Source organism: Lolium perenne, chromosome 2 (genome assembly GCF_019359855.2).
Source record: "Lolium perenne isolate Kyuss_39 chromosome 2, Kyuss_2.0, whole genome shotgun sequence".
Lineage (NCBI taxonomy): Eukaryota > Viridiplantae > Streptophyta > Magnoliopsida > Poales > Poaceae > Lolium > Lolium perenne.
The window spans coordinates 244,668,312-244,740,400 of NC_067245.2; the positions used below are offsets into that span (position 1 = coordinate 244,668,312).

The 72,089-nt window shown below is 43.2% G+C and overlaps 1 protein-coding gene, 2 long non-coding RNA genes and 1 pseudogene across 7 annotated transcripts; 2 read left to right on the forward strand and 2 right to left on the reverse strand.

The window, feature by feature from the left end:
• Positions 1-9,646: 9,646 nt before the first annotated feature.
• On the reverse strand, positions 9,647-11,791 carry LOC127330550 (uncharacterized). Of its 2 annotated transcripts, XR_007869324.2 has the most exons (5): positions 11,497-11,791; positions 10,694-10,877; positions 10,302-10,392; positions 10,149-10,216; positions 9,647-10,060 (listed from the first exon to the last, which is right to left on the reverse strand). It is a non-coding gene; the product is annotated as an uncharacterized lncRNA (long non-coding RNA). The 2 variants fall into 2 exon arrangements; XR_007869323.2 differs by lacking the exon at positions 10,694-10,877.
• Positions 11,792-11,852: 61 nt separating this feature from the next.
• Positions 11,853-18,568, forward strand: LOC139835771 (E3 ubiquitin-protein ligase WAV3-like; annotated as a pseudogene).
• On the reverse strand, positions 18,529-25,870 carry LOC127335474 (uncharacterized). Of its 2 annotated transcripts, none has more exons than XM_051362125.2 (5): positions 25,435-25,870; positions 24,529-24,684; positions 23,267-23,439; positions 20,746-20,861; positions 18,529-18,889 (listed from the first exon to the last, which is right to left on the reverse strand). In XM_051362125.2, exons 3-5 carry the CDS (start codon positions 23,363-23,365, stop codon positions 18,673-18,675), a joined length of 432 nt encoding a protein of 143 aa, XP_051218085.1. In that variant the 5' UTR covers positions 23,366-23,439; positions 24,529-24,684; positions 25,435-25,870; the 3' UTR covers positions 18,529-18,672. The 2 variants fall into 2 exon arrangements, with proteins under 2 accessions (XP_051218085.1, XP_071682699.1); XM_071826598.1 differs by having other exon boundaries at positions 20,746-20,879.
• Positions 25,871-38,426: 12,556 nt separating this feature from the next.
• On the forward strand, positions 38,427-50,242 carry LOC139836142 (uncharacterized). 3 transcript variants are annotated; one of them, XR_011752505.1, is made up of 11 exons: positions 38,427-39,072; positions 39,554-40,013; positions 41,199-41,295; positions 43,863-43,942; positions 44,042-44,123; positions 44,998-45,070; positions 45,203-45,469; positions 45,576-45,755; positions 47,303-47,472; positions 48,519-48,686; positions 49,853-50,242. It is a non-coding gene; the product is annotated as an uncharacterized lncRNA (long non-coding RNA). The 3 variants fall into 3 exon arrangements; XR_011752506.1 differs by lacking the exon at positions 44,998-45,070 and having other exon boundaries at positions 43,867-43,942; XR_011752504.1 differs by lacking the exon at positions 44,998-45,070 and having other exon boundaries at positions 38,428-39,072.
• Positions 50,243-72,089: the final 21,847 nt, after the last annotated feature.

Below are 72,089 nucleotides of genomic sequence, written 5' to 3' on the forward strand. Positions count from 1 at the left end.
TGCCATTACTTTTGTTTGTTGTTGAAGTTGTATATATTGAATTTGTATTTGTGTTTATGCCATTACTTTTGTTTGTTGTTGAAGTTGTATATCTTGAATTTGTATTTGTGACAAAATAAGAGTAATAGGTACGATTATGCCATTACTTTTGGTTTATTTGAGACAAAATAAGAGTAATATTGTTTCAACAACAACTTCAAGTTGAAGAGTAATAGGTACGATTTGGTTTATTTGAGACAAAAATATCTTGAACCATACATTTGGATCAAAATAAGAGTAATACATATTGTTTCATGTAAAGTTACCATCCATTTGTAAGGAATGTGAAACATGCTTGATGCACTGAAATACTATAATGATTCCATGGTTAATTTTTGAAACACGATCCTATAGTTGAAGCATCATTGGAATATTTCTAAAACATTAGCTTAACTATTGAAATGAAGCAAGTAGAATATTTAAATGGTCATGTGAAATATTTCATTAAGCTAACTGTTGAACTTGTGAAACTACAAGGATGAATGGTCAACTTCTGAAACATCGTTCGTTGAACTAAAAATGTGAAAGGATCCCATGGTGAACTTATGAAACACGATCTAATATCTCATGCACCATTGAAATATTTGTGAAAAATAACTTAATTGCGGAAATGAACTAAGTAAATTATTTAAATGGTCATCCATTTTGTGAAATACGGTCAAAGCCCCCATTGATTATTGAAACACCCTCGATCCGTTTGCAACTTATGTGAAAAGTGACCAACGAACTTAAACACTTGAAGGATGCATGGTCAACTTTAGAAACTTGTGTAACACAAACAAAATAGTCCATGCATTATTGAAACCTCATCGACTCATTTCTGTCCAACTTGAAACATCGAAGTTGAAATGAAACAATAGAAGGAACCCATTGCGAACTTGTGATACAATTGAAGGGTTCTATATTAAAATTGTGAATCGGTTGAAGGATTCCATGTTCAACTTGTGAAACAAAATCAAATAACCCATGCATTATTGAACCTACCTTCATTCATTTGCAACTAATGTGAAACATAGACGATGATCTGAAATAGTAGATGTTGAAATTTTTGTGAAATAGTAGTGTAATTGTGGGAATAATCCAAGTAGATTATTTGAATGGTCATCCATTTGGTGAAATATAAATAAAAAACCAAATTCATTATTGAAACACCATCGATCCATTTTGAACTAATGTGAAATATGCCCAACTAGCTGAAACACTAGAAGGATTTCATGGTCAAATTTTGAAATATCGGCCTATTGCCCATGCATTATTGAAACACCATCCATCAATTTGAAACAAATGTCAAACATGGAACAATTGATACAACAGAAGATGAATGGTCAAAATGTGAAACCGTTGAAGGATTTCATGTTCAACTTGTGAAACATAGTTAATAACCCACGCATTATTGAAACAACCTTCATTCATTTGAAACTAATGTAAAAACATGGACGTTGAACTTAAACAATGGAAGGATGTCATGGTGAATTTGTGAAACACGATCTTAGAGCTCACACATCATTGAAATATTTGTGAAACAACACCTTAGTTGTGGAAATGAACTAAGTAGATTATTTAAATGATCTTCCATTTTGTGAAACACATTCAAAAAGCCCATTCATTATGGAAACCCCATCGATCCATTTGGAGCTATTGTGAAATTTGGCCAACGAACTAAAGCAATAGAAGGATGCATTGTCAACTTGTGAAACACAATAAAATAGCCCATGCATTATTGAAAGTAATGTGAAACTTGGACTTTGAACTGAAACAGTGGAGGGATCCGATGTTGAATTTGTGAAAAACACCATGCAAAATAGGTCATGCATCATTAAAAAAATTGTGAAATAAAATCAATTTAAACAAAAGCTAATTTTGGGAAACACCATCCGTCGAATTCAAACAAATTTGAAACATGCACATCCAAGTGAAGCGCTAAAAGTATTCCATGGTCAACTAGTGAAACACATTACCAACGACAATGATTCTTTAAACTTGTGAAACATATTTCCAGACACCATGCATTACTGGAATTAGCTAAACTATTGAAACATGTTTGTTGAAAGACATTTCCATATGACAATCATTATTGATTTTTTTATGAAACTAGTGTAACGTAGATCTTACATTGATACCAAAAAAATCTGAAAAAATAATGTATCCAATAAGTTCTGAAACTTGTAAGCAATTTTCAACATGGACGATGAATTGAAATAGTATACGGATCACATGGTGATCTTGTATGTGTAACACAATACCATACCCATGCATCATTTAAATATTTATGAAAACCACAACTTAATTGTGAAAATGAAACAACGGGAACACAATAAAATAGGCTCATGCATTATAGGGTGAAACACCATCAATCCAGTTTGAAGTAATGTGAAACTTGTCCAACTAACTAAAATAGTGGAAGGATTCCATGGTACAATGTAAACATCTGCCTCTTTCGACGCCATCCATTATTGAAACACCATCCAACCATTTGAAACAAATGTGAAACATGTCAGAAGAATTGAAACGTAGAAGGATGAACATTCAACTTATGAAACACCGAAGGATCCAATGGTGTGAAGCAAGATCGAAAAATATTTGTGAAGCAACAGATTAATTGTGGAAATGAACCAAGTACAATATTTAATGGTCATCCATTTTGTGAATCACAGACTAAAATCCCATTCTTTGAAACACCATCCATCAATATGAAACAATTGTGAAACATTCCTGGCGAATTGATACAATAGAAACATGAATGGTCAACTTCTAAAACATTTAAAGTATGGCATGTTAAACTTGTGAAAAAATATCCAAAAATCGCATGTGTTATTGAAACACACTCCATAAATTTATAAAACCAATCTGAAAGTTGAACGTTGAACTGAAGCAGTGGAAGGATGACCATGGTGATTTTGTGAAACACCATGAAAATAGGTCAAGCATGCTGGAAAATATTTGTGAAACAACCGCTAATTAGTGGAAATTAATGTAGTGAAATTACTTAAAGGGTCATACATTTTGTGAAAAAAAATCCAAATAGCCCATGCACTATTGAAACACATTGCATTCATTTGTAAAAGTATTGTGAAACTACGATGTTGAACTGAAACAGTGGAAGGATCCCGTGGTGAACTTATGATACATGATCGAAAAGCTCAGGCATCATTGAAATATTTGTGAAGCAACAACCAAATTGTGAAACACCAAAGGATTACATGTTAAACTTGTGAAACACATTAAAATTAGGCCATGCATTATTGAAAAACCATGCATCCAGTTTGTGAATCCATGGAAGGATCCCAATGTGAACTTGTGAAACACGATCGAAAAGCTCATGAATCATTGAAATATTTGTGAACAAGCATCCTAATTGTGGAAATGATCCAAGTATTCTTCAAATGGTCATCCATTTAGTGAAAGTCAATGAAAAATCCCATTCATTATTGAAACACCATCGATCCATTTTCAAGTAATGTGAAACTTGTCCAACTAACTAAAATAGTGGGAGGATTCTATGGTACAATGTTGAAACATGTGCTTGTTTCCTATCCATTACTGGAAAACCATCCAACCATTTGAAAATAAATGTGAAACATGCCGGAAGTATTGAAATAATAGAAGCATGAATGGTTAACTTGTGAAACACCGAAGGATCCAATGGTGAACTTGTGAAAGAAGATCGTAAAGCTCGTGCACCATTTAAATATTTGTGAAGCAGCTTGTTAAATGTGGAAATGAACCAAGTACAACATTTTAATGGTCAATCATTTTGTGAAACAGAGACAACAAGCCCATTCATTATTGTAACACCAGCTATCCGGTTTTGTAGTAATCTGAAACTTGTCAAACTAGGATGTTCAACTAAAACAGTGGAAGGATCACATGGTGAATGTGTGAAACACGATCCAAAAGCTCATGCATCATTGAAATATTTGTGAACCAGCATCCTAATTATGGAAATGATCCAAGTACATTCTTTAAATGGTTTTCCATTTAGTGAAACAAAATATAAAATCCCATTCATTATTGAAACACCACGGATGCATTTTGAGCTAATGTGAAAGTTGTCCAAAAAGGATGGTGAACTTGTGAAACCTTTGAAGGGTTGCATGTTAAACTTGTGAAACACATCCAAAAAGCGCATGCGTTATTGAAACACACTGCATAAAATAAACATGAAACTTGGTCGTTGAACTGAAACAATGGAAGGATGACAATGGTGAATTTGGGAAACACCATGCAAATAGGTCATGCATCATTGAAAATATTAGTGAACAACAACTAAAATATAGTGAAAGACAATAAAAACCCAATTCGTTATTGAAACAACATTGATACATTCTTAATTAATGTGAAACTTGTCCAACACATTGAAGTAGCCCATGAATTATTGAAACACCCTACATTCATTGGTAAATATTGTGAAACGTCGAGGTTGAATTAAACAAGTGGAAGGATCCAATGGTGAACTTGTCAAACAAGATCGAAAAGCTCATGCACCATTGAAATATTTGTGAAATTGCAGCTTAAATGTTGAAATCAACCAAGTAGATTATTTGAATGGTCATTCATTTAGTGAAACACACCCTAAAAGGGAATTCATTAATGAAACACCATTGACCCCTTTTCAATTGATGTGAAACATGTCCAACTAAGTAAAACATGGAAGGATTCCATGGTACAAATTTGAAACACAAGCATATTTCCCATACATTATTGAAACACCATCCAACCATTTGAAATAAATGTGAAACATGACGGAAGAATTGAAACACTAGAAGGATGAATGGTCAACTTGTGAAACACCGAAGGATTACATGTTAAACTTGTGAAACACATTAAAAATAAGCCATGCATTATTGAAACACCCTGCATCCATTTTGTGAAGAGTAGAAGGATCCCAAGGTGAACTTGTGAAACACGATCTAAAAGCTCATGCATCATTGAAATATTTGTGAACAAGAAGCCTAATTGTGGAAATGATCCAAGTAGATTCTTGAAATGGTCATACATTTAGTGAAAGTCAATGAATAAGCCCATTCATTATTGAAACACCATCGATCCATTTTGATGTAATGTAAAATTTGTAGAACACATAGCCCATGCATTATTGAAACATCGTACATTCGTTGGTTTCTAATGTGAAACTAGGATGTTCAACTGAAACGGTGGAAGGATCCCGTGGTGAACTTGTGAAACACGATCCACAAGCTCATGCATCATTGAAATATTAATGAAACAACAACCTAATTGTTGAAATGATCCAAGTGGATTCTTTAAATTGTCATCCATTTAATGAAAGACAATCAAAAGAGCCCATTCATTTTTGGAACACCATAAATCCATTTTGAAGTAATGTGAAACTAGCTTGTCCTACTAACTAAAACAATGGAAGGATTCCATGGTACAATGTATAAAGTTCCTCTTTCCCATCCATTATTGAAACACGATCTAACCATTATAAATAAATGTGAAACATGTCGGAAGAATTGAAACAGTAGAAGGATGAATGGTCAACTTATGAAACACCGAAGGATCCAATGGTGAACTTACGAAACAAGATTGAAAAGATCATGCACCATTGAAATATTTGTGAAGCAGCCGATTAAATGTGGAAATGAGCCAAGTACAATATTTTAATGGTCATCCATTTTGTGAAACATAGACAAAAAGCCCATTCATTATTGAAACACCATCTATGCATTTTTTTAGTAATCTGAAACTTGGCAAACTAACTGAAATACAAAAGCGATTCCATGGTCAAGTTTTGAAACACAAGCCTATTGCCCATGCATTATTGTAACACCATCCGTCAATTTGAAACAATTGCGAAACATTCCTGGCGAATTGATTGAAACACATTGATACGTCTCCAACGTATCGATAATTTCTTATGTTCCATGCTTGTTTTATGACAATAACTACATGTTTTGTTCACACTTTATTTCATATTTATGCGTTTTCCGGAACTAACCTATTGACGAGATGCCGAAGTGCCAGTTCCTGTTTTCTGCTGTTTTTGGTTTCAGAAATCCTAGTAAGGAAATATTCTCGGAATTGGACGAAATAAACGCCCAACATCTTATAATTCCACGAAGCTTCCAGAACACCCGGGAGGGACCTGAGGAGAGCCACAGGGCCACCAGACAGTAGGGCGGCGCGGCCCAAGGGGGGCGCGCCCCCCTATTGTGTGGCGCCCCCGTCAGCCTTCCGGATTCCGACTCTTTGCCTATTTAAGCCCTGGTGACCTAAATCTTCGATACGGAAAAGCCACGGTACGAGAAACCTTCCAGAGCCGCCGCCATCGCGAAGCCAAGATCTGGGGAACAGGAGTCTCTGTTCCGGCACGCCGCTGGGACGGGGAAGTGCCCCCGGAAGGCATCTCCATCGACACCACCGCCATCTTCATCACCGCTGCTGTCTCCCATGAGGAGGGAGTAGTTCTCCCTCGAGGCTAAGGGCTGTACCGGTAGCTATGTGGTTAATCTCTCTCCTATGTGCTTCAATACAATGATCTCATGAGCTGCCTTACATGATTGAGATTCATATGAGCTTTGTATCACTATTCATCTATGTGCTACTCTAGTGATGTTATTAAAGTAGTCTATTCCTCCTCCATGATGTAATGTTGACAGTGTGTGCATCATGAAGTACTTGGTATATGCTATGATTGTGATCTCTTGTAGATTATGAAGTTAACTATTACTATGATGGTATTGATGTGATCTATTCCTCCTTTCATAGTGTGATGGTAACAGTGTGCATGCTATGTTAGTACTTGGTATAGTTGCGTTGGTCTATCATGCACTCTAAGGTTATTTAAACATGAACATCGAATGTTGTGGAGCTTGTTAACTCTGGCATTGAGGTGCTCTTGTAGCCCTACGCAATTAATGGTGTTCATCATCCAACAAGAGAGTGTAGAGTATAGCATTTATCTATTCAGTTATGTGATCAATGTTGAGAGTGTCCACTAGTGAAAGTATGATCCCTAGGCCTTGTTTCCAAATACTGCAATCATCGCTTGTTTATCGTTCTCTGCATCTGTACTTCTGCAATATTACCACCATCAACCACACGCCGCTTGTAGCAAAGCAAGCTATTTTCTGGTGCCGTTACTACTGCTCATATTCATTCATACCACCTGTATTTCACTATCTCTTCGCCGAACTAGTGCACCTATACATCTGACAAGTGTATTAGGTGTGTTGGGGACACAAGAGACTTCTTGCATTGTGATCGCAGGGTTGCTTGAGAGGGATATCTTTGACCTCTTCCTCCCTGAGTTCGATAAACCTTGGGTGATCCACTTAAGGGAAACTTGCTGCTGTTCTACAAACCTCTGCTCTTGGAGGCCCAACACTGTCTACAGGAAAAGAAGCGTGAGTAGACATCAAGCTATTTTCTGGCGCCATTGCCGGGGAACGAAGGAAAGCTACACCATTTCCTCCCTCGTAAACCACGCGCCAGACCTGGACAACATCACACATCCAAAATCCCATGCACTATTTAAACACACTCCATTGATTTATAAAAGTAATGTGAAACTAGAACGTTGTACTGAAACAGTGGAAGGATCCGAATGAAATTGTGAAACACGATCGAAAAGCTCATGCACCATTGAAATATTTCTGAAACATCAGATTAAATGTGGAAATGAAACAAGTACAATATATATTTTAATGGGCATCCATTTTGTGAAACACAGTCAGAAAGCCCATTCATTATCGAAACACCATCTATCAATTTATGAAGTAATCTGAAACTTGGCAAACTAACTGAAACATTAGAAGGATTCCATGGTCCACTTTTGAAACATAAGCATATTGCCCATGCATTATTGAAACACCATACATCCATTTGAAACAATTCTAAAACATTTCTAGTGAATTGATACAATAGAAGCATGAATGGTCAACTTTTAAAACCTCTAAAGGAGTGTATGTTAAACTTGTGAAACACATCGAAAAAGCGCACGTGTTATAAAACCAATGTGAAACTTGGACGTTGAACTAAAACAGTGGAAGGATGACCATGCTGAATTTGTGAAACACCATGCAAATAGGCCATGCATGATTGAAAATATTTGTGAAGCAACCACTAAATTGTGGAAATGAACGCACTGAGATTACTTAAATGGTCATCCATTTTGTGAAACTAATCCAAATAGCCCATGAATTATTGAAACACACACCATTCATTTGTATAAGTAAAGTGAAACTACGACGTTGAACTGAAACAGTGGAAGGATTCGATGGTGAACTCGTGAAGCACGATCGAAAATCTCATGCATAATTGAAATATTTGTGAAGGAGCAGCCAAATTGTGGAAATGATCCAAGTAGATTCTTTAAATGGTCATCCATTTGATGAAAGACAATCAAAAAGCCCATCCATTATTGGAACACCATCGATTCATTTTGAAGTAATGTGAAACTTGTCTAACTAACTAAAACAATGGAAGAATTCCATTTTACAATGTTGAAAAACAAGCCTACTGCCCAATCATTATTGAAACACCGTCCATCCATTTGAGATAATGTGAAACATGCCGAAATAATTGAAACACTAGATGGATGAATCGTCAACTTGTGAAACACCGAAGGATCCAATGGTGAACTTGCGAAAGAAGATCGAAAATCTCATGCACCATTGAAATATTTGTGAAACGGCAGATTAAATGTGGAAATGAACCAAGTACAATATTTTAATGGTCATCCATTTTGTGAAACGCAGTCAAAAGGGCCATTCATTATTGAAACACCATCTATCCATTTTTGAAGTAATCTGGAACTTGGCAAACTACGATGTTCAACTGAAACAGTGGAAGGATCTTATGGTGAACTTGTGAAACACGATCCAAAAGCTCATCCATCATTGTAATGTTTGTGAACCAGCCTCCTAATTGTGGAAATGATCCAAGTAGATTTTTTAATTGGTAATCCATTTAGTGAAAGACAATCAAAAGGCCATTCATTATTGGAACACCATCGATCCATTTCGAAGTAATGTGAAACTTGTCCAACTAGCTAAGGATTCCATGGTACAATGTTGAAATACTAGCCTCTTTCCCATCCATTATTGAAACACCATCCAAGCATTTGAAATAAATGTGAAACATGTAGAAGAATTAAAACATCAGAAGGATGAATGGTCAACTTGTGAAACACCGAAGGATAACTTGTGAAACAAGATCGAAAAGCTAATGCATCATTCAAATATTTGTGAAGCTGCACATAATTAGAGGAACACGGTAAGTAGATTTTTTAGATTATTTAAACTAGCATCCATTGAAATTAATTAATGTTATTATGTTTCATTCATGTTTGTTGAAGTGAGCAAAGTTTCAGTAAAGCTTCGTTCTAGTACCCAATGTTTCACAGATTTATCATGTTCTAGTACCCAATGTTTCACAGATTTATCATGCAGATAGTGTATGTTTTTTTCGTGCGCATACAAACATCTTTGCATGTCGCATTAGTACTTTCTATCGCTCGGAGTGAAGAATAATTCTTAAACGAACTAAAAGTCTGATTCATGTTGTATGTTTGGAAAATATAAAATCTGGAGTATAGTCCATAGTTGGGAGATTTGTCGGATAGAAATGGATAGCAAGGGTGCTTACATATAACAGACATGTGAGCCATTGTTTTATTTAGATGAAAAGGCAGTGAAAGGCAGCGCATGTCTGAAAGTACAGTATGAAAGAAGTCTGAAGCATTCATGCAGCGCATGTCTGAAAGGCTTTGGCCAAAAGGAGGAGCAAATTTTAAAACATGTACAAAGCCAAGGTGCATAAACCGGTGATCAGAAAGCAGGAAATGCTAAGTGTCGCCCCTCTGTAAGGAATTGGTTTCCATATGTGCTACAGTTTTATGCTTCTGAATCATCGGCATAACAAAACAAATGGCCATCATTTGGTTTCTTCAGAATACAGCAGAAGAGCTCACCAGCTCTGTGCGGTCAGGGTTCAAATCATTCAGACGGTGGTGGACAAGAGTATCGCACACTTTAGTGCGTTAAACATACATGGTTATCTAGCATAAGAAAAAATCCCAGTTAGTTCAGTTGGTTCGAATATGTGCAAAGACGTTTTGCGAGGATCACACTGGACTTGATACATACCTTTCGCCGACAAGTTCTTTCCATTGTGGCATTCACGTAGTCTGATGACGCAGAAACCACAGTCGTCGCTGATGTGAAAAAGTTATCAAATAGTAAGCATTTGCGAAGAATATTTGTGAAGTTACAAAGTAGCGGACAATATAGCAATCTTACTTTTTCGTCTGTGTGTGAATCTTAGGATAAATGGTCTTTGAATTCATCGAATATTGGAATCTTGGAATTCAGAGCAACATTGTAGGAATCCCTGAACATTGCAATTGTTTCATGATTATTAATATTTGTGATGTAGACATGATAAAGGTGGAATAGGTTGATTGTCCTCAGAGAATCATATATCTCAGCAGCTTGTTGAGCAAGGTTGACAAGCAGAAGAATCCAATGGTTGTTGTCGCATATAGGAAGGAACAACTATGAAATATGGAGAACATGATTATGAGAGAACAGAATTAACCTTTCTCATAATGAATACGGTTTAGGCTTTTTAGGATTGCAGTTTTTGGCGAAGATGCATGGTTCAGAAAAGTATTTGAAAACATGAAATGTACCCTATGGACAAATGTTGAAGTTGGTTTGGGCTTTCTAGGACTGCAGTTTTTGGCGCCGGAGATTTTGCATTTTCTGGAATTCGGGGTCGAAGTCGATACAGACTCAGTCCTTTTTGCTGACCCTCCAATAAACCTCGGGGATGTCCGCCGTGAGGTGTTCTGCTGTTGGACTTCTTCGTCCACGCTGGGATAGGCCAGATATTTAGAAGGGAATAACAAACATTTAAAAATCCATTAATTAGGTACAAAGTAGTTAATAAGACTGAATTGGAGACGCAATGAAATAAATGAAAGGGAACAATCAAATTAGGTAGGTTCAGTATGCCGTTTGCAAAGTTTTAAACTTCTGTTTGATATCCATCTATAGGTTCATGTGACTAGTGAATTGTAACAGAGATAGGGAGGGAAATGGTGATATTTTAGGATTTATTTGGTCCATTGTTCCTGAAAATAGGCATTTGAATAAGTAAATTTTAGGTAGAAGATGATGACGAAAACATCTGTACTACTATGAATTTTTAGTTTCCCAATTTATTTACAACTTAAACGGCTAAGGTAGAGTTATCTCTAAAAAAATTATGCGAGTTACTGGAAATTAAGGAACTGGTGAAATAAGTTATTCTACTGATGTCGAAACAGCCAAATCTGGAAGCAACCAGGACAAGTATGCACATACGCAGTAGTGGAGTACCAATTTCGTGCAAATGAGGCTATCCCGAGTTGCAGTAAAATCAACAAAACTAAAAAAAGGCTAACCCTAGTGGGAATCCGCCCAAATCAGAATACCTAGATACACTCTTTACCTTGTCCGAGCTACGGGAGAGTGCGGCTCTCCGGCAAATGGTGCGGCCGCGACACAGTGGCGCGGCGGCAGTCCAGTGAGCGCGGAGGAAGTAGACGGACGTTTGCCTCCCGGAGGTAGAAGCGAATGCAGCGGAGGGCGGTTCTCTATACAATGGTGTGGGCCGGTTCAGAGTGGCGGGGCAGCGTCAGAGTATCGCGCCGGCGGTGGTACAGCCGGCCTCTCGGAGCTGGAAGAGAGAGAGCGGCGGCAGTGGGGATTTTAAGAGAAGAGAGAGAAGCGAGCATAGTGCCAACCCTTCTCAACTGGGTATAACAATACCGACCAGTTCAGAGGGGAATACGGGAAGGACGGGGAATGGCAGTCAGACCCGGGATTGGTAGCACCAATCTAAAAGCATGCGGACGGTTGGCGAGACGCCGGCACCTACCGGCGCGTGTAAAAACAGGTTTTCGTCCGGCTTAGGTTTTGTCACAGGTTTTCATTTTGTTAATTGGCTTGGTAGCTTCCAGTCAGGGATGGAGGGCCTTGACCAGGTGACTGAATCCTCCGTCTAATTTCGCAATTCTTTTGTCAAATTTGTGTCTGCACACAGTGTGCTCATTCGACATGGATTGATCCTGGTACGGTTGCCCACTGTTTTCTCAGCCAGATTTGCTTTACGCGAGAAGAATCCTTGCGCTATCTGCCTCGGCGGCATCGGCGCCGGCGGGGGCAGGCCATCTTCACGGCCGAGTGCTCCCACACGTTCCACTTCCATCGCATCTCCGCCGGCGTCGCGCACGGCCACTACCTCTGCTCGCTTCGTAACGCGCATGTGGCGCGAGCCGCCATTCGTGCGACGGCGGACCCAATGCCACCCGTGGATGTCGTGCGACGGCTGCGGCGGCATCGGCGACTACCCATCCAGCCAGCAGATCCGGTCGTCTTCGACGACGACGAGCAAAGGGGCCGGCCGCGGCGTCGGGCCGATGACCGCGGCCATCGTGCACGTCGCACAACGGCGATGGTTGTCAAGACGCACACCGACTACCCGGCCGTCGCCAGAGACTCGTCTCGCCACAACTTCGCCGTGCTCGTGCACCTCAAGGCTCCCGGCGCCGACGCGGCAGGCGACGCTTCGGCGCCACGCGCGCCGCTCGACCTCGTGACTGTGCTGGACGTCAGCAGCAGCATGCACGGGAGGAAGCTGGCGCTGCTGAAGCATGCGAGAACGCGGGGCCTATCTTCGAGTTCGGGGGCGCATGCTAAGTGAGCAAACGATGCGACGACCTCCTATATCTTCGACCTGGGCATGTCCACAACCAACCACTGTGCCATCGTCCACAACCTGTTGTTCATCACGTCCACGGCCCCGGAGAATAGAAGCGACCCACGTGGCCACGAGCAACACATGACCCTCGATCCCGCACGTCCCCGCGGAGGAGATGAAGGCTGTCGCGCCGCACCACGAACATCCACATGATCCAAAGCGACGGCGAGATGAAAATTCAATCGGACTCAGATTCTGCGCGTTTCGAATAATTACCAAAAGAGGTGAGGGCATCGGTACTTCGAGCTGCCTTTGCGCCATCGACCACAACGCGTCTGCAGCGCATGGCACGCACAAGCGGCAGACCACACCGTGCACGCGCCACCCTCTCGTCTCCAGCCTCTAGCCAATCAAAGAAGACCGCACGTACTGGTAGGATGGTACGCCGCCATCACGCTTATCGTTAGTCGCCGGAGTGATTGATTTGTAGTCAATATCTCTTGCATCATAGCGTCACGTTTCTTGCCGGATTGATTGAGTGGCAATATATCTCCTTTACTCTCGCAATAGCCGCCTGAGTTCCTCACCAATATACACGGGGCGACCCGCCGAGCCCCAAACGAATCGATGATCGAGGCAAGCTACGTGAATCGTGGCGGGGTGTCCTGCGTCCGGCGTCCCCTGCAAGGCGTTTTTTATAGGTCCAGGAAGAAAAGGAAGGGTTAGGAGAAGCAGAGGTAGGCTTCTACGGGCCTGCACCTGCCGGTTTCCTGACAGTACACGATGGAAAGACCATCGGTTTCCAAACCGTGCACGATAGAATCAAAGAGTTTAGAGGAAAAGAAACAACACACGATGTAACAATGACGGATGAAACAACAAAGTGACGATCGAAACATACGGACCAAACCACGGAAACGCTTCTCCCTTTATTATTAGGTATAGGTATAGATTTATTGTCATGTCATGTTACTAAAACGTCATATGTGATGTTACATTTTATGTTACTCCCACAATGAGTAAGTCCTTCGACCACACATGTTACACATGCTCTATTGAGACACATATTCCTCTCGCTAATTACAATTCCAAGTATGGGAACACGTTGGATTGTTCTCTGTAAATTGAACCAGGTTCATATTTCATCATCTCTGCTCAATAATCTTCTGTTTTTTTTTTTGGAACTATTGTTAGCTACCTGACAAGTCATTCAAAGTCAAGTCACGTGGACAAAAATGATTTCCTTGATCGTCCATCCCCGCCGTTCTCCATTCCTGAACGAAGTCAATTGCCTTCCGTTGGGACGGAGAGCCCATGACAAGTGTCGGTGTACGCGTTGGCCGAAAAATGACTTAATCCGAGGAAGAAAATGCAACGGAGAAATGAAAGAAGCCAGACTACGGTTCCACGAAATTCAGTTAATATTGTTTAAGCAGCACTTGATTCGAGCTGTCGGGGTCAGCTTTCGTGGCGACCATTACTTACAATATAATAATATATCCATCTCGTGTTGTTCTTCCCTTTCGGATGAAGCATCCGGCTTAGGTTTTGTCGGGTTTTCATTTTGTTAATTGGCTTGGTAGCTTCCAGTCAGGGATGGAGGGCCTTGACCAGGTGACTGAATCCTCCGTCTAATTTCGCACTTCTTTTGTCAAATTTGTGTCTGCACACAGTGTGCTCATTCGACATGGATTGATCCTGGTACGGTTGCCCACTGTTTTCTCAGCCAGATTTGCTTTACGCGGAAGAATCCTTGCGCTATCTCGCCTCGGCGGCATCGGGCGCCGGCGGGGCAGGCCATCTTCACGGCCGAGTGCTCCCACACGTTCCACTTCCACCGCATCTCCGCCGGCGTCGCGCACGGCCACCAGCTACGCTGCTCGCAACGCGCACCGGCGCGAGCTGCCATTCGTGCGACCGGCGGACCCAATGCCACCCGTGGATGTCGTGCACGGCCGCAGCGGCATCGGCGACTACCCATCCAGCCAGCAGATCCGGTCGTCTTCGACGACGACGAGCAGGTGGGGCCGGCCGCTGCGGCGTCGGGCCGATGACCGGCGGCCATCAGGCACGTCGCACAACGGGGCAGTGGTTGTCAAGACGCACACCGACTACCCGGCCGTCGCCAGAGACTCGTCTCGCCACAACTTCGCCGTGCTCGTGCACCTCAAGGCTCCCGGCGCCGACGCGGCGGCGGCGACGCTCGGCGCCACGCGCGCCGCTCGACCTCGTGGCGTGTCGGACGTCGGCGGCGGCATGCACGGGAGGAAGCCGGCGCTGCTGAAGCGGCGATGCTGTTCGTCATCGACATCCTCGGCCCCGACGACCGCCTGCGCATCGTGTCCTTCTCCTCCAGGGCACGCCGCGTGACCAGGCTCGCGCGCATGTCTGACGCCGGGAAGGCGCTCGTGCGCGCGCCGTGGAGTCCCTCACGGCGCGCCCGGCACCAACATCGCCGAGGGCTCCGCACGGCCGCCGGGGTGCTCGACGAGCGCCGATGCAGAAACGACGGCGTCTCGGCCGTCGTGCTCCTCTCCGATGGTCAGGACAACTACACCCCGATGAGGCAGGCGTTCGGCAGGGGACCGCCCAAGTACGCAGCGCTCATCCCGCCATACTTTGCGCGCACGGACACCGCTGCCGGTGATCGCACTGCGCCCATCCACACGTTCGGTTTCGGCAGCGACCACGACGCCGCCGCGATGCACGTCGTCGCCGAGGCGTCGGGCGGCACGTTCTCGTTTATCGAGAACGAGGCGGTGATCCAGACGCGTTCGCGCGGTGCGTCGGCGGGCTTCGTCGATCGTGGTTCGGGAGGCCCGACTCGAGGTCGCGTGCGTGCATCCCGGCGTTCGGGTCTGTTCGATTAAGTCCGGGCTTTACGAGAGCCGCGTCGACGAGGATGGCCGCGCCGCCTCGATTGTAGCGGGCGAACTTTACGCCGACGAGGAGAGGCGTTTCTTGCTGTTCTTGGTCATACCGAGAGCCGAAGAAACGGACGGTGATGCCACAACTCTTCTCAAAGTTACTGCGCCTACCGAGACGCGGCCGCCGGCGGGGACATCAACGTGACGGCCGAGGACACGGTGGTGGCGAGGCCGGAGCACGCGGCGACGTGGCACGGTCGATGGAGGTGGATCGGGAGCACGTCCGGGTCGAGGCCACCGATGACATAGCGGCGGCGAGGGCGGCAGCAGAGCGGGGCGCGCACCAGGAGGCGGTGGAGATACTCGAGAACCGCCGGCGAGCGGTAGCGCAGTCGGATACGGCACGAGGCGGCGACGCTATGATTGCCGCGCTGGAGATGGAGCTGCGGGACATGCGCAGGCGCGTGTCGAGCCGGCAGAGCTACGCGCGCTCGGGTCGAGCGTACATGCTCGCCGGCATGAGCGCGCACATGCAGCAGCGGGGCAGTTCATCGCAGCTGCAGCTGCCTTCGGTGATTGGATTCGACTCTGGAGGTGTGACGACGTCGATGGCAGGGACAAACCAGGTGTCGCAGCAGGTCGCTGCAACGCTGCCGTACGCGACGCCGGCCGACGCCCTTTCTCACCTGACGACGCCCTTTTTCTCTCCCATTTTCCCGGGTCCCACTGCCAGCCTGTCTCGCGTACGTGCTGCTAATTCGCGCGCGCGCCATGGATGGATGGATTTCCTTTCAATGCTCAGCCTGATTCGCACAAAGCTCCATGGATCGATACAGTTAGTTGTTGCGTGGTATCCAACAAGTTTCGCCTCCACAGATTTTTTTATTATTATCAGGAACAAAAACAAAACAAAAAAAACATTGTGCCAACTCAATGGCTAGAGTTGTTGTTATGACCACTGTTCTAGTAGCACAAACAACTTGACCGAGGCAAGCAACGCTACTCCCAGCTAGAAATACAATTTGAAAGGGGATTACGGAAAGCTCTCTTCTAGACTACAAAATTTCACACGGTGTTTCTTGCTTAATTTGCTTGTTGTAAATTAATACTGCTCTCTCCGATCTATATTAACAAACTCTAATATAGATGATATATCTAAACAGATTTTGGTTCTAACGAGATACATCCATATTAGCGACAAGTAATATTAATCGGACAAAGTAGTGTACTTTAGATTCCCACAAGCTACCTAGCCGGTACAACTTGGTACTTGAGACTTTTCAACACATACTTATATCACCAAGAACCAATATCATGCGTCCAACTTCTAACCGCAAACCTTTAAAAAAAAAAGGCCATTGGGGCGGCGTTTGGGGGACACGACTGGGGAGCGACGCCCCCAAACGCCGATCCGCGCCGTTTGGGGGACGCAGCTGGGAGCGACGTCCCCCAAACGCGACACGAACAAAATACGTCCCCCAAACGCTCGATCCGGCGCCGTTTGGGGACGCTTTGGGGGTCGCGGCTGGAGATGCTCTTAGAATCGATCGTGTGGGACAAGTCACAAGTAAAGTGGATCAATCACACATTGATATGTGGGCCCACCATATAAGCAGACAATGTGTCGGTGTGACGAGGTGGACTTCGGCGACGAGGCAACGAGCAACAAAACTGATGCCCTTGAGCAGCTGAACGCGCCAACGGGTTGCAAGGGCGGGGGCGTGAAGAGTCATGGTCGTGTGACTAGATACTCCGTTTTAAGCAAGTTTGTTCATTTGTATTTTGTTTTTATTTATTTATTTTTTGTTTAGCTATCTCATGTGCATGTTGAACCATACTTACACAAAGCATAGTCCGCCGATCACGCTTGCAGCAGTTCACACAATGGGAAGGAAACAAATCTTTAAGCATGGAGTAGTAGCAAGCTTGTATTTTTACAAACATATGCATTTAGGCATTAACAATATACCCGATATTTGTAGGTTCATTAATTTCCCCGGAAGTTCGTTTTCGTGCCCAATCACCTGCCAGTTGATAGGGGAAAATCTGGGTATTCAAAAAAAAAACAAATTGGACAGGATTATAGGAGTACATGTGGGCCGTTGTTCTCCTTCCGCATTCAACAGCCAAGTTGGTAGGAAAATAATCATGAAAATTAATTAGTGTTTAGATATTTATAAATTAAAAAGTCTCTACCTTGTAAACCAAAAATAACCTCAGAAATGCTCTCGGAACATGGAATCCCGAATTAACTAAATGAATCGCGTCTCAGAGTGTATTGTCTAGTCATCGCCGTATACAATTTATCTCCACCATCAAGAGGAGGTTCAATATACAATTTCGGATCGTAAATGCTCCCGTAAAAAAGGTATTTCTCGCCGAAAATCCACAACTCGCATCGTCTTGGTTCGGATCAGCACCGAAAATCAAGCGCCTGCTGCCAGCCTGGCTCCAGCGACTTCGATCGGTCGGTTTGGAATGCCTCAACCTCAACCTACACCGTGGAAATCAATCCAGAGAGGAACCAATATATGGAGTACGCTAAATGCTTGAACCAAACACAGACGAATCATACTCCCTCCGTTCTCCGACTCAACTTTTTATGCTCCTTCCGTTTAAAAAGATGTTGAAGATTTGTCAAAATTCAAATGTATCTATACACTAAATAGCAACTAGATACATCCAAATTTAGTTTTAAAAAATTACATCATTATATGAACAGAGTAGTACATAATATAGATGTATCTACAACTATAATGGCTCTCGTATCGAGATAAAACCGACTCAAAATACATAATATGCATGTATCGATTGAACCTTCTTTTTCTCTCGCCAACCTACCATCTTGATCAGCAAGTTCCAATCTTACATTGATCAGCAAGTTCAAGAAAAAACTTGTCATGACCCGCACTAATTTCTAACATACATTTCAGGTCAAACAACAAAATAACTGATAAATCACATGTCTTGCTCAGCACTACTGACCGATACAAGCCATATCAACAAAAAAACGCACAACGTGCAGTTATAATTACAACAAGATGTGGCCGTTCCAATCTTAGGACCACTCAAACACTACAACAATCCGTACATCCCAAACAGTATGTATAACACACAGGCAGCCGCCACCACCACCGTAGCAGCACCGCTGGGCCATGCAAAGGTCGCCACGGACATACCAAAGAAAGCAGCCGGCCAGTGACCTCCTCCTCCTCGGGACAGAACCCTCCCTTCCCCAGCTGCGGACACAACACAACTCCTCCAGGTAGAACAACCTGCACATCACAAACGGCAACGAATCAACCATGTCTGTCCGTCCATCTGCAGCAAAGCCAGTACTACTGAAAAAGTATTTATACGGTGAAACAAACAAATTGGCAGCAGTACGTTCTTCTCCTACAGGCTGGCCATTTCTTTTAAACAGCAACACGGAGATCAAACCTCCCAACTTGGATAAAACTCCTAACATGAATGCACCGTAACGGCCTTGATATACTAGACGGAAGAAATGATGTGGACACAACAATGGAGAACTTCAGGCCAGCAACGGGCTGTACAGATACCACTAGACGATCAGAGAGGAAACAATATATATATGCATGTAAATGCTAGAACCAAAACACAGACCAGCCAGTCCTAAGCATCATACTCCCACCATCCCAAAATAAGTGCCTCAGCTTTTCTAGTTACGGATGTATCTACAACTAAATTGCGTCTAGATGCATTCGTATATAGGCAAAACCGAGTCACTTATTATGGCATGAGGAGTACTAGAAATTCAATAGCACGACATATTTTGAAACTGGCGCAGAGCAGATAGAACAAACAACGATCAGCCCCATTTGCAACAAATGGCAGTGAACCAAGTCTGCCCACTTGCAACACGGATAACACTGACAAATAACAACCATGATACTGACCAATAGCAAAGTGAGGAAAAATCTACAACTTGGATACACCAATAACAACCATGATACTGTTTGGAGAACTCCAGGCCAGCAATTACCATGTAGAGATACTACATGATCAACTACACAAAGAAATCACAGGGAGGAACCAGAAACTTCCCTAAACACACATTGAGTCGAAGACGAATGCCACCGCTGTTGTTGTTTAGTCCTCCCGTTATTCTCAAACAAGAGCAAATCATGGTCAGGTCACCAAAGCAAACACTGACATTTACAAATAACTCAAACTATCAACAACGATTGTTATCAGATTGATAGAAGCAAAGTGAGAAAATGACTTGTGTAACTTGAATCAAAGCCATTTTAACCAAACCAAACAGCAGTGTTCTTTAAATACCCAACAGGAGCATATATTGCTCTTCTAAGCTGGCTGGGAAAGAGTGCAAGTGTGTTCATTGGATAATAAACACACATGTATTCTTCATTCTTTACTTATGATCCAGCAAGCAAAAAATACTTGATCAAAAACTTGCATTCCAATATGTATGTACTACTTGAACCAAAACAGAGATCGACAAGTCCTACACAGCACAAGATGGTTACAACATCTCCTGTCAGTGTCATTACCCAATCCAAACAACACCTATTTTTATCAGATTGATAGCAAATGAGGATTTATCTACAACTAAAATGTGTCTAGATGCATTCGTATCTAGACATAATCGAATCACTTATTTTGGGACGGAGTTAGTCCTATAAATACAATAAGACGGTATCTTTTGAAAATGGCGCAGAGCAGATAGAACAAACAGCGATCAGCCCCATTTGCAGCAAATGGCACTGAACCAAGTCTGCCCACTTGCAAAACGCATAACACTGACAAATAACAACCATGATACTGCCCAGTAGTGAGGAAATGAAACCCACAACTTGGATAAAACTCATTCGACGCTCGTATATCACATGAAGAAGCAGGCCCCCCTCCCTTTCGCCTTAATACAAAATAACAAGGCGAACGGATGAATTAGCTAGTAAAGTAACACTGCAGAATAATCAAAACAGTGAACACACTTAATTCCGGCCAACCGTACGAAACACCGACTACAAAAGACAGCATGTTGTCACCAGAAATACCTTACACCTACTACATTACCTGCCATCAATGACTCGACGTACACGAGCCTCAAGAAACACCAGGGATATTTTCTTAACTACTTACTTACCTGCCGTCAACCCATATGATCATTAAAAGAATTGCTGGACCCGCCCCACAGCAGTTGCAGCACCGCTGGAACCGGAACGGCCGGAGGCGAGGAGAGGCCAGGCCGTGTATCCTCCCCTGCAGCAGACCAGGCAGCTACAAAAAGTAAGAATCTTGCTAATTCTTAGTCTTGATCTTTTGTGCTCGAAATACAAAACACAAAAATAAAATACAAGAGAATTAACATAGCATTCAGCAGCAGCAAGGAATGCAGAAACAAAAAGAGTTTGGACAAATAGCAATAGTGTGCAATGCGCCTCTCCAGTCCTAATAACAACACTAACAGAGTGCAATGCAAGAAGAAAGAAACAGGAGGATATCAATCATCTACTTCATTGTAGAATTTCACTAAACCCAAACAAGCTGCTATATTCAGTTTACATACACAAACAGTTAAGACCCTGCGTAGTAAAAGGCCAGCTAAACTAAAATTTCAATGATACCCACTAGATTGGAAATTGTGTCCTAAGGGCATCTCCAACCGCGCGACCCAAACGGACGCGCTGGGCCGTCCGTTTTGGGCCGTTTGGGTCGCCGCCCGGACACGCGGACAGCGCCCCGCGTCCGCGTGTCCGTTTGGGTCGCGCGCTGCGCCCAACGCGCGGACGCATCGCATAAACCGGAGAAAAACGAAAACAAAAAAGAGGCAAATTTAAACGAAATTTCATTGAACATATGCCCTATTTTGGGCAAATTTAGTACATAGCCCTATTTTGGGCAAATAAAACTAACAAAAGAAGCCCCTATATGGGCTTTTAAATTTAAACTAAAATTTAAACAGAAAATAAAAAACCCTCTAGGGTTTGGTCGGCGGCGCGGTGGCCGCCGGTGCGCCGCCTAGCCCCTGTGGGCGTCGTCGGCGACGACCCCGGCGGCGAGCCTTTGTTGTGGCTCGACCGCGCCGGGGACTCCGGCCAGGGAGACCACGGGGCCTCCTCCCACGGCGAGTGGGGGTCCGGAGCCACCCGCGCCGCCCGGAGGCGCTGCGCCTCTCTGCCGGCGGCGGCGCACGGCCTCTGGCGCCGCCTCCTCCGGCGGCGGCACTTTGTCCTCTGGCGGCGCTGCTGCTCGTCGGCGCGGCGCACGGCCTCCTCCCGCCGCGCCGCCTCCTCCTCCTCCTCCCGTCGCGCTGGAGGGCACAGGCGTAGAGCTCCCAGCCCTCCGCGTCCTCCACCTCCCGCCGCGCCGCCTCCTCCATTTCGGAGGTGCGAATGGCCGCATGGAGTTGCGGCCATTTCGCCTCCTCCTCACCGCCGAGATGATCGGGGCGGCGCGGAGGTCCGGGTCCTCCTCCGAGGACTCCGGCTTGGGCTCGATGAGGAGAGGCGGCGGTTGCGGCAATGCCGCACCGCCGCGGGCGGCCTCTCCGATGTGGAGGCCGCCGCGGTTCCCTCCGACCCGCGGCGCCGGCGGCCGGCCTTCGGCTGCTGCTGGCCTCGTCGTCATTGGCTCCGGGAGCGAACCGTCGCTTCGGGGCCATGGCGGCGGTTTTGCTCGGGGAGTGGAGTGGGGATTGGAGTGGAGGGCCAGATCCCCTCCAGTCCCCATTTAATAGACTCCCTGGTCACCGACGGGTGGGCCCAAGGGAGACGAGGCGACCAGCGCGCGGACGCGAGCGGACGGCGCGTGCCATCCGCGGCCACGCAAACCTAGCCCAGATTTGGGCCGGGTTTGCGTCGTTCCGGACGCCGCGGCCGTCCGCTTTTGCGGTGCGTCCCCGCGTTGGGCCGGGTTTTTGTCCGTTTCGACCCATCCGGACGCGCGGGCGCGGGATGGGTCGCCCGGTTGGAGATGCCCTAACTGCTACACTCAGTTCTCCTACACCGAAAATAGAGGTTGACCATTAGGCCATCCTAACAAGAATGGCTGCAGCCAAATAAAAACACTTGTATTCTTCATTCTTGTGTACCCATGATCCAGCAAGCAAAAATACTTGAACCAAAACTTGCATTCCAATATGTATAAACTACTTGAACCAAAAGAGAGATCGACATGTCCTAGACAACACAAGACGGTTACAACAGCACGTGTCAGTGCTATTACCAAATCCAAGCAACAATTCCTATGAGGAAATGAAACCTCCAACTTAAATAAAACTCACTTGAATACACACGCAACGACCATGATGCTGCTTGGAAAATGATGTAAACGAAAAACTGGAGGTTTGGATGATAAACATATATGTATTGCGCAACAAAAAGATTAAGCTGATTCGAATATCCAGCACTGTGCAGCCTCCTTCCCTCTCGTCTTAATAAAAAAAATAAAAGGCGAACAGACGCACTAGCTAGTAAAGTAACAACACAGGTTAATCAAAATAGGTAACACGCTTAATTTCCGGGCGACCGAACGAAATACAGACTACCAAAGACAGCATGTTGTCGCCACAAATACCTTCCATCTACTACATTAACTGACATCAATGACTTTACATACAGGAGCCTCAAGAAAAACAAGAGATACTTAAAAACCTACTTACTTACCTGCTGAACTTTACAAGAAAAGCCGGAGCCACCCCACAGCAGCTGCAGCACCGCTGGAGCCGGAACGGCCGGAGGCGAGGAGAGGCCAGGCCGTGTCATCCTCCCCCTCCAGCAGACTAGGCGGGCTACAGAAAGTAAGAATCTAGCTGATTCTTAGCCTTGATCTTTTGTGCCTGAAATACAAAACGCACAGAAGAAAATACAAGAGAATTAGCATAGCATTCAGCGGCAAACAAAAGAGTTTGGACAAACGCAATAGTGTGCAATGCCTCTCCCCAGCCTTTTCATAACAAACACTAACAAAGTGCACTGCAAAAAGAAAGAAACAGGAGGATATCAATCATCTACTTCATTGTAGGATTTCACTGAACCCAAACAGGCTGCTATATTCAGTTTAGATACACTAACAGTTAAGACCCTGCATATTAAAAGGCCAGCTAAACAAGAATTTCAATGCTACCCACTAGATTGGAAATCATGTCCTAACTGCTACATTCCGTTCTCCTACACAAACAATAGAGGTCGACCATTAGGCCATCCTAACAAGAATAGTTGCAGCCAAACATATAAATCGAACAACCTTTTTTCTTTATAAGCAAAAAACGCAACATCTGCAATTAGGCTGCCAAAGTGTTAATCCATGGACATGTGCATTTTAAAACTCCAGTATATACTTGCAGATACTACCAGGGAGAAAAGTTTCTTGTTTTTATCACCAAAATAGTCAGAAAAAAAACATCTAAATTATATTCAGTTTGGAGGCGCCGACATATAAGATTCTACATGTAGTAGGACAGCAGATAAACTAGCATTTGACTACGAGCCACTAGACTGAAAACTGAATCCTAATTGCTACACATTCAGCTTTGAGACACCATCAGAGGTAAGAACCTACAAGGTGCCAATTCAGTAAGAACACAAGCAGCCTAACAAGTATAATTTAATTTTAGAGGCAACGTTACCTCCTAACTGCTGTCTACATGCAACATGTGCTAAACTAGCATACCCACCAGATTGGAAACTGGGTTCTAACTGCTACATTCAGAGAAAACGGCAGGAACTTTTCACCTTGCCAATGTGCATTATGTTCTGCATTTACTGTCATCTACATGTAAGCAGCTATCTTCTAACAGAACAACAGAATTGACACGCCATGAAGATACAGACGGAAATCAAGCTGCCATTTTCCAGGGGGGAAGACATGAAATAGCTGCTCCGATCTTGCAGTCTAGATGTAAACCAGAGGGACAGGTGGTACTCACATCGTCGACGGCCGGAATCAGCAGCAGCTAATCGTATTTATGGCCGTTGGCAGCAGCTCGGGGCGTGGGCGCAGAAGACGGAGCCGGAGGCAGCAACTCGGGCAGGCGACCACGTACCAGCTCGTCCTCCGCGCCTCCCGCCGCCATTCAGTTCTCCTACACCAACAATAGAGGCCGGCCATTAGGCCAACCTAACAAGAATAGCTGCAGCCAAATAAATAAATCGAACAACCTTTTTCTTCATAAGAAAAAATGGAACATCTGCAATTAGGCTGCCAGTGTTAATCCATGGAGACATGCATTTTAATACTCCCGTATGTACTTGCAGATACTACCAGGGAGAAAAGGTTCTTGTTTTTATCACCAAAACACTCAGAGAAAACATCTAAATTATATTCAGTTTGGAGGTGCCGACATATAAGATTCTACATAGTAAGACAACAGATAAACTAGCATTTGACTAGCACCCACGAGATTGAAAACTGAATCCTAATTGCTACAAATTTAGCTTTGAGACACCATCAGGTAAGAACCTACAAGGTGCCAATTCAGTAGGAACACAAGCAGCCGAACAATTATAATTTAGTTTTACAGTAAATGCGAGGCAACTTTATCTCCTAACCGCTGTGTGCATGCAACATGTGCTAAACTAGCATATCCACCAGATTAGAAACTGAGTTCGAACTGCTACATTCAGAGAAAACGGCAGGAACTTTTCACCTTGCCAATGTGCATTTCCTGCCATATCTACCTGTAAGCAGCTATCTTCTAACAGTACAACAGAATTGACACGCCAAGAAGATACAGATGGAAATCAAGCTGTCATTTTCCAGGAAGAAAGACATGAAATTGCTGCCCCGATCTTGCAGTCTAGATGTAAAACAGAGAGGGAGATGTGGTGCTCACATCCTCGACGGCCGGCAGCAGCAGCTGCTCGTATTTATGGTCGTTGGCAGCAGCTCGGGATCGTGGGCGGTGAAGACGACGCCGGAGGCAGCACCTCGGGGAGGGGATCGACCAGCAGCTCGTCCTCCGCGCCTCCCCGCCGCCATTCTGCACCTGGGCGAGCTTCCCCGCCGGCGCCGCCACCGCAGTCCGCGGCGGTCGCTGAGCTTCGCCGTCGCCCCGCCTTGGTCGTCCACGCCGGCGACCAGGACCGCGCGTGGAGCTCCTCTGCCTCCCCTGCTTTTGGCCCGCACGCCGTGGCTCGGCCTTTCAAAAGGCACGAGCACGGCCGCCGGCCGGGGCGGATGCTCTCGTGGCCTCTCCACCCGGTCCGCAGGACGGCGTGATGGTCTGGCTCCGGGACGGCGGCGCTGGTGGGAAAGAAGTCCATATAACTCCCTATGTATTGGGTTTGGGACAAAGAACTCCCCTAACTATTAACTGGTACATATGACCCCCCCTAAGTATGGAATACCATGCAAATTACCCCCTGAGTATGGAATACCATGCAAATTACCGGTAATGGCTGTTTTGATAGTGGTTTCTGTCCACGTGGATAGTGATGTTAGTCCAACTAACACCTGGTCCGGTCAAACCATCTTCCACCGCACCGCATCTGGTCGTCCATCTCCTTCTCTCTCTTGCCGAACAACACAATTCCGTTCCTCGCTCATCTCTCCGCCGACCGCCGCTCTTTCTCAGGTCGATATCAAATCCGATGAGCGGCGGCATAAATTGAAGATTCGAGGGCGGTCCAGTCTACTTCCGGTCCGCTCCCCCACCCACACCGCTCATCCCGCTCTGCTCCTCTCTCCTGTCAAGGACGACGAGGTCCAATCCTATGATCGGCCTATCTAATTGAAGATTCAAAGGTGGTTGGTGGTTCTTGAATGAGCGCAGGTTCGTTCGATTTCCCCCAAAGAAGCTACACCTTTCCCTCGAATCACGGACTGGTCTGTATACAGAGCCTGCCGATTGTTTTCTCCCCTAACTATTAACTGGTACATATGACCCCCCCTAAGTATGGAATACCATGCAAATTACCCCCTGAGTATGGAATACCATGCAAATTACCGGTAATGGCTGTTTTGATAGTGGTTTCTGTCCACGTGGATAGTGATGTTAGTCCAACTAACACCTGGTCCGGTCAAACCATCTTCCACCGCACCGCATCTGGTCGTCCATCTCCTTCTCTCTCTTGCCGAACAACACAATTCCGTTCCTCGCTCATCTCTCCGCCGACCGCCGCTCTTTCTCAGGTCGATATCAAATCCGATGAGCGGCGGCATAAATTGAAGATTCGAGGGCGGTCCAGTCTACTTCCGGTCCGCTCCCCCCCCCCCCCCCCCGCACCGCTCATCCCGCTCTGCTCCTCTCTCCTGTCAAGGACGACGAGGTCCAATCCTATGATCGGCCTATCTAATTGAAGATTCAAAGGTGGTTGGTGGTTCTTGAATGAGCGCAGGTTCGTTCGATTTCCCCCAAAGAAGCTACACCTTTCCCTCGAATCACGGACTGGTCTGTATACAGAGCCTGCCGATTGTTTTTGCATCTGCAGGCATCACTAATTAATATCAGTAATCAATATGCTTATGCTACCACGTCATACGATTGCAGGACATGCCATTCTTCTGCAATCTGCACTACACGCTACATAGAGTAGGCAAAAACTCCCTTACAAAGAGGGAGGAAGATCCCCGATGCAGCCTTACCTTGCCGTCGATGTCTTTGCTGCTTTGGAGATCTCCTTCGAGCAATTGCTCGGATCGTGCGACGATGCTCAATCGAGGCTCAGAGCGATGATGTCGTGTAACTCACACGTTCGTTGGGAACCCCAAGAGGAAGGTATGATGCGCACAGCAGCAAGTTTTCCCTCAGAAAGAAACCAAGGTTTATCGAACCAGGAGGAGCCAAGAAGCACGTTGAAGGTTGATGGCGGCGGGATGTAGTGCGGCGCAACACCGGGATTCGGCGCCAACGTGGAACCCGCATAACACAACCAAAGTACTTTGTCCCAACGAAGCAGTGAGGTTGTCAATCTCACCGGCTTCTTGTAACAAAGGATTAACCGTATTGTGTGGAAGATGATTGTTTGCGAAAACGATAAAACAGTATTGCGGTAGATTGAATTTGATAAAGAGAATTGGACCGGGGTCCCCTGTTCGCTAGAGGTGTCTCTGGAAGGTTTTCCGTATCGTGGCTCTCGATGCGGGGGTTTCGTCACGGAGGCTTTAAGTAGGCGGAAGGGCAAGTCGGGGAGGGGCACAGGGGCCCACACCATAGGCCGGCGCGGCCAAGGGGGCCGCGCCGCCCTAGGGTTTGGGCACCACTGTGGCCCCACTTCGTTCGTCTTCGGACTTACGGAAGCTTCGTGGCAAAATAGGCCCTGGGCGTTGATTTCATCCAATTCCGAGAATATTTCCTTACTAGGATTTACGAAACCAAAAGCAATGAGAAAAGCAATCGGCACTTCGGCATCTTGTTAATAGGTTAGTTCAGGAAAATGCACGAATATGACATAAAGTGTGCATAAAACATGTAGATAACATCAATAATGTGGCATGGAACATAAGAAATTATCGATACGTCGGAGACGTATCAGCATCCCCAAGCTTAGTTCTGCTCGTCCGAGCGAGTAAAACGATAACACGAGATAATTTCTCGGAGTGACATGCCATCATAATCTTGATCATACTATTTGTAAAGCATATGTAGTGAATGCAGCGATCAAAACAATGTATATGACATGAGTAAACAAGTGAATCATATAGCAAAGACTTTTCATGAATAGCACTTCAAGACAAGCATCAATTAAGTCTTGCATAAGAGTTAACTCATAAAGCAATAATTCAAAGTAAAAGCATTGAAGCAACACAAAAGAAGATTAAGTTTCAGCGGTTGCTTTCAACTTGTAACATGTATATCTCATGGATATTGTCAACATAGAGTAGTATAACAAGTGCAATAAGCAAGTATGTAGGAATCAATGCACAGTTCACACAAGTGTTTGCTTCTTGAGGTGGAGAGAAATAGGTGAACTGACTCAACATTGAAAGTAAAAGAATGGTCCTCCATAGAGGAAAAGCATCGATTGCTATATTTGTGCTAGAGCTTTGATTTTGAAAACATGAAACAATTTTGTCAACGGTAGTAATAAAGCATATGTATCATGTAAATTATATCTTACAAGTTGCAAGCCTCATGCATAGTGTACTAATAGTGCCCGCACCTTGTCCTAATTAGCTTGGACTACGGATCATCACAATGCACATGTTTTGACCAAGTGTCACAAAGGGGTACCTCTATGCCGCCTGTACAAAGGTCTAAGGAGAAAGCTCGCATTTGGATTTCTCGCTATTGATTATTCTCAACTTAGACATCCATACCGGGACAACATAGACAACAGATAATGGACTCCTTTTTTATGCATAAGCATGTAACAACAATTAATAATTTTCTCATTTGAGATTGAGGATATATGTCCAAGACTGAAACTTCCACCATGGATCATGGCTTTAGTTAGCGGCCCAATGTTCTTCTCTAACAATATGCATGCTTAACCATAAGGTGGTAGATCTCTCTTACTTCAGACAAGACGGACATGCATAGCAACTCACATGAAATTCAACAATGAATAGTTGATGGCGTCCCCAGTGAACATGGTTATCGCACAACAAGCAACTTAATAAGAGATAAAGTGCATAATTACATATTCAATACCACAATAGTTTTTAAGCTATTTGTCCCATGAGCTATATATTGCAAAGGTGAATGATGGAATTTTAAAGGTAGCACTCAAGCAATTTACTTTGGAATGGCGGAAAATACCATGTAGTAGGTAGGTATAGTGGACACAAATGGCATAGTGGTTGGCTCAAGTATTTTGGATGCATGAGAAGTATTCCCTCTCGATACAAGGTTTAGGCTAGCAAGGCTTATTTGAAACAAACACAAGGATGAACCGGTGCAGCAAAACTCACATAAAAGACATATTGAAAACATTATAAGACTCTACACCGTCTTCCTTGTTGTTCAAACTCAATACTAGAAATTATCTAGACCTTAGAGAAACTAAATATGCAAACCAAATTTTAGCATGCTCTATGTATTTCTTCATTAATGGGTGCAAAGCATATGATGCAAGAGCTTAATCATGAGCACAACAATTGCCAAGTATCACATTACCCAAGACATTAATAGCAATTACTACATGTATCATTTTCCAATTCCAACCATATAACAATTTAACGAAGGAGAAACTTCGCCATGAATACTATGAGTAGAAACTAAGGACATACTTGTCCATATGCTACAGCGGAGCGTGTCTCTCTCCCATAAAGTGAATGCTAGGATCCATTTTATTCAAACAAAACAAAAAACAAAAACAAACCAACGCTCCAAGAAAAGCACATAAGATGTGATGGAATAAAAATATAGTTTCAGGGGAGGAACCTGATAATGTTGTCGATGAAGAAGGGGATGCCTTGGGCATCCCCAAGCTTAGACGCTTGAGTCTTCTTAGAATATGCAGGGGTGAACCACCGGGGCATCCCCAAGCTTAGAGCTTTCACTCTCCTTGATCATGTTGCATCATACTCCTCTCTTGATCCTTGAAAACTTCCTCCACACCAAACTCGAAACAACTTATTAGAGGGTTAGTGCACAATAAAAATTAACATATTCAGAGGTGACACAATCATTCTTAACACTTCTGGACATTGCATAATGCTACTGGACATTAGTGGATCAAAGAAATTCATCCATCATAGCAAAAGAGGCAATGCGAAATAAAAGGCAGAATCTGTCAAAACAGAACAGTTCGTATTGACGAATTTTAAAATGGCACCAGACTTGCTCAAATGAAAATGCTCAAATTGAATGAAAGCTGAGTACATATCTGAGGATCATGCACGTAAATTGGCTTAATTTTCTGAGCTACCTACAGGGAGGTAGACCCAGATTCGTGACAGCAAAGAAATCTGGAACTGCTGATAATCCAAATCTAGTACTTACTTTTCTATCAACGGCTTAACTTGGCACAACAAAACACAAAACTAAGATAAGGAGAGGTTGCTACAGTAGTAAACAACTTCCAAGACACAAAATAAAAACAAAGTACTGTAGGTAAAAACATGGGTTGTCTCCCATAAGCGCTTTTCTTTAACGCCTTTCAGCTAGGCGCAGAAAGTGTGTATCAAGTATTATCAAGAGACGGTGTGTCAACCTTACCTTGGGCTTTACCCTTACCTTTCTTATTGTTTTTCTTTCCCTTTGGTTTAGGAAATATATGATTTCCCCCCGGTATAGAGGTGAATTTCAGAGTGCCTTCTCCAACATCAATGACTGCTCCCAATAGTTTCAGCAGGGATCTTCCGAGTATGAGTTTTCATGTTTCAACAACAAGATAATCAATGGATATTGTTCTTCCAAGAATGGTTGTATGCACACCTGCGGCTATTCCCTTAGGAATTATAATAGAGTTATCAATGAGAGTTATTTCTTCTCCTCCTTCATCGACTCCCCAAAGTTTCAAAGATTTATAAATGCTTTCAGGCATAAGGCAAAATTCATACATAATATCACAGTAGGCATGAAGAGTTCGATCACCGATAACAATTTTAACAGTAGGATCCCACAATGAAAGTTTAGAGTTCACTAAAACTTGTTCAAGACGATTACGAACGTGGCAATAGTTATCATCCAAGCGAGATGTACTTATCTCGAGATTGTTTAATCTACTATATATGCTAATGAGGGCTGAATCAAAGTTATTAGCTGAATCATGTGATGCAACCAACTTCTTTATGGCATTAAAAGCTTGATCCCCATTGCAATGAAGGAAATCTCCTCCCACTAAAGTATCCAAAGCATATCTATAGCGAACCATAAGACCAAAATAAAAATTACTAAGGAGCAAACTTAGAGTCATTTGAGGTTCGGTTTTACGATAAGAAGTAAAAATTCTAGACCAAGCATCCTTAAAACTCTCCTCATCCCCTTGTTTAAAAGTGAAGACTAATTCTTGAGCGAAGAAGTAACAGGTTCAGAGCTAGACATGGTAACAAAAATAACTAATTTTTTTTTTGTATTTTTAATATAGAGTGCAAGACCGTAAATAAAGCAAACTAGATAAAGTAAATGCAAGTAACTAATTTTTTTGTGTTTTTGATATAGCAAACAAGATAGCAAATAAAGTAAAACTAGCAACTAATTTTTTTGTATTTTAATTTAGTGCAGCAAACAAAGTAGTAAATAAAACTAAGCAAGACAAAAAACAAAGTAAAGAGATTGAGAAGTGGAGACTCCCCTGGCAGCGTGTCTGGATCTCCCCGGCAACGGCACCAGACAAAGAGCTTGATGGCGTGTAACTCACACGTTCGTTGGGAACCCCAAGAGGAAGGTATGATGCGTACAGCAGCAAGTTTTCCCTCTGAAAGAAACCAAGGTTTATCGAACCAGGAGGAGCCAAGAAGCACGTTGAAGGTTGATGGCGGCGGGATGTAGTGCGGCGCAACACCGTGGATTCGGCGCCAACGTGGAACCTGCACAACACAACCAAAGTACTTTGTCCCAACGAAACAGGTGAGGTTGTCAATCTCACCGGCTTGCTGTAACAAAGGATTAACCGTATTGTGTGGAAGATGATTGTTTGCGAAAACGGTAAAACGATGTGCAGTAGATTGAATTTCGGTAAAGAGAATTGGACCGGGTCCACGGTTCACTAGAGGTGTCTCTGGAAGGTTTTCCGTATCGTGGCTCTCTTGCGGGGGTTTCGTCACGGAGGCTTTAAGTAGGCGGAAGGGCAAGTCGGGAGGGGCACAGGGGCCCCACACCATAGGCCGGCGCGGCCAAGGGGGGGCGCGCCGCCCTAGGGTTTGGGCACCCTGTGGCCCCACTTCGCTTTCGTCTTCGGACTTCCGGAAGCTTCGTGGCAAAATAGGCCCTGGGCGTTGATTTCGTCCAATTCCGAGAATATTTCCTTACTAGGATTTACGAAACCAAAAACAGCAGAACAAAGAATCGGCACTTCGGCATCTTGTTAATAGGTTAGTTCCAGAAAATGCACGAATATGACATAAAGTGTGCATAAAACATGTAGATAACATCAATAATGTGGCATGGAACATAAGAAATTATCGATACGTCGGAGACGTATCAAGCGACGGCAGCAGGTTCTACGTGCTTCAGCCCGCTGAACAGCGCCACGAGAAGCGACCGCTCAGAGAAGCTGCATCAGTGTTCGATCGAGGCTCGAGACTTGCAGCGAGCTGAGCGAGGTGTGGCTTAGAGAGAAGACAGCATTCTCTTTAGGCTACAGCGGCGACGCGCCTGTCCGCCGCCGACGAGAAACCCTACAATCGCGAGACGGCAGAGCTCGGTCGGCACGGGCCCGGCGTGAACAGGTTCTAGGGGAGATGAGCTCTTGGAGCATGGCGACGCCGGCGAGGAAGGCCGAGAAGGCCGGGACCTCGCTGCTGACCAGTTTGTTCACGAGCGAGATGCCCATCCAGCGGCAGGGCGTGGCGTCACTGGGTTCAATCCGCGAGCGCGCCGTCGGCAGGGTGAGCAGGTAGATGTTGTCCCTGGTTCAGGCCATGCAACCGCATCACCAGCAGGCCATTGGCCGCGACGGCGAGCACGAGGATGGGGAGGAAGGAGCCCATGGTGTTGCTCGGCGGCGGCGGGCGGGTCCTTTGTCTGCACGCAAGAGGCGTTTCAGGATGAGGACTGAGGGGTGGCCTATGTGGCCGAAACCACTAACCACCGTGGCCAAAACCGCTACCAAAACAGCCCATATAGTCTTAGGGGGGTAATTTGCCTGGTTTTGGATACTTGTGGGGGTTAAATAACCCAGTTGAAACATAAGGGGGGTTAGCGCCCCAAATGCAATAGATAGGGGGGTTATTTGGACTTCTTTCGCGCTGGTGGTTAGAGGAGAAATGGCGTGACCTGGTTGGTTAGAGGAGTGCTGCGGTTGGACTAACCCTAAACGGGTGGGCTGGCGTATTGGAGTGTTTTGGCCCAGTTTACTTAGCGGCCACTTTTAAATTTATTTCAACAATTTAGTCAAACTTTCCCGCCCAAACTGCACCAAAACCCTAGGAACGCCCTAGAAAGCTTCTATATATATACCCTTTGTGCATCAAATCATAACAAAAGATATCAAAACTCAAGTCTGAGAACAAAAATCTTGCTACTTAGAACCTAAATAAAGCTAAATGAGTATGTGTCGTCTTAGATGTGAATCTAGACTTTTCCCGTTCCTTCCAAAGAGCTCTTGAGAGTCCACCCTCGGTGCCGCCTCTGCCTCCTTCCTCTAGAGGTGCGTCCGTCGTGAGCGAGTGTGTGCGAGGTAGCCACATTCCCTCCTTGTATACTAGGTTTAGAAGTAGCTCTACGTGTAGGTTTTCGCTAGTGGAGTTTGGCGGCATGCCGGTATGGGATCAATCGTTAGAGCACACAGGTTAAGTCTAGCAGAGGTCTGCCATGGTGCTTTCAAGGTCAAAGCCGGAGTTGGGGATGGACAAAATCGTGGCGTTACCGTTCGATATGTCTACAGTAAGGGTCGGGTGTGCCCGATATTGAGTGGTGTTGGAGGGGTATCGGCTGCTAATCCATTCTTATTGTCATCGTCAGGGTGGTGGAGGTGAGGCGGGGTTTAAGGTGGAGATGGGGACGGGGGTCTCCGGGGGGCTCTCCACCATCCCCGCCCTATCCCCGCTAATCCACATCCATGTCATCCCTACCAAGCTTCGCGAGGGGAATATCGTCCCCATCCCCGAAATAATCGGGTACCCAATCCCCACGGATACTAGCTGGCAACTGCTCGTACTCGTTGGTCAACTGCTTCAACTCGCAAATCGCTTAGTAGATGCAGATGGCCGCATCAGTGTGTCACCAGCCTCGCCTGCACCTACTCCCACTCGCAATCATCATCGTACTCGCAGAGTCGCTGGGCACCGTCATTGCTGAGTCGTCCGTCACCGTCGCAACCATCTTCTTTCTCGGCCATTGATCGCCTTGCGATCTTGATAAGGAGGACGTCAGGACGAGGAGCGGGTGAGGGCCACGGGAGAAGGGACCAGAGGTAGTAGACGGGAAGCGATGGACCTCATGGATGGACAGAGCTGCTCACCGCCAGTTTAGTAGTCGTGGTCTAGGGTAGATGGAAATAGGGACCAGAGGCGAGGGGAATGGGGACATGGGAATCGGGACAGACCAGAGAGATGGGGAGAGTGGCGGCTGGGGGTGGGGGAAATGAATGGATCAGTTAGTTTTAGGGTTGCTTATCGGGTATCCGCAGGGACTCCTTGTTTCCAAGTCGTCCCTCGTACATGTACCCGCTAGCTAACGGATACCCGCCCTACCATACCCGTGGGGAGAAAATGGCCCCCATCCCCGCCACTAATGGGTGAGATACCCAGTCCCCATGGGAAAACTGCCACCTTAAGGCAAGGTGAGCAGTTTCTTGGGAAAGTTGAAGGAGATTAGGCGAGGCTTCATGTTCTTGGTCAGCAACATCTACGCTCAAGGATGATTTTGGATTGGTATTTTTGAGATTGCTCCTAGGAGAGCGTATGAACAACAATGTTTCATTTACCGCTCGAAGGACGACCTTCTCTAGAGGCTACGCCGCCCTCTACTCTGGTCATTTACCGATCTTCCAGTCATTGTTGATTCTTCTGGTCGAATGTCAACCTTTCTATTTCCTCTCGGGCAGTGAGCCTGAAGGGGCGGCATGGGCACTTCATCGTGGCGTCCATGGATGTCCATCAAAGCTCTGTCATCCCAAGTGACTTTGTTCCCCCTAGCTAGCGGCGTCATGCCTCACTTAGCTCACAAGTTTATGTGGTTTTGAGTACAACCATAGTATTTGTAACAATGGCATTATTATGGACACCATGCCCAAGAACTAGGGTTTTGTGCATGATTTTATGTGTTCACGTGTTCAGACCAGAATGAAAATATTCCTACCTTATTTAGAAGTGGTGATTGTATGTGAAACTCCTCCTTATTAGTGATATAATACTACATAGTACCAAAACCAACTAAAAAAAGACCCCAATTATTATAAAAATGTTCATTGCTTCGAAGTGTGAGTTTTGAGCCCCATGTCTAGAAACTTCATGTTAGTAAGTTGTGTATTGGTTTGTCTGCTTTTCCACCTTATATGCCCATGTTAGTAATTCATGCCAAAGATATGGTTTTACGACCATTTTTGCTTGATCTAATGTGGCCCCTAGGATGAAAATGCCCCAACTTTTTATAAAAATTGGTGATTTATGTTATTTTTCTATTTCTTAGTGGTTTAATAATGCATAATAACATGACCATCTCAAAAGGATACCTAGTCGTTATAGAAACTAGTTAACTTGCTCTAAAGTGGGAGTTTCCTGCTCCAAGTACATACTTGTTTTGCTAGGCGGTCCAATTTGTTAATGAGGTGCCACTTCAAACTTGTTTCTTTAATTTTCCTAGTTACAAACAAGGTTGTATACCCATATCTGGACCACGTGCAATAGGTTAAGTTTTCTGATGGTTCTGGCATGATTTCATGTGTTCCAATATACTTTGATGAAAAAGTAGTGATTTATGTGTATTTCCTCTTGGTTAGTGACATGTAGCCTGAGCTCCAAAACATCTCACGCCTTTTGTTTTTCCTGTTTACCATGCATGTTGAATCATGAGTACACAAAACATAGTCCATTGATCACGTTGACAACATCCATGCTCAAGCAGGAATTTGGCCCGGTGTTTTGGAGATTTCTATCGGGAGAGCACATCAGCAACAATGGTTCATCAAAAGCATGGCGGTGGTCAAAGGACAACCTTCTCTAGAGGCTACACCGCCATGTGCTCGAGCCACTAGGCGGTCATCCAGCTATTGTTGGTTCTTTTGGTCCAATGGCTCTTTGCAAAAGACAAGAACCAATTTGTAGTTCCCTATTTCATTAGGGTCTTTCTGTAAGATGTGTTGAGCTTATGGTAGTATATAGTGTGTTCGGGGTCCTTCAAGTCCCTTCTTGTGTTAACAAATAGTTTTAGATGTGAATGTGAGCGGCTCACACAAGAACTATGGAATCGAGAGGCTTCTGCCAAATGGGAGAAGATGGTATTTAAATACTTTTCATGGAAAATAGGTATTTAGATACTTGACTTTGTGTGACTTCGAGAGTTCTAAGGACTAGAAGAATCACAACGAGTTAATTATAGGGTTGCACAAGTGGCAAGCGGGGGAACACACGAAGTAGCGGACGGGTGGATGTAGTTTCCGACGACATATCTCAGTAACGAGACATACATGCCCTATAGGGTTGGAGAATAACTAACTAGCTAAGAGATGATGTAGGGCCCACACAATGGTGACATGCCTTGCTTAGCTCACAAGTTTATGTGGTGTTGAGTAAAACCATAGTATTTGTACCAATGGCATTATTATGGACACCATGCCAAAGAGCTAGGTTTTTTTTGTGTGATTTAATGTGTTCACATGTTTAGCAACACAAGAATGAAAATACACCTAACTTATTTAGGAAGCGGTGATTGTATGTGAATTCCTCCTTATTAGTGATATAATAGGGCATAGTAGCAAAACCAACTCAAAAGACCCAATTTATTATAAAAATGTTCATTTGCTTCGAGGTACGAGTTTTGAGCTCCATGTCTAGAAACTTCCTATTAGTAAGTTGTGTATTGGATTGTCTACTTTCCCACCAACCTTATATATATACATGTTACCAATTCATGTCAAAGATATGGTTTTATGACTGTTTTTGCTTGACTGAATGTGGCCCCAGAGACGAAAATACACCAATTTTTTTTATACAAATTGGTGATATATGTGATTTTCCTATTTCTTTATGGTTTAGTAAGGGATAATAACAATACCATCTAAAAAATATACTAACTTGTTACAAAACTAGTTAACTTGCTCTCAAGTGGAAGTTTCCCGCGCTAAGTACATACTTTTTTTGCTAGGCGGTCCAATTTGTTAAGGAGGTGCCGCTTAAAACTTGTGTATTGAATGTTCCTAGTTACGACCACATGCAATAGGTTAGGGTTTGTGATGGTTTTGGCATGCTTTCATGTGTTCCTATGATTGTGGCTCCTATAAAGGCAATACTTTGATAAAAAAGAAGTGGTGATTTATGTGTATTTTCTCTTGATTAGTGACATAATAGGGCACATAAACAATATTGACTTACAACTAGCCAAGTTATAAAAATTTGTTCAGCTGATTCAAAGTGGGAGCTTTCCACTCTAAGCATATAAAGTTTATGGAGGGTAGTCCAACTTGTGAAGGACGTGCCATTTGAAAAGTGGTATATGAGTTATACGAATTACCGACACTCTATTTTGCGTGATTTTATGTGTCCCCATATTTTACAGCCTTGTTCAACAGTATAATATGTGGTATATGTCTTATTATTTTATTGAACAAATTAATCGGTATGGAGTGAGTAAAAAAATGCTTAATTGGTCTTGGGAAACATAGACATTCGCTCATTTGTGTATGGAGGGAGTATCTGCAGATGAAAATCTGATTGTTGGAGCTTGTTGACCAGTATATTCAGATTTGGAAGGTCGAGAGGCAAATCCCGTAGACCAAGAAAAAAAATTAATTATTCCTATAGAAAATATGGTGAGGCATCAGTAGAATTTAAATCGTGCCTAAAATCAAGATGATTTACTCGGTAGTTTGTTTTTCTACCCAATCAAGTGTGATAGTTAATAAGGAAAAGCGCAATTCTATTGAAAATTTGGTAAGGCATCAATAGAATTTAAACCGTGTCTATAATTAGTAAGATGATTTGCACGGAAGATTGTTTTTCTGCTCAATCAATTGTGGGAAAAAGCAATCGAGGAATCAACTGCCTACTTTGTACTAGGAAAGTAAGTAATCACAGAAATATGTAGGTTCCAGATATTTAGGAAACAAATTAAACGTTCTTCCACCATGTCTCCTACCGCAGATTTCCACAAGCAGTTCAAAGAAAGAAAGAAAACACTCAACGCCTCACGCCATTTTCTCCTCCCATCACGCACACCTCTCCCGATCTCCTCTGCCGCCGCCTCCGCCACGACGGACAGATCCCGGCCAGCTCCGGCGACTCCTCGCGTTGCTCAGCACCGCCCCGGCACCACATCCTCGTCCTCCACCGATTCCATGCCGCGGAACCATCGATCTGATGCTCCCCGTCGAACCCTAGCAGCGATGTACCCCGTCTTGTTGGTGCCGCCAGACCCATGCAACGCGACTCCAGGCCCAGCTCCTTCAGCGAAGAAACCGTGGCGGCGCGGTTGCCTTTCTCGCCGGTGCGCGGTTGGTTCGAGCGCCGCGCTCCGTCGAGCTCGCCAGACCGCGTCGCGCTCGTGGCCGATGCAGTTGGGAGGGCGCTGCACGCCGGCCACCTGGACGGGACGGCGGCGACGCGAGCCATGGACGGCCGCTCATGCCGACGTCCTCCACGCGTCTCCTCTGAGGAGGGGACGGGATCTCGTCCGTCGGCATCACCGACGCAGCTCCCCGCTCTGCAAGGACTGCTGCGCGCGCGGCTTCCCCGTGGCCGGCCATGTGAAGCCACCGTTTGTCCGCAGGTGAGAACACTTCTCGCCCCGCTCTGCTTTTCCTTACTGTGTCGATGCAAGTGGAGGTGCTCTGTGTCCTAATCCAGAGAGGAAAGAAGCTAGTATTGTGGTGTCTTCTCCTTTAGGTTATCTACTAGTACTAGCCTCCACAAAATTGCTGATTGATCAACACTAAAATCTCTTAAGTAGTAGGCTACAATATACAATCATCAAACATTTTTCCAATAATCCAGGAGCAAAAACATGTCCATAACTTTGCTTCTTACCAGACGGATGAGGCGTAATAATTGAGTACATCAGCCAACAGCTGACTGAATCAGCTTTTAGTACCGAAAGTGTCCAAACAAATATATAGGAGCCTTCTAATCTGTACTCTTGATTCTATCACTTGTATATAGGAAGGTGATTTGAGGATTTCTTGTACCAAATCGGAAATCAAAATCAGGCAAATAACTTACTGATGTTGGTCTGTTCCACAATTTGTATGCAGTCACCGGGAGATGCCTGAAATTCATGTGTCGCCCTCCATCGATGCCATGCCGCGGAACCGTTGATCTGATGCTCCCCGTCGAACCCTACCAGCGATGTATCTCCTCTTGTTGGCGCCGCCGGACCCCTGAGATGTGGCTCCAGGCCTAGCTCCTTCAGCCATGAACCTGTGGCGGTGCAGTTGGCTTTCTCACCGGTGCGCGCATGCATCGGTTGGTTCGGGCGCGGCGCTCCGTCGAGCTCGCCAGACCGCATCGCACGCGTTGCCGATGCACTTGGGAGGGCGCTGCACGCCGGCCATCAGGGCGGGACGGCGGCGCCGTGAGCCATGGAGGGATGCTCATGCCACCGTCCTCCACGCATCTCCTCTAAGGACGGGACAGAAGGCTTGTCCGTCGGCATTGCCGGCGCGACTCCCCGCCATGTGCTGCCCGCCATGTGAGGCCATCGTCTGTTTGCAGGTGAGACCAATTCTGGCTCTGCTTTGCTTTGCTGTGTCAATGGAACTGGATGTGATTTGTGTGCTAATCGAGAGAGGAAAGAAGCTGTGTTGTGGTGTCAGCCAAACTGACGCATATATGTAATCTCCATTTAGTTATGTAGTACTACTACTAGTTTCCACAAATATGCTGACTGACCAAGTGCTAGGCTACGTTGTACAATTATGGACATTTCTCTAGTAGCTCAGGAGCAAAAACATGTCCATAACTTGCTTTTTACCAGACGTACGAGGTGTTATATTTGAGGAAATAAGCAAGCAGCTAACGGAATCAGATTTTTTTACCTAAAGTCCAAACAAATAGGAGCCTTCTAATTTCTTCCAAATCCTATTTGTTCTCCTGATTCAGTCACCTGTATCTAGGGAGGTGGTATGAATATTTCTTCTACCAATTGAAACTGCAAATCAAGCAAGCAACTCTCTGTTCCATTCATGCTGTCACAGGGAGTTCTCTGAAATTCATGTGTCACCAAAGGCACATCTCATTTTCAGTCTGTTGTTTGTATACCTCAATCATTGTTTTGTGTAGGAATGTAGGAATTTAATGGTGCATTTGTGAGGTGAATATGGTCTTAGATTCGATTTTTCTAGTTGTAGTTTTTTCCTTGTGTCATGTAGGCAGTCAAGCCAAGTAAAGATATATAATCCTTTAGTTAAGTAATTTAGCAGGAAGAGAACGATTTTGAGAAAGAAAGAACAAAGTATGTCATCTTTACATGTAGCTGTACACCCAGATCATTATTTATTTTGTTTTGTTTCTTGTGAGCAGAATTACAATTATAGTCATTCTGCGTACTGATGCATGCAGCAATTCTAATATCCAAATGAGCAAATACTACCTGAAACTCTTGAAGACATACTAGCTAGTTAATTCTGCTATAAATCATGAAACATTGTTCTCCTTATTTGGGGTATGCTCTTGTAATGATAGTTTTTCCTAATAAATGGTTAGACTGAAATTATGTTTGTTGTTGGTCCAGATGTGCTTGGTCTGTATCTATGTATTGCGGCATTGTCTGTTGGGTTAGAAAAAATGTTTTCAGCTATATTATTTAGTAGACCGAACTCTGAACTGTCTATGAAAAGCACTAGAAATTTTTAAACCTGACATTTTTTTATTGATTCTCTTGCATTCTATCTTGGGCAGCCATTGGAGTGGACGGTGGAGTGTCTCAGAGGAAGGCGCCTCACCAAATTGGAAGAGGGCTTAGTGTGTGAACCTGATGAATGTCGCACCCTTGCAGGTGATTCCGATACTTCTAACGAACTTGCTGTCAAAATTGTTGACATCTTGATGGTCTTATGTAGACATAAAAAATGGAATTGTGCATTGAATTACTCATCTTGAATTCTGAAATTCTTCTTCTTCTTGATCGTGTGTATTGGCAGTGTATGTTGTATTGTCTGGCAATGCTTCTATGTGTCATTGAGACGTTTTAGTTTTCTAGCTAGAGGTGTTAGAAATTCTGCAGAGGTACGTGTATGCTAGCAGTAGAAGAGGTTATCAAGTCATGATTTCAGCTCGTTCCTAGTATACATGCATGATGTAAATCCTCTCAAAGTAAATATACTAGTATTTAGTGGTTTTGTATCATGTAGCGAATTGCTGGCAACATTGGAATTGCTAAAGCATTATATAGGCATGAAAAGTACTAATACGGGCAAGCCTCGTTGTTGTTTTTGCTTCTTGCTTTTCTTTGCTTTCCTAGTCCATCTACTAGTTTTCTTCTAACTTTTGTTAGAATTGGCTTTAGTTTTAGTTGTTTCCGCTGTGCTGATTGTACTTTGTATCGTTTTCAATTTCTTATAATACATGTACTCCGTAACATATTTTGGGGTGTGTTTGAGAATTTTTAGCATGTCACATATCCAATGATCAATTGTTGAATGCATAATTGGTTCCAATTCATAAGCTTACGACAGGGATATACCATTTTGAGCTATTTTAATGATCAGGTGTTCAGGAACAACCTATTAATCGGGTCTCAGTTAAGGTGAAACCTATCTATTGTTCACCATGGTTCCTACTTTCCTAATGTTGTTCTGGAATTAGGTTGTTAGCTGCCTTTTTGTTCAGTAGCTGCTTCAGTTTTTTTTTTCCTGTATAGGCCTATAGGTTTAAGAGTGATTTGCGGAGTTCGAATTATGTTGTGCCACTAACTCACTCATGGGAACCATTTATTTAAACATAATAAATAATTATTTGACTGAATATTTGTTGGTGCATTCTTTCAAGGATTGCTACCTAGCCATGTCAAATTGTGTGTATAATAAATCAAGTATTACAGACCAATCTTTGAATTGTTAATGGGCACACTATGGTTCATGTTCCTTATTACACATTCAGATATTTGTCAAGATTCAAAATAGAGTATTAACCTGCTATATTTTATTACTAATTGAGCAACTAACTTGGGAGCAGATGTTGTCAACATAGTAAATTGGATTGTATTTACCTATGAAAATATATTGGTTGTGCCCTTCTTTTATTGGTAGTATGATTCTCCAGTCTTGCATCAAGAAGCACTTTACCTCAAATTGCAAATAAAAAGAGGGAATGGTTTTTTGCAACTTCAATAGAAGGAATCTAATTCTGCTTTTGCGGACATAAGACGCCAAAAACACACTGTTATAACCAAGTTCACGAATACACCAAGCTCCAGCTGAAGCATGACATGGTACTATTGTTGCATGGTGCTGGGTGTTAGCCTGTAGGTCCGAACTCACCATCTTTGAGGTAAAACTAGCTCCATGCAGCAGCTTTAGCTTGTATATGCTCTGAAAGATTATTCTAGAATCTTGATGAAGTGGAAGCTTTTCCGTAATAGAATGAATGAGTGTGTTATATTTTGTTTTGAACCTTTGAGTTTTTGTACATAAATTTCCTAGTTCTAAACCTTTCGTAATATCTAACAATCCCTCAAGTCATTTCACGTTACACTAGGCTGCTAGCTTAGCTTTTTTTTGAAATTTTAACCTCCATGTTTCGAATTTTAATTTGTTACTAGAGTGGGCCCTTATTTTTAGTTAGAATGCCTAGGTCTGGTATGGCATGATCTTCTTTTTACAAGCATGTAGCTATCTATTATTTGAGTGGGTAGGCTATTAAGTTGTACAATGTCTACCTCTTACTGTCTGAAGATAACCCGAGAGATGATTTGCCAACAACCTAATAGACATGTAGCAAACCCTACCTCTTCAACGAAATGAAAGAGAAAGATTCCTTTGCGTTTCCTCGAAAAAAAGATTACATTTGTCTTTAATTAGATTTGCCGCTCAGAAGTAGAACATTAAATATTGTAATTACAATGATTGTCTGATGTTTAAAAAGAAAAGTGATGACGCTATTGTGTCGTTGGATAAAAAATGTTCAGACTTTTTTGGTCATATTACCATGTTCACCATCAGCCACCGGAGCCCCTATCTGTAAACCAGCATTCTTGCATGAACTCTACCTGTGAACAAACAATCTTGCATGAGCAAAAATGCAGCTTTTGTTTCTCTGATCCATCTTTGAATGAGATAAAGAGAGTGATCTTAATTTTTCTTTCAACCGACTTCATGTCATTTTCTGTAATGTGAAGGTGTTTAAACTTTTCTGCGAACAATCTTAAAATTTGCAGAGAATATGATTGGCATGTGTCATTACTAGTGATTCCATTCCATGATGTAACTCTTTTGTGCACTCTTATTCTTCATTCTGTGCCTTTTATGTTCTATGCTTGCTAACTTCTTAAGTTTGATTCTGACTATATCATTTTTGAGAGACGGCGTATAACACCTGATGTTAACAATGAATTGCAATAACCAGTCAGGATTTTCCCTGGAATCACATTTTTGATACGAGATCTGGTAGATGAAGGATTTGGTTGAGTTGCCGGGATTGAGATGGTAAGCCTGGCTTTTCCTGGGATGTTTGGCTGATTCATTTGTGTGATGTGTCTGATTGATGCAAGCTTGTGTTGTTGTTGTTCTTTTTTTTTTGTTCAGCTGGGGCGCAGGGATACTGCACTTGACATGGCCAAGTTTGTCTACATGGATGTCCATGTGAAGCTCACTGATGGCCGGCAAGGTTGATTCCCACCATCAAATCTTCCTTTTCTCTTTGTATATTAAGCTCTATACCATCATATGCAGTAGAGTCCCCCCTGATTTATTTGTGTTAAGCTATGTTACCAAGTGCAATAGTACTGACACAACTTATGAAGTTGTCCCTTGGTTATGGTGAGCCCCATAACGGTGATGTATTTGGTAGTGTGAACTAATTAGATGCATATTATAAATTTGGCTTTGAATGCCCCTGGTTTTGTTTGTGCATTTTGTGTTTTTGTAGTGTTGACGTGTCTTGATTTGACTTGTTTATTTAGTCTATATATGTGCCAATATACATGTGTCTACATCAAATATACAGGTAGGGTGGAAAATCAACTTTTACTTGCTTGTTAATATCATGTGTTATATAGACTGGTTATTGCAATTCATTGATAACAAGTATTATGTATTTATCAAAAAAATCATTGTTAACCTCCTATATATCTAGCTTAACTCAGTTTTAGCTTCTGTTTTTGCTTAGATTTCCATCAGATGCATTGTCTAGTTGTTACTAGTCTTCCTTTTTAGTCGTGGTGGTTTATTTAGGAGTACGGGGCAAATTTATGGAGTGCTTTCTTATTTTCCTTGGTATAGGCTTAAGAGTGCTTTCTTATATTTAAAGAAGTTCCCGTGGCTCTCCAAATTTAAGTTGTTTTCTGTCAAGGCATCAAGATAACACTTGTCCGTGTCTAATAATCATTGCTTTATCTAGCAATACTACCCTTACTAGTATTTGGCTTTTACATACTTACCTTAGTAGATAGTATATATGTCAGGTTATTTGTCAATTTGACACCTTATTTTGCTATGTTTTTGGAATGACATGGTATTTTACACCCTCCTTGTTAATGTAGGTGTAGCTTATGCTTGGATATTCAATGTATGTTTTGTGATATGTCATGGTGCATTTCTTTCCAGCTACATTAGGTGATGTGTCTTGTGTGCAATGATGACAGTAATTGTTATGTTGCTGATAATTTGTCTAACAATTGCCTCCATTATCACAGTTGGCCAAAGAGATTGTTGATTTTTTCCTTGACTACTTCATGAACCTTGCAGAAAACTACACTATTGGTCTCCAGGGCTTCCTTGTCTTCAACGCTGTTGGAGGTGGAACTTGCTATGGCCTTGGTTCTCTTCTCCTTGAGCAGCTCTTTGTTGACTGTGGAATAAATTACAAGCTTGAGTTCACTTGTGTGTCCTCACTCTCTCATTGAACACATTTATGTGGTTGTTCTTAACAACGAGGCTATCTATGCCATCTGCCTCTAGTCCCTTGATATTGAGCGCCCAACCTACACCAACCTGAACATGCTTATGTCTCAGGTATAAGCCTATTTCTTTCTAGTGCATGTTTTATGTATGGGGAATGCTGTAGTATTGTGTAATATTTTCTTTCACTCTCATTAACTAGGTTAAAACTAATGTGTAGGTCATATCATCATTGGCTTCTCCTCTGGGGCTTGTTGGTGTTCCGAGTGTTGATGTCAATGACCTCCAAACCAATCTGGTGGCCTACCCAAGTATCCACTTCGTGCTTTCCTCGTATACGCGCAATTTAGGTACCTCCGCTGGAATACTAGAGGCGATGACACTAAAGTCTTGATCAAAGGTAATTTTGAGTTATCAATATTAATGGTTTTGAGCACTCTGGTAGACTATTCTGAGTGTTTATTTTTGTAGTTAGGTGGAGTACATGTTAATATTACGCGATACTGCAGAACTACAGTTTTCCAGTGAGGTAGGTTTAGAACTTTGGTTATGGTTGGTATCTACGCGACATGGTTCTACTTTCACATGCTAATTAAGTGAACAAAGCGAATTTTGTCTCATGAGTTCATCTGGATATCGTAAAGCAATGTTAATTACGATGTATCTGTATCTGGACAATAGGGCGCCGAGGTAGAGACTAATTTTGCAAAGCAAAACTACCATTTGGTGGACTCCCAAGCCTCTCCTCGCAGGCTACTGGACACAAATGATTTTCTAAGAACCAACGAATTTTGAGGCATTTTGATGGACTTCATGCAGATAGATGCTTTATATTTTTATCTCACCAACTACAATTGGTATTTAAGTTTAAATCTGAGATGGTTATGTTATAGTTTCATTTTGGTAGATTTGGCAGTGAACCCTGTGGAAAAGAAGAGCACTACTCGCCCAGAGGTTCATGTGTATGTATGTAATACAATATGGTTGTAGGTAGCCAGTTTTGATGAGAGCAAGTATTATTAGTTATACCGTTAAATCCTACAACTATTCTACTGCCTCCGTTCCAAATTATAAGATGTTATGGCAGGCTACCAAAACATCTTATATTTTGAAACATAGGTAAAAGAATTTTAGGCTGTTAGTGGTGGTCACGATTTCAGAAGCAAGTGAAATGTCTATATGTAGCAAATTATATGTTTGTTTATAGCCATCTTTGTATTTTATACTATTATTTGATTTGCCAGTAGAATGCATATGTGTGTTATATTTGTTTTGAGCCTCTGAGTTTTCCTACATAAATTTGCTAGTTCTAAACCTCTCGTAATATATAACATTCCCTCTCTGTCATATTACGTTGCTCCAGGCTACTAGCTTAGTGGTTTCAAATTTTAGCCTACTTGTTTCATATTTTCATTCTTACTAGAGTGGACCCTCTATTTTAGTTAGAATGGCTAAGTCGGCTATGGCATGATCTTTCTTTCGACCAGAATGTAGCCATCTATTATTTGAGCGGGCAGACTGTTAAGTTGTATGAATGTCTCTCTTATATTTGAAAGATTACAGTTGTCTTTAATTTGATTGGCCACTGAAAAAGCAGAACCATATTTTGATGGCAGTAATTGTCTGGCCTAGAAATACAACAGTGACAATGTCCATTTGTTAGGTCACTCCATACTATTGTGACATACATAGAACAAATGTTCACATGCTTTTTCTGCTCATATTACCATGTTCACCATCAGGCCACCATAGCCTTTCTCCCTGAACCAACATTCTTGCATGAACTCTGTCTGGGAACCAACATTCTTGCATGAACTCTGTCTGGGAACCAACATTCTTGCATGAACTCTGTCTGGAAACCAACATTTTTGCATGAGCAGAAATGCAACATTTTTTATGTGAACCAACTTTTAACCTCTGAATCTCATCTTTTTGTGTGTTTTGCAGGTCAATGATGCGCCCTGGAATCGTTCCGTGCCTGGCTGCTAATTGGTGTATTTTCCTTGTATTCCAAGGACGCGGTGCTGATGTTGTTCCTCCAGATGCGTAGTCGCTGCCACCGCAAGAAAGATGACGACATACTGCTGCTAGGTTACTCCACACGCTGCTGTATGCCGGTGAGTACATTCTCCTGGCCCTGTACGTTTCTCTTTTGCTGTGCTAAATTGCCTTCTACAAAATATGTGACCGGTATTATGTTTCATATTTGAAACCTGAATATGGTTCTTTGGCATGTATCAAACACTTCAACCACAAGGACAGCTGTTCATAGAGCGTGAAATGATTTTAATTCATTTTATTAGTTGCATACTTGCCTCCTTGTTTATGGTACATCTAGTTTCTCTGAAGACCTGGTAAAGATACCTGAACATGTTAAATAGTCACTACCATACCTGAACATGTTAAAGATTTTTAGGCTGTTAGTGGTGGGCACGGCATCAGAAGCAAGTGAAATATATGTAGGTAGCATAGTCATCTTTGTATTTTATACCATAGTCATCTTTGTATTTTATACTGTTATTTGATTTGCAGTAAAATGCATGAGTGTGTTTGTTTTGAGCCTCTGAGTTTTCCTTCCTAAATTTACTAGTTCTAAACCTTTCGTATTATCTAACATTCACTCGTGTCATTTCACGTTGCCGCAAGCTGGTAGCTTAGCGGTTTCAAATTTTAATCCGTGATTGGAATTTTCATTCTTACTCGAGTGGACCCTTTCTTTTAGTTAGAGTGCCTAGGTCTGGTATTACATGATATTTCTTTTGACAAGCATTTAGCCATCTATTATTTGAGCGGGTAGACTGTTAAGTTGTACAAAATGTCTCTCTCTTATATTTGAAAGATTATGGTTGTCTTTAATTTAATTGGCCACTGAAAAAGTAGAACCATATTTTGTTGGCAGTGATTGTCGTGGAACTACAACAGTGACAGTGTCTATTTCTTAGCTCACTCCATGCTATTGTGACATAGAGAACAAATGTTCACACACTTTTCTGCCCATATTACCATGTTCACCATCAGGACACCATAGCTTCTCTCCTTGAACCAAAATTCTTGCATGAACTATGTGTGTGAACCAACATTCTTGCATGAGCAGAAAAGCAACATTTTTTCCATGTGAACCAACTCTAAACCCCTGAATCTCATATGTTTGTGTGTTTTGCAGGTCAATGGTGTGCCCCTGGGATCGTTCCGTGCCTGGCTGCTAATTGATGTATTTTCCTTGTATGAAGGATAAGATGCTGGTGTTGTTCCTCCAGATGCGCCGTCGCTGCCACCGCGAGAAAGATCCCGACTGCTGCTGCTAGTTGACCCCCCATGCTGATGTGCACTGGTGAGTACATTCTCCCGCCCCGTCCGCTTCTCTTTTGTTGATGGGTGGAGGTGGACCTGCAATTGGTAGCTTATTTTATTGTGCTAAATTGCCTTCTGCAAACTATGTTATCAGTACTATGTTTCATAAGCTGGACTGGTTCTTGGGTATGTATAGAGCACTTCAACCACAAGTACAACTGTCCGTAAAGCACGAAAGATATCTGAACGTGTTAAAGCGTCGCTACCATTGTTGTAGAGTTGCATACTTGACTCCTTGCTTATGGTAAAGCTAGTTTCTTTGAAGATTTGGCAAAGATACCTGAACGTGTTGAAGCGTCGCTACCATTTCTATTGTACCGCATTTGCATGCAGATTCAATCTTCAATCTAGTTTTAGGTATAAATTTGCTGGTGGGATCATGCTTGCACTTCGAACAATTGAATGCTTGGTGAGTTCATTTAGGTACTTGAAAAATATTGTGTCGGTGAATCATTCAGTGATTATAAAGGATTTTGACAGTTATCTCATTGATACCTATAAAATACCATAATAACAATAGATTAAAATATCAGTTGTACTCCTATAATACATTTTATCTTATCGGTTTCTGTTTTGTCTTTCTTGTACAACTTTTCATTTTATTAGTTCTACGTTAAATCCTACAACTATGCTACTACCTACGTTCCAGAAATATAAGATTTTATGGCAGGCTACCAAAACATCTTATATTTTGAAACATAGGTAGAAGAATTTTAGGCTATTAGTGGTGGTCAGTGGTCACGATATCAGAAGCAAGTGAAATATATGTAGGTAGCAAATTATTTGTTTGTTTATAGCCATCTTTGTATTTTATACCATTATTTGATTTGCCAGAAGAATGCATCTGTGTTTTAAAACTCCCTCGTGTCATTTTTCGTTGCTCCAGGCTACTAGCTTAGCGGTTTCAAATTTTAAATCGTACTACTATGCTACTCCGTCCGCTCCAAAATATAAGATATTATTGTAGGTTACCAAAACGTCTTATATTTTGAAACACTTGCAGTAGAATTTTAGGCTGTTAGTGGTGGACAGAAGCAAGGGATTGTTCATGAGTGTGTCATATTTGTTTTGAGTCTCCAAGTTTGTCCTACATAAATTTATTAGTACATCTCGTATTAACATCCCCTTGTGTTATTTCACTTGCAGCTCAATCTACTATGCACCTTTGTTGATTGCGATAATCTGTGCTGGCTGCTATGAAGCTTGGTGTGGGCTAAGCAATTTCAAGTAGTGCCCACTTCCCCTTGACAAGAAATGCATTGCAGAAGTAATAGTAACTGGACAAGCTTTAAAAAAGATGTTTGTTGATGCATACCACACGGTATATATAATAAGCGTTGTAGCAGCTTTAGTGCATTTTAATGATTGTTCATCTTTGCGATTGTATTGAGTTTCTCTCGCGGCAACCTGTGTGATGGCCTACAATATTTTCATGGGGATTCCTGAGCCATCGACCAGGTTTAATTTTTGGGCAGAGTTAATGTTATGTTGTGAACTAAACGAGTCCAAAAAAAAAGGCAAATGGCGTTTGAAATCTTTGGCTTGGGTGGAGGGTCTCTTTTACTTCTTGTATAGTTTGTTGTTGCAAAGTGTATGTTGTGAGGATTGACGAATCTTCGCTTAAGAAATTGGAGTTTGTCTTGCTTAATACGGAGTATTTGCAAAGTATTGGATGTAGCTCCCCCAAAAAAGTATTGGATGTAGCTGGGGACAAACTGTCTTGGAGTTGCTCATATTCAAGTTGAAGTAATCTGATGGGTAGACTCCATTTTGTAGGAGCAGCCGATATAGATCTTACAATGCTTGAGGAAAGGAGTTAAGTTACCATGACCGATCTACTAGTAGCAAGCAACTCAGCAGGCTAATCTATCTGCTTTTGCTTCAAGTCACGCTGTTGGTGTATTAGGACCTGCAAATCACTAGTTAGATAGGCTTGTATATACCAATACCCCACAGGATCTTGCGTGCTCAATCCCCAATCTCATTCATACCCATCTTGCTATCAGTTGAGCTCGTATATGAATTTGTTTTTTCTTTCATAAAGAAAACATCCCTGTGAAGTGTTGCTCAAGTCTATATGAAAAAAGATGCTCGTAAAAATGCTGAAACAATCACGAGTGATTCACTGGCCGAATTTATATCCTACAATTTATACCTTGGCAGAGTTGGATGCTCTGATTTACTAGCGTTATTTAGGAAAAATCATTCTAACATGTGCCCACGGATTGAAAGGGAAGAAGATGAAATTCAATCTTGGAAGGTGTACTAGGGCAGAACATATACATATTGTTGTAGTGCTATCAAAAAATAACCTGGCAGCAGTAAATTCCGAGAAGATGTATCTGCCTTGGTCTCTAGTACACTATATATGTTTGGTGAAGTGAGTGAAGCTGGCTATAATTCGATCTTGTTGCTTTTCTTGTTCTGTTTCATGTCTTGTTTTTAACAACACATGACAAGAAGTTAAGATCAACCTGTGTACATATATATCTTATTGGAAACTAAGTTTTATCTCATTTTTTATGAAGAGCACATGCAGTTGAGTAGGAATATATGTATACACATCAGATACAATGGAAGCATATTGGATTCCGTACATATTCTAGTCATAACTGCATATTGCTTGTTTATTGCATCTTGGAAGGAAAATATATTAATCACCTAAGTTTAGGAAACAAATTATTTGTTATTGAGGTGGAAAGGAAAGTCTATGACCCATCTTATTTTTTTGGCATGTAGCGCGTTGCCAGCGGGGCACAATCGTATTCCATACTGATGGTTAAAAGTTAAAACCAAGCATTCCCTCTAGTTTATTGGAGTACTTTGATTGAAGTTGTTGCCAAGTTCAATTCACCGTGAAATTGAGGTTATTATCAGAAACAAATATACTTTGATTGAAGCTGTCTATCGGAAATTAAGTTTTATCTCATTTAGAATGAAAATCACATGCAGTTGAGAAGGAAGATATGTATACTCATCATATATAAACAAAGCATATAGGATTCCATACCGCATATATAATAATTGTATAATATTTGTATAGTACATCTTGGAAGGAAATGATATTAATTGATCACGTAAATGTAGGAAACAGATTATTTGTTATTACGGTGGAAAGGAAAGTCTATGATCCCTCCTTATTTTTTTTAATGCTGTTGCCAAAGTTCAGTTCACCCTTGAAGCAAAAAAAATTCTCACACGATGGTTGACGTCTGATCTCGGTCCATAGAAATATGGATCGATTGAATCCCGGATGCAGCTAGCTAGGTAGTATTAATAGGAAGGGAAACAACCAGATTAGTGGAAGCATTTAGTAGAGAGACCCATTTGACGCATGCAGCGGAGCAATCGATCAATCAATAATCATGCCTCCTTTTAGGGGCCGTGACTTTGTTTCACCAGCCATGTCAGCAATCCGTGGCATCCTCCATCTTGGCCGTCCCTCCTTTCCAATCATCTCTTCCTCCATGTCTCAGAACTCATACCCCCTTAGAAAAGGAAAAAAAAGTAGTGGCAACCAGACCAAAACGAAAATCTGGCGCCAAGTTTAACCCAAAAACTCAAGTTTGCCCTACCATCCCTGTCTATAAATATGAGGAGGGGTGTGTCATACGCGTGCGTCGTGTGTGACGACTTAGACTTTGACTCTTTACTCGTCGAGGAGAGGAGAGGAGAGGAGGGTGCCGACTCTGTCCTTTTGTTTGTCGATCTGATCACCGTCTGGCTAGCCGCAAAGAGGGATCCAAAAGGTAATCTTGTGGACACTCCTTAGAAGGTTTTCTTCTTGTGCACATCTCCAGGCTCGATTTCAGATCCTATTCCGTCTTCAGGGTGTTGGAACAACCCTCAGCAGCCTGAAAAGAAAACAAGTTTAAGGGTAAATGCCCCCGCATTCTAAATATCCATCATCTCAGTGTTTTGCTCACCGTCATGTTGCTCACCTGTGTTGGGTAGGTCTTCATCACCTTTACAACTTCAGCGAGTTGGGCAGAGATTTCTGGCACCAGCTCCTTGTGATGATCCTCGAGAACTGTCTGCAGCATCTCCTTGAAGTCACTGGAGTTCAGAATTTGTCGAATTACCTCCGGGGTCATGGCTTGGGCAGTAATTCTCAAAAAGTTGGGGGGGGGGGGCGGTGGCCCCCCCCCCTGACTTGTACATAGCTCTGCCTCTGGCTGCAAGATAGGGGATTGGAGCGGCGTGAAGGTAAGCGCTCTCTCTCTGCAGGGAGGAGGAAGAAGAGGCAAGGGTGTCGGATGATACTGATGGCCTCGTCCAATATTGGAATGGCACAGACGTAGCGTGATGATGGCGGACAGTTCCTACTATAGCCGATCAGCAATTTCAGAATTTACATTTTTTTTTATCATGAGTAATAGCTAAGAAAACCTACACGACACGGAAATAAATATCAAAATATATGTAATTGATGCAAATATTATGAAAGTTATATGTCTCATGGACAAATCAAATGTTATGGTGGTATAACTAGTTATCACCTCAATCTTTTTATTTATGTACTAGCGAAGTGCCCGTGCGTTGCAACGGGAGAGAAGAATCTCAAGACATATCAAGCAAGTTTTTAGGAAGAAAAATCGATCCAACTATGATAGTGATACATTGTGAGGTGTGTTTCAAATATAAAGTTCAATATTCTTGTAAAACTAACTCTTTATACCGGATATATTATGATTTCTGTAACTACAGAGCATCTCTCTTTCTCAAACGCAAAGTGAAATACAAGCTCGATACAACACAAATATTAAAATAGTATATTTCTTAATGATGAAAAAGAAAGCACATGGATCAAAGATTTTGAAGTATAAAGGAAATTTTCTTCCCCATGCAATTTCAACAATAAAAAACTTGATCCGACAATGATAACGATAAATCGTGAGTTGTTTTAGACCTAAAATTCTAGTTGTTTTCAAAGAAATCTATATTCATGATTTGCAACACACAAAAAATTGTACCCAGACTAATTGGTGGAGAAAAGTTTTTAACATCCATACATGCATGTATATAATCCGATGTATGCTCACATCTTGTTCACGAGAAAAAGACGAAACAATAGATGCATGCCATGGAGTTCACCCAGAGATGGTTCTAATTCTCACGGTCTCGAGAATGATCATGAAGGATCGATGTGTGTTTCTCCAAGAAACAAAAACGATCGAAAGCAACGCGTATATAGGCCGACGGTCCTCACGGTGCTCACCTGTTCGAATGCCTCAAGGAACACCACCACCTCCTCCTTGTCCTCGCTGTTGAAGAAAGGCATAGCATTGGAAGAACCATCAAGCTCACCGACGACCGATTGGAGAGGTCCTCCATGCCTCCATGGTATACATGGCGAGCCGGCGTGCCCCCATAACGACTCCAAGATTGCGGGGACGTTGCGGCTACCGAAGCATGCGAGAACGCGGGGCCTATCTTCGAGTTCGGGCGCATGCTAAGTGAGCAAACGATGCGACGACCTCCTATATCTTCGACCTGGGCATGTCCACAACCAACCACCGTGCCATCGTCCACAACTTTGTTGTTCATCACGTCCACGTTGGAGAATAGAAGCGACCCACGTGGCCACGAGCAACACATGACCCTCGATCCCGCACGTCCCCGCCGGAGGAGATGAAGGCGTCGCGCCGCACCACGAACATCACATGATCCAAAGCGACGGCGAGATGAAAATTCAATCAGACTCAGATTCCTGCGCGTTTCAGAATAATTACCAAAAAGAGGTGAGGGCATCAGTACTTCCGGAGCTGCACTGCGCCATCGACCACAACGCGTCTGCAGCGCATGGCACGCACAAGCGGCAGACCACACCGTGCACGCGCCACCCTCTCGTCTCCAGCCTCTAGCCAATCAAAGAAGACCGCACGTACTGGTAGGATGGTACGCCGCCATCACGCTTATCGTTAGTCGCCGGAGTGATTGATTTGTAGTCAATATCTCTTGCATCATAGCGTCACGTTTCTTGCCGGATTGATTGAGTGGCAATATATCTCCTTTACTCTCGCAATAGCCGCCTGAGTTCCTCACCAATATACACGGGGGCGACCCGCCGAGCCCCAAACGAATCTGATGACTGAGGCAAGCTCTGTGAATCGTGGCTGGGTGTCCTGCGTCCGGCGTCCCCTGCAAGGCGTTTTTTATAGGTCCAGGAAGAAAAGGAAGGGTTAGGAGAAGCAGAGGTAGGCTTCTACGGGCCTGCACCTGCCGGTTTCCTGACAGTACACGATGGAAAGACCATCGGTTTCCAAACCGTGCACGATAGAATCAAAGAGTTTAGAGGAAAAGAAACAACACACGATGTAACAGCGACGGATGAAACAACAGGCGGACGACTGAAACATACGGACCAAACCACGGAAACGCTTCTCCCTTTATTATTAGGTATAGGTATAGATTTATTGTCATGTCATGTTACTAAAACGTCATACGATTGCAGGACATGCCATTCTTCTGCAATCTGCACTACACGCTACATAGAGTAGGCAAAAACTCCCTTACAAAGAGGGAGGAAGATCCCCGATGCAGCCTTACCTTGCCGTCGATGTGCTGCTGCTGGAGATCTCCTTCGAGCAGCGACTGCTCAGATCAGCTGCGACGATGCTCAATCGAGGCTCAGAGCGATGATGTCGTGTAACTCACACGTTCGTTGGGAACCCCAAGAGGAAGGTATGATGCGCACAGCAGCAAGTTTTCCCTCAGAAAGAAACCAAGGTTTATCGAACCAGGAGGAGCCAAGAAGCACGTTGAAGGTTGATGGCGGCGGGATGTAGTGCGGCGCAACACCAGGGATTCCGGCGCCAACGTGGAACCTGCATAACACAACCAAAGTACTTTGTCCCAACGAAACAGTGAGGTTGTCAATCTCACCGGATTGCTGTAACAAAGGATTAACCGTATTGTGTGGAAGATGATTGTTTGCAGAAAACAGTAAAACAAGATGTGCAAGAGATTGAATTTCAAGAAAGAGAATTGGACCGGGGTCCACAGTTCACTAGAGGTGTCTACGGAAGGTTTTCCGTATCGTGGCTCTCGATCGGGGGTTTCGTCACGGAGGCTTTAAGTAGGCGGAAGGGCAAGTCAGAGGGGGCACAGGGGCCCCACACCATAGGCCGGCGCGGCCAAGGGGGGCCGCGCCGCCCTAGGGTTTGGGCACCTGTGGCCCCACTTCGTTCGTCTTCGGACTTACGGAAGCTTCGTGGCAAAATAGGCCCTGGGCGTTGATTTCATCCAATTCCGAGAATATTTCCTTACTAGGATTTACGAAACCAAAAACGAGAAAAACAAAGAATCGGCACTTCGGCATCTTGTTAATAGGTTAGTTCCAGAAAATGCACGAATATGACATAAAGTGTGCATAAAACATGTAGATAACATCAATAATGTGGCATGGAACATAAGAAATTATCGATACGTCGGAGACGTATCAGCATCCCCAAGCTTAGTTCTGCTCGTCCCGAGCAGGTAAAACGATAACACAGATAATTTCTGGAGTGACATGCCATCATAATCTTGATCATACTATTTGTAAAGCATATGTAGTGAATGCAGCGATCAAAACAATGTATATGACATGAGTAAACAAGTGAATCATATAGCAAAGACTTTTCATGAATAGCACTTCAAGACAAGCATCAATTAAGTCTTGCATAAGAGTTAACTCATAAAGCAATAATTCAAAGTAAAAGCATTGAAGCAACACAAAAGAAGATTAAGTTTCAGCGGTTGCTTTCAACTTGTAACATGTATATCTCATGGATATTGTCAACATAGAGTAGTATAACAAGTGCAATAAGCAAGTATGTAGGAATCAATGCACAGTTCACACAAGTGTTTGCTTCTTGAGGTGGAGAGAAATAGGTGAACTGACTCAACATTGAAAGTAAAAGAATGGTCCTCCATAGAGGAAAAGCATCGATTGCTATATTTGTGCTAGAGCTTTGATTTTGAAAACATGAAACAATTTTGTCAACGGTAGTAATAAAGCATATGTATCATGTAAATTATATCTTACAAGTTGCAAGCCTCATGCATAGTGTACTAATAGTGCCCGCACCTTGTCCTAATTAGCTTGGACTACCGGATCATCACAATGCACATGTTTTGACCAAGTGTCACAAAGGGGTACCTCTATGCCACTTTGTACAAAGGTCTAAGGAGAAAGCTCGCATTTGGATTTCTCGCTATTGATTATTCTCAACTTAGACATCCATACCGGGACAACATAGACAACAGATAATGGACTCCTTTTTTATGCATAAGCATGTAACAACAATTAATAATTTTCTCATTTGAGATTGAGGATATATGTCCAAGACTGAAACTTCCACCATGGATCATGGCTTTAGTTAGCGGCCCAATGTTCTTCTCTAACAATATGCATGCTTAACCATAAGGTGGTAGATCTCTCTTACTTGACAAGACGGACATGCATAGCAACTCACATGAAATTCAACAATGAATAGTTGATGGCGTCCCAGGTGAACATGGTTATCGCACAACAAGCAACTTAATAAGAGATAAAGTGCATAATTACATATTCAATACCACAATAGTTTTTAAGCTATTTGTCCCATGAGCTATATATTGCAAAGGTGAATGATGGAATTTTAAAGGTAGCACTCAAGCAATTTACTTTGGAATGGCGGAAAATACCATGTAGTAGGTAGGTATAGTGGACACAAATGGCATAGTGGTTGGCTCAAGTATTTTGGATGCATGAGAAGTATTCCCTCTCGATACAAGGTTTAGGCTAGCAAGGCTTATTTGAAACAAACACAAGGATGAACCGGTGCAGCAAAACTCACATAAAAGACATATTGAAAACATTATAAGACTCTACACCGTCTTCCTTGTTGTTCAAACTCAATACTAGAAATTATCTAGACCTTAGAGAAACTAAATATGCAAACCAAATTTTAGCATGCTCTATGTATTTCTTCATTAATGGGTGCAAAGCATATGATGCAAGAGCTTAATCATGAGCACAACAATTGCCAAGTATCACATTACCCAAGACATTAATAGCAATTACTACATGTATCATTTTCCAATTCCAACCATATAACAATTTAACGAAGGAGAAACTTCGCCATGAATACTATGAGTAGAAACTAAGGACATACTTGTCCATATGCTACAGCGGAGCGTGTCTCTCTCCCATAAAGTGAATGCTAGGATCCATTTTATTCAAACAAAACAAAAAAAAAAAACAAACCAACGCTCCAAGAAAAGCACATAAGATGTGATGGAATAAAAATATAGTTTCAGGGGAGGAACCTGATAATGTTGTCGATGAAGAAGGGGATGCCTTGGGCATCCCCAAGCTTAGACGCTTGAGTCTTCTTAGAATATGCAGGGGTGAACCACCGGGGCATCCCCAAGCTTAGAGCTTTCACTCTCCTTGATCATGTTGCATCATACTCCTCTCTTGATCCTTGAAAACTTCCTCCACACCAAACTCGAAACAACTTATTAGAGGGTTAGTGCACAATAAAAATTAACATATTCAGAGGTGACACAATCATTCTTAACACTTCTGGACATTGCATAATGCTACTGGACATTAGTGGATCAAAGAAATTCATCCATCATAGCAAAAGAGGCAATGCGAAATAAAAGGCAGAATCTGTCAAAACAGAACAGTTCGTATTGACGAATTTTAAAATGGCACCAGACTTGCTCAAATGAAAATGCTCAAATTGAATGAAAGCTGAGTACATATCTGAGGATCATGCACGTAAATTGGCTTAATTTTCTGAGCTACCTACAGGGAGGTAGACCCAGATTCGTGACAGCAAAGAAATCTGGAACTGCGCAGTAATCCAAATCTAGTACTTACTTTTCTATCAACGGCTTAACTTGGCACAACAAAACACAAAACTAAGATAAGGAGAGGTTGCTACAGTAGTAAACAACTTCCAAGACACAAAATAAAAACAAAGTACTGTAGGTAAAAACATGGGTTGTCTCCCATAAGCGCTTTTCTTTAACGCCTTTCAGCTAGGCGCAGAAAGTGTGTATCAAGTATTATCAAGAGACGGTGTGTCAACCTTACCTTGGGCTTTACCCTTACCTTTCTTATTGTTTTTCTTTCCCTTTGGTTTAGGAAATATATGATTTCCCCCCGGTATAGAGGTGAATTTCAGAGTGCCTTCTCCAACATCAATGACTGCTCCCAATAGTTTCAGCAGGGATCTTCCGAGTATGAGTTTTCCTGTTTCAACAACAAGATAATCAATGGATATTGTTCTTCCAAGAATGGTTGTATGCACACCTGCGGCTATTCCCTTAGGAATTATAATAGAGTTATCAATGAGAGTTATTTCTTCTCCTCCTTCATCGACTCCCCAAAGTTTCAAAGATTTATAAATGCTTTCAGGCATAAGGCAAAATTCATACATAATATCACAGTAGGCATGAAGAGTTCGATCACCGATAACAATTTTAACAGTAGGATCCCACAATGAAAGTTTAGAGTTCACTAAAACTTGTTCAAGACGATTACGAACGTGGCAATAGTTATCATCCAAGCGAGATGTACTTATCTCGAGATTGTTTAATCTACTATATATGCTAATGAGGGCTGAATCAAAGTTATTAGCTGAATCATGTGATGCAACCAACTTCTTTATGGCATTAAAAGCTTGATCCCCATTGCAATGAAGGGAATCTCCTCCCACTAAAGTATCCAAAGCATATCTATAGCGAACCATAAGACCAAAATAAAAATTACTAAGGAGCAAACTTAGAGTCATTTGAGGTTCAGTTTTACGATAAGAAGTAAAAATTCTAGACCAAGCATCCTTAAAACTCTCCTCATCCCCTTGTTTAAAAGTGAAGACTAATTCTTCAGTGAAGAAGTAACAGGTTCGTAGCTAGACATGGTAACAAAAATAACTAATTTTTTTTTTGTATTTTTAATATAGAGTGCAAGACAGTAAATAAAGCAAACTAGATAAAGTAAATGCAAGTAACTAATTTTTTTGTGTTTTTGATATAGCAAACAAGATAGCAAATAAAGTAAAACTAGCAACTAATTTTTTTGTATTTTAATTTAGTGCAGCAAACAAAGTAGTAAATAAAACTAAGCAAGACAAAAAACAAAGTAAAGAGATTGAGAAGTGGAGACTCCCCTTGCAGCGTGTCTTGATCTCCCCGGCAACGGCACCAGAAAAAGAGCTTGATGGCGTGTAACTCACACGTTCGTTGGGAACCCCAAGAGGAAGGTATGATGCGTACAGCAGCAAGTTTTCCCTCAGAAAGAAACCAAGGTTTATCGAACCAGGAGGAGCCAAGAAGCACGTTGAAGGTTGATGGCGGCGGGATGTAGTGCGGCGCAACACCAGGGATTCCGGCGCCAACGTGGAACCTGCACAACACAACCAAAGTACTTTGTCCCAACGAAAGCAGTGAGGTTGTCAATCTCACCGGCTTGCTGTAACAAAGGATTAACCGTATTGTGTGGAAGATGATTGTTTGCGAAAACAAGAAACAAGATTGCAAGAGATTGAATTTCAAGAAGAGAATTGGACCGGGGTCCACAGTTCACTAGAGGTGTCTCTGGAAGGTTTTCCGTATCGTGGCTCTCGGTACTGGGGGTTTCGTCACGGAGGCTTTAAGTAGGCGGAAGGGCAAGTCAGGAGGGGGCACAGGGGCCCCACACCATAGGCCGGCGCGGCCAAGGGGGGGGGCCGCGCCGCCCTAGGGTTTGGGCACCCTGTGGCCCCACTTCGTTTCGTCTTCGGACTTCTGGAAGCTTCGTGGCAAAATAGGCCCCTGGGCGTTGATTTCGTCCAATTCCGAGAATATTTCCTTACTAGGATTTAAAAACCAAAAACAGCGTAAAACAAAGAATCGGCACTTCGGCATCTTGTTAATAGGTTAGTTCCAGAAAATGCACGAATATGACATAAAGTGTGCATAAAACATGTAGATAACATCAATAATGTGGCATGGAACATAAGAAATTATCGATACGTCGGAGACGTATCAAGCGACGGCAGCAGGTTCTACGTGCTTCAGCCCGCTGAACAGCGCCACGAGAAGCGACCGCTCGGAAGCTGCATCTGTGTTCGATCGAGGCTCGAGACTTGCAGCGAGCTGAGCGAGGTGTGGCTTAGAGAGAAGACAGCATTCTCTTTAGGCTACAGCGGCGACGCGCCTGTCCGCCGCCGACGAGAAACCCTACAATCGCGAGACGGCAGAGCTCGGTCGGCACGGGCCCGGCGTGAACAGGTTCTAGGGGAGATGAGCTCTTGGAGCATGGCGACGCCGGCGAGGAAGGCCGAGAAGGCCGGGACCTCGCTGCTGACCAGTTTGTTCACGAGCGAGATGCCCATCCAGCGGCAGGGCGTGGCGTCACTGGGTTCAATCCGCGAGCGCGCCGTCGGCAGGGTGAGCAGGTAGATGTTGTCCCTGGTTCAGGCCATGCAACCGCATCACCAGCAGGCCATTGGCCGCGACGGCGAGCACGAGGATGGGGAGGAAGGAGCCCATGGTGTTGCTCGGCGGCGGCGGGCGGGTCCTTTGTCTGCACGCAAGAGGCGTTTCAGGATGAGGACTGAGGCGTGGCCTATGTGGCCGAAACCACTAACCACCGTGGCCAAAACCGCTACCAAAACAGCCCATATAGTCTTAGGGGGGTAATTTGCCTGGGTTTGGATACTTGTGGGGGTTAAATAACCCAGTTGAAACATAAGGGGGGTTAGCGCCCCAAATGCAATAGATAGGGGTTATTTGGACTTCTTTTCGTATTTGGTGGTTAGAGGAGAAATGGCGTGACCTGGTTGGTTAGAGGAGTGCTGCGGTTGGACTAACCCTAAACGGGTGGGCTGGCGTATTGGAGTGTTTTGGCCCAGTTTACTTAGCGGCCACTTTTAAATTTATTTCAACAATTTAGTCAAACTTTCCCGCCCAAACTGCACCAAAACCCTAGGAACGCCCTAGAAAGCTTCTATATATATACCCTTTGTGCATCAAATCATAACAAAAGATATCAAAACTCAAGTCTGAGAACAAAAATCTTGCTACTTAGAACCTAAATAAAGCTAAATGAGTATGTGTCGTCTTAGATGTGAATCTAGACTTTTCCCGTTCCTTCCAAAGAGCTCTTGAGAGTCCACCCTCGGTGCCGCCTCTGCCTCCTTCCTCTAGAGGTGCGTCCGTCGTGAGCGAGTGTGTGCGAGGTAGCCACATTCCCTCCTTGTATACTAGGTTTAGAAGTAGCTCTACGTGTAGGTTTTCGCTAGTGGAGTTTGGCGGCATGCCGGTATGGGATCAATCGTTAGAGCACACAGGTTAAGTCTAGCAGAGGTCTGCCATGGTGCTTTCAAGGTCAAAGCCGGAGTTGGGGATGGACAAAATCGTGGCGTTACCGTTCGATATGTCTGATGAGGGTCGGGTGTGCCCGATATTGAGTGGTGTTGGAGGGGTATCGGCTGCTAATCCATTCTTATTGTCATCGTCAGGGTGGTGGAGGTGAGGCGGGGTTTAAGGTGGAGATGGGGACGGGGGTCTCCGGGGGGCTCTCCACCATCCCCGCCCTATCCCCGCTAATCCACATCCATGTCATCCCTACCAAGCTTCGCGAGGGGAATATCGTCCCCATCCCCGAAATAATCGGGTACCCAATCCCCACGGATACTAGCTGGCAACTGCTCGTACTCGTTGGTCAACTGCTTCAACTCGCAAATCGCTTAGTAGATGCAGATGGCCGCATCAGTGTGTCACCAGCCTCGCCTGCACCTACTCCCACTCGCAATCATCATCGTACTCGCAGAGTCGCTGGGCACCGTCATTGCTGAGTCGTCCGTCACCGTCGCAACCATCTTCTTTCTCGGCCATTGATCGCCTTGCGATCTTGATAAGGAGGACGTCAGGACGAGGAGCGGGTGAGGGCCACGGGAGAAGGGACCAGAGGTAGTAGACGGGAAGCGATGGACCTCATGGATGGACGGTAGCTGCTCACCGCCAGTTTAGTAGCCGTGGTCTAGGGTAGATGGAAATAGGGACCAGAGGCGAGGGGAATGGGGACATGGGAATCGGGACAGACCAGAGAGATGGGGAGAGTGGCGGCTGGGGGTGGGGGAAATGAATGGATCAGTTAGTTTTAGGGTTGCTTATCGGGTATCCGCAGGGACTCCTTGTTTCCAAGTCGTCCCTCGTACATGTACCCGCTAGCTAACGGATACCCGCCCTACCATACCCGTGGGGAGAAAATGGCCCCCATCCCCGCCACTAATGGGTGAGATACCCAGTCCCCATGGGGAAAACTGCCACCTTAAGGCAAGGTGAGCAGTTTCTTGGGAAAGTTGAAGGAGATTAGGCGAGGCTTCATGTTCTTGGTCAGCAACATCTACGCTCAAGGATGATTTTGGATTGGTATTTTTGAGATTGCTCCTAGGAGAGCGTATGAACAACAATGTTTCATTTACCGCTCGAAGGACGACCTTCTCTAGAGGCTACGCCGCCCTCTACTCTGGTCATTTACCGATCTTCCAGTCATTGTTGATTCTTCTGGTCGAATGTCAACCTTTCTATTTCCTCTCGGGCAGTGAGCCTGAAGGGGCGGCATGGGCACTTCATCGTGGCGTCCATGGATGTCCATCAAAGCTCTGTCATCCCAAGTGACTTTGTTCCCCCTAGCTAGCGGCGTCATGCCTCACTTAGCTCACAAGTTTATGTGGTTTTGAGTACAACCATAGTATTTGTAACAATGGCATTATTATGGACACCATGCCCAAGAACTAGGGTTTTGTGCATGATTTTATGTGTTCACGTGTTCAGACCAGAATGAAAATATTCCTACCTTATTTAGAAGTGGTGATTGTATGTGAAACTCCTCCTTATTAGTGATATAATACTACATAGTACCAAAACCAACTAAAAAAAGACCCCAATTATTATAAAAATGTTCATTGCTTCGAAGTGTGAGTTTTGAGCCCCATGTCTAGAAACTTCATGTTAGTAAGTTGTGTATTGGTTTGTCTGCTTTTCCACCTTATATGCCCATGTTAGTAATTCATGCCAAAGATATGGTTTTACGACCATTTTTGCTTGATCTAATGTGGCCCCTAGGATGAAAATGCCCCAACTTTTTATAAAAATTGGTGATTTATGTTATTTTTCTATTTCTTAGTGGTTTAATAATGCATAATAACATGACCATCTCAAAAGGATACCTAGTCGTTATAGAAACTAGTTAACTTGCTCTAAAGTGGGAGTTTCCTGCTCCAAGTACATACTTGTTTTGCTAGGCGGTCCAATTTGTTAATGAGGTGCCACTTCAAACTTGTTTCTTTAATTTTCCTAGTTACAAACAAGGTTGTATACCCATATCTGGACCACGTGCAATAGGTTAAGTTTTCTGATGGTTCTGGCATGATTTCATGTGTTCCAATATACTTTGATGAAAAAGTAGTGATTTATGTGTATTTCCTCTTGGTTAGTGACATGTAGCCTGAGCTCCAAAACATCTCACGCCTTTTGTTTTTCCTGTTTACCATGCATGTTGAATCATGAGTACACAAAACATAGTCCATTGATCACGTTGACAACATCCATGCTCAAGCAGGAATTTGGCCCGGTGTTTTGGAGATTTCTATCGGGAGAGCACATCAGCAACAATGGTTCATCAAAAGCATGGCGGTGGTCAAAGGACAACCTTCTCTAGAGGCTACACCGCCATGTGCTCGAGCCACTAGGCGGTCATCCAGCTATTGTTGGTTCTTTTGGTCCAATGGCTCTTTGCAAAAGACAAGAACCAATTTGTAGTTCCCTATTTCATTAGGGTCTTTCTGTAAGATGTGTTGAGCTTATGGTAGTATATAGTGTGTTCGGGGTCCTTCAAGTCCCTTCTTGTGTTAACAAATAGTTTTAGATGTGAATGTGAGCGGCTCACACAAGAACTATGGAATCGAGAGGCTTACGCAAATGGGAGAAGATGGTATTTAAATACTTTTCATGGAAAATAGGTATTTAGATACTTGACTTTGTGTGACTTCGAGAGTTCTAAGGACTAGAAGAATCACAACGAGTTAATTATAGGGTTGCACAAGTGGCAAGCGGGGGAACACACGAAGTAGCGGACGGGTGGATGTAGTTTCCGACGACATATCTCAGTAACGAGACATACATGCCCTATAGGGTTGGAGAATAACTAACTAGCTAAGAGATGATGTAGGGCCCACACAATGGTGACATGCCTTGCTTAGCTCACAAGTTTATGTGGTGTTGAGTAAAACCATAGTATTTGTACCAATGGCATTATTATGGACACCATGCCAAAGAGCTAGGTTTTTTTTGTGTGATTTAATGTGTTCACATGTTTAGCAACACAAGAATGAAAATACACCTAACTTATTTAGGAAGCGGTGATTGTATGTGAATTCCTCCTTATTAGTGATATAATAGGGCATAGTAGCAAAACCAACTCAAAAGACCCAATTTATTATAAAAATGTTCATTTGCTTCGAGGTACGAGTTTTGAGCTCCATGTCTAGAAACTTCCTATTAGTAAGTTGTGTATTGGATTGTCTACTTTCCCACCAACCTTATATATATACATGTTACCAATTCATGTCAAAGATATGGTTTTATGACTGTTTTTGCTTGACTGAATGTGGCCCCAGAGACGAAAATACACCAATTTTTTTTATACAAATTGGTGATATATGTGATTTTCCTATTTCTTTATGGTTTAGTAAGGGATAATAACAATACCATCTAAAAAATATACTAACTTGTTACAAAACTAGTTAACTTGCTCTCAAGTGGAAGTTTCCCGCGCTAAGTACATACTTTTTTTGCTAGGCGGTCCAATTTGTTAAGGAGGTGCCGCTTAAAACTTGTGTATTGAATGTTCCTAGTTACGACCACATGCAATAGGTTAGGGTTTGTGATGGTTTTGGCATGCTTTCATGTGTTCCTATGATTGTGGCTCCTATAAAGGCAATACTTTGATAAAAAAGAAGTGGTGATTTATGTGTATTTTCTCTTGATTAGTGACATAATAGGGCACATAAACAATATTGACTTACAACTAGCCAAGTTATAAAAATTTGTTCAGCTGATTCAAAGTGGGAGCTTTCCACTCTAAGCATATAAAGTTTATGGAGGGTAGTCCAACTTGTGAAGGACGTGCCATTTGAAAAGTGGTATATGAGTTATACGAATTACCGACACTCTATTTTGCGTGATTTTATGTGTCCCCATATTTTACAGCCTTGTTCAACAGTATAATATGTGGTATATGTCTTATTATTTTATTGAACAAATTAATCGGTATGGAGTGAGTAAAAAAATGCTTAATTGGTCTTGGGAAACATAGACATTCGCTCATTTGTGTATGGAGGGAGTATCTGCAGATGAAAATCTGATTGTTGGAGCTTGTTGACCAGTATATTCAGATTTGGAAGGTCGAGAGGCAAATCCCGTAGACCAAGAAAAAAAATTAATTATTCCTATAGAAAATATGGTGAGGCATCAGTAGAATTTAAATCGTGCCTAAAATCAAGATGATTTACTCGGTAGTTTGTTTTTCTACCCAATCAAGTGTGATAGTTAATAAGGAAAAGCGCAATTCTATTGAAAATTTGGTAAGGCATCAATAGAATTTAAACCGTGTCTATAATTAGTAAGATGATTTGCACGGAAGATTGTTTTTCTGCTCAATCAATTGTGGGAAAAAGCAATCGAGGAATCAACTGCCTACTTTGTACTAGGAAAGTAAGTAATCACAGAAATATGTAGGTTCCATATATTTAGGAAACAAATTAAACGTTCTTCCACCATGTCTCCTACCGCAGATTTCCACAAGCAGTTCAAAGAAAGAAAGAAAACACTCAACGCCTCACGCCATTTTCTCCTCCCATCACGCACACCTCTCCCGATCTCCTCTGCCGCCGCCTCCGCCACGACGGACAGATCCCGGCCAGCTCCGGCGACTCCTCGCGTTGCTCAGCACCGCCCCGGCACCACATCCTCGTCCTCCACCGATTCCATGCCGCGGAACCATCGATCTGATGCTCCCCGTCGAACCCTAGCAGCGATGTACCCCGTCTTGTTGGTGCCGCCAGACCCATGCAACGCGACTCCAGGCCCAGCTCCTTCAGCGAAGAAACCGTGGCGGCGCGGTTGCCTTTCTCGCCGGTGCGCGGTTGGTTCGAGCGCCGCGCTCCGTCGAGCTCGCCAGACCGCGTCGCGCTCGTGGCCGATGCAGTTGGGAGGGCGCTGCACGCCGGCCACCTGGACGGGACGGCGGCGACGCGAGCCATGGACGGCCGCTCATGCCGACGTCCTCCACGCGTCTCCTCTGAGGAGGGGACGGGATCTCGTCCGTCGGCATCACCGACGCAGCTCCCCGCTCTGCAAGGACTGCTGCGCGCGCGGCTTCCCCGTGGCCGGCCATGTGAAGCCACCGTTTGTCCGCAGGTGAGAACACTTCTCGCCCCGCTCTGCTTTTCCTTACTGTGTCGATGCAAGTGGAGGTGCTCTGTGTCCTAATCCAGAGAGGAAAGAAGCTAGTATTGTGGTGTCTTCTCCTTTAGGTTATCTACTAGTACTAGCCTCCACAAAATTGCTGATTGATCAACACTAAAATCTCTTAAGTAGTAGGCTACAATATACAATCATCAAACATTTTTCCAATAATCCAGGAGCAAAAACATGTCCATAACTTTGCTTCTTACCAGACGGATGAGGCGTAATAATTGAGTACATCAGCCAACAGCTGACTGAATCAGCTTTTAGTACCGAAAGTGTCCAAACAAATATATAGGAGCCTTCTAATCTGTACTCTTGATTCTATCACTTGTATATAGGAAGGTGATTTGAGGATTTCTTGTACCAAATCGGAAATCAAAATCAGGCAAATAACTTACTGATGTTGGTCTGTTCCACAATTTGTATGCAGTCACCGGGAGATGCCTGAAATTCATGTGTCGCCCTCCATCGATGCCATGCCGCGGAACCGTTGATCTGATGCTCCCCGTCGAACCCTACCAGCGATGTATCTCCTCTTGTTGGCGCCGCCGGACCCCTGAGATGTGGCTCCAGGCCTAGCTCCTTCAGCCATGAACCTGTGGCGGTGCAGTTGGCTTTCTCACCGGTGCGCGCATGCATCGGTTGGTTCGGGCGCGGCGCTCCGTCGAGCTCGCCAGACCGCATCGCACGCGTTGCCGATGCACTTGGGAGGGCGCTGCACGCCGGCCATCAGGGCGGGACGGCGGCGCCGTGAGCCATGGAGGGATGCTCATGCCACCGTCCTCCACGCATCTCCTCTAAGGACGGGACAGAAGGCTTGTCCGTCGGCATTGCCGGCGCGACTCCGCCATGTGCTGCCCGCCATGTGAGGCCATCGTCTGTTTGCAGGTGAGACCAATTCTGGCTCTGCTTTGCTTTGCTGTGTCAATGGAACTGGATGTGATTTGTGTGCTAATCGAGAGAGGAAAGAAGCTGTGTTGTGGTGTCAGCCAAACTGACGCATATATGTAATCTCCATTTAGTTATGTAGTACTACTACTAGTTTCCACAAATATGCTGACTGACCAAGTGCTAGGCTACGTTGTACAATTATGGACATTTCTCTAGTAGCTCAGGAGCAAAAACATGTCCATAACTTGCTTTTTACCAGACGTACGAGGTGTTATATTTGAGGAAATAAGCAAGCAGCTAACGGAATCAGATTTTTTACCTAAAGTCCAAACAAATAGGAGCCTTCTAATTTCTTCCAAATCCTATTTGTTCTCCTGATTCAGTCACCTGTATCTAGGGAGGTGGTATGAATATTTCTTCTACCAATTGAAACTGCAAATCAAGCAAGCAACTCTCTGTTCCATTCATGCTGTCACAGGGAGTTCTCTGAAATTCATGTGTCACCAAAGGCACATCTCATTTTCAGTCTGTTGTTTGTATACCTCAATCATTGTTTTGTGTAGGAATGTAGGAATTTAATGGTGCATTTGTGAGGTGAATATGGTCTTAGATTCGATTTTTCTAGTTGTAGTTTTTTCCTTGTGTCATGTAGGCAGTCAAGCCAAGTAAAGATATATAATCCTTTAGTTAAGTAATTTAGCAGGAAGAGAACGATTTTGAGAAAGAAAGAACAAAGTATGTCATCTTTACATGTAGCTGTACACCCAGATCATTATTTATTTTGTTTTGTTTCTTGTGAGCAGAATTACAATTATAGTCATTCTGCGTACTGATGCATGCAGCAATTCTAATATCCAAATGAGCAAATACTACCTGAAACTCTTGAAGACATACTAGCTAGTTAATTCTGCTATAAATCATGAAACATTGTTCTCCTTATTTGGGGTATGCTCTTGTAATGATAGTTTTTCCTAATAAATGGTTAGACTGAAATTATGTTTGTTGTTGGTCCAGATGTGCTTGGTCTGTATCTATGTATTGCGGCATTGTCTGTTGGGTTAGAAAAAATGTTTTCAGCTATATTATTTAGTAGACCGAACTCTGAACTGTCTATGAAAAGCACTAGAAATTTTTAAACCTGACATTTTTTTATTGATTCTCTTGCATTCTATCTTGGGCAGCCATTGGAGTGGACGGTGGAGTGTCTCAGAGGAAGGCGCCTCACCAAATTGGAAGAGGGCTTAGTGTGTGAACCTGATGAATGTCGCACCCTTGCAGGTGATTCCGATACTTCTAACGAACTTGCTGTCAAAATTGTTGACATCTTGATGGTCTTATGTAGACATAAAAAATGGAATTGTGCATTGAATTACTCATCTTGAATTCTGAAATTCTTCTTCTTCTTGATCGTGTGTATTGGCAGTGTATGTTGTATTGTCTGGCAATGCTTCTATGTGTCATTGAGACGTTTTAGTTTTCTAGCTAGAGGTGTTAGAAATTCTGCAGAGGTACGTGTATGCTAGCAGTAGAAGAGGTTATCAAGTCATGATTTCAGCTCGTTCCTAGTATACATGCATGATGTAAATCCTCTCAAAGTAAATATACTAGTATTTAGTGGTTTTGTATCATGTAGCTAATTGCTGGCAACATTGGAATTGCTAAAGCATTATATAGGCATGAAAAGTACTAATACGGGCAAGCCTCGTTGTTGTTTTTGCTTCTTGCTTTTCTTTGCTTTCCTAGTCCATCTACTAGTTTTCTTCTAACTTTTGTTAGAATTGGCTTTAGTTTTAGTTGTTTCCGCTGTGCTGATTGTACTTTGTATCGTTTTCAATTTCTTATAATACATGTACTCCGTAACATATTTTGGGGTGTGTTTGAGAATTTTTTAGCATGTCACATATCCAATGATCAATTGTTGAATGCATAATTGGTTCCAATTCATAAGCTTACGACAGGGATATACCATTTTGAGCTATTTTAATGATCAGGTGTTCAGGAACAACCTATTAATCGGGTCTCAGTTAAGGTGAAACCTATCTATTGTTCACCATGGTTCCTACTTTCCTAATGTTGTTCTGGAATTAGGTTGTTAGCTGCCTTTTTGTTCAGTAGCTGCTTCAGTTTTTTTCCTGTATAGGCCTATAGGTTTAAGAGTGATTTGCGGAGTTCGAATTATGTTGTGCCACTAACTCACTCATGGGAACCATTTATTTAAACATAATAAATAATTATTTGACTGAATATTTGTTGGTGCATTCTTTCAAGGATTGCTACCTAGCCATGTCAAATTGTGTGTATAATAAATCAAGTATTACAGACCAATCTTTGAATTGTTAATGGGCACACTATGGTTCATGTTCCTTATTACACATTCAGATATTTGTCAAGATTCAAAATAGAGTATTAACCTGCTATATTTTATTACTAATTGAGCAACTAACTTGGGAGCAGATGTTGTCAACATAGTAAATTGGATTGTATTTACCTATGAAAATATATTGGTTGTGCCCTTCTTTTATTGGTAGTATGATTCTCCAGTCTTGCATCAAGAAGCACTTTACCTCAAATTGCAAATAAAAAGAGGGAATGGTTTTTTGCAACTTCAATAGAAGGAATCTAATTCTGCTTTTGCGGACATAAGACGCCAAAAACACACTGTTATAACCAAGTTCACGAATACACCAAGCTCCAGCTGAAGCATGACATGGTACTATTGTTGCATGGTGCTGGGTGTTAGCCTGTAGGTCCGAACTCACCATCTTTGAGGTAAAACTAGCTCCATGCAGCAGCTTTAGCTTGTATATGCTCTGAAAGATTATTCTAGAATCTTGATGAAGTGGAAGCTTTTCCGTAATAGAATGAATGAGTGTGTTATATTTTGTTTTGAACCTTTGAGTTTTTGTACATAAATTTCCTAGTTCTAAACCTTTCGTAATATCTAACAATCCCTCAAGTCATTTCACGTTACACTAGGCTGCTAGCTTAGCTTTTTTTTGAAATTTTAACCTCCATGTTTGAATTTTAATTTGTTACTAGAGTGGGCCCTTATTTTTAGTTAGAATGCCTAGGTCTGGTATGGCATGATCTTCTTTTTACAAGCATGTAGCTATCTATTATTTGAGTGGGTAGGCTATTAAGTTGTACAATGTCTACCTCTTACTGTCTGAAGATAACCCGAGAGATGATTTGCCAACAACCTAATAGACATGTAGCAAACCCTACCTCTTCAACGAAATGAAAGAGAAAGATTCCTTTGCGTTTCCTCGAAAAAAAGATTACATTTGTCTTTAATTAGATTTGCCGCTCAGAAGTAGAACATTAAATATTGTAATTACAATGATTGTCTGATGTTTAAAAAGAAAAGTGATGACGCTATTGTGTCGTTGGATAAAAAATGTTCAGACTTTTTTGGTCATATTACCATGTTCACCATCAGCCACCGGAGCCCCTATCTGTAAACCAGCATTCTTGCATGAACTCTACCTGTGAACAAACAATCTTGCATGAGCAAAAATGCAGCTTTTGTTTCTCTGATCCATCTTTGAATGAGATAAAGAGAGTGATCTTAATTTTTCTTTCAACCGACTTCATGTCATTTTCTGTAATGTGAAGGTGTTTAAACTTTTCTGCGAACAATCTTAAAATTTGCAGAGAATATGATTGGCATGTGTCATTACTAGTGATTCCATTCCATGATGTAACTCTTTTGTGCACTCTTATTCTTTATTCTGTGCCTTTTATGTTCTATGCTTGCTAACTTCTTAAGTTTGATTCTGACTATATCATTTTTGAGAGACGGCGTATAACACCTGATGTTAACAATGAATTGCAATAACCAGTCAGGATTTTCCCTGGAATCACATTTTTGATACGAGATCTGGTAGATGAAGGATTTGGTTGAGTTGCCGGGATTGAGATGGTAAGCCTGGCTTTTCCTGGGATGTTTGGCTGATTCATTTGTGTGATGTGTCTGATTGATGCAAGCTTGTGT

Coding starts and splice junctions, on each gene's coding strand:
- LOC127335474 (XM_071826598.1), bottom strand. CDS start 23,365: ATGACACGGCCTGGCCTCTCCTCGCCTCCGGCCGTTCCGGCTCCAGCG. Junction 20,880..23,266: donor TTTCTTGTAAAGTTCAGCAG/GTAAGTAAGTAG, acceptor TACTTTTTGTAG/CTGCCTGGTCTGCTGCAGGG. Junction 18,890..20,745: donor ATCATATGGGTTGACGGCAG/GTAAGTAAGTAG, acceptor TGTGATGTGCAG/GTTGTTCTACCTGGAGGAGT.